The sequence below is a fragment of the Leucopleurus acutus genome, assembly GCF_964270905.1.
Source record: "Leucopleurus acutus genome assembly, chromosome: 12".
Taxonomy (NCBI): Eukaryota; Metazoa; Chordata; class Mammalia; order Artiodactyla; family Delphinidae; genus Leucopleurus; species Leucopleurus acutus.
The window spans coordinates 37,424,482-37,496,570 of NC_139154.1; the positions used below are offsets into that span (position 1 = coordinate 37,424,482).

The 72,089-nt window shown below is 37.7% G+C and overlaps 1 pseudogene across 1 annotated transcript; it reads left to right on the plus strand.

The window, feature by feature from the left end:
• Positions 1 to 15,535: 15,535 nt before the first annotated feature.
• Positions 15,536 to 48,197, plus strand: LOC309969580 (alpha-endosulfine-like; annotated as a pseudogene). The gene is made up of 3 exons: positions 15,536 to 15,886; positions 46,717 to 46,784; positions 48,019 to 48,197. The product of its transcript is annotated as an alpha-endosulfine-like (transcript).
• The last annotated feature ends 23,892 nt before the right edge of the window (positions 48,198 to 72,089 follow it).

Below are 72,089 nucleotides of genomic sequence, written 5' to 3' on the forward strand. Positions count from 1 at the left end.
GAAAAAAACCAAAAAATAAAAAAACACACCAAGCAAACTTGAAGGGTTTGTGATCGTCTGAAACACAGAAGCCCAGCAAATAGCATATTATAGTTGTGCTTCTATTTCTAGAAATCAAAATAGTTAAAGGAGTCTACAAGACTCTGCCAGTTACATAATCTCAGGCAAGTGATTAATTCTTTTGGCTTCAGTTTCCTCATCTGTAAAATGAGAATATCACAGTACTGCCGTAGAGGGATGCTGTGAGAAGAAGTAAGGGAGTTCACATGTGTAAGTGCTGAGAAAAATGCATGCTATTTTCCTGCTTCCTTTTGTTTACAAGTCTGGCATTTCCCATCAGGGTGTCAGACTCATCAGATCTATTCATTTTGGTTCACCTCTGACCCTGACAGGAGGCCTTCGTATAGACAACAACTTGTCCTTGAGGAAAATGTGCACAAATCATCAATTAGAGAATTTGCAATGAATCTCCCCTGATGTGGATCTGAGACTGTATTCTGTCTTTAGTTGGAGCATATGCTGTGCATCTCACAGACTTTCAAACTCCCAGATGCCCAAGGAATATTCAGACCATTAGTTCCCTTTCCTTCTTGGCTGACTGTGAAATAAATATGCTGTAGTGAAAAAGCACTGGACAGGGATCCAGCAGGTATGGCTCTGCCAATAAGTCTTTATTTTGACTCTTTCAGAGCTTCATTTCCTCTAATGTGAAACCAAGAGTCCATGTCATGCATTTGCAGAAAGGTTTTGAGCATCAAACGCAATCATTACATAGATGCAATTTGAAAATAGCAAAGTTTTGTATAAATTTGAAAGCTAATAATACTGATTAGTAACACTGTTAACTGTTATCATTACAATTAAAAGCAGAACACACATTACCCCGTCTATACTGAGGGTGCCTATGAGTTGCCTCTTCTCCAAGTTTGAAGATAATGTGATAGAAGGTTGTTAGTTTCCCAATCAAACTCTGCCACAACAACAGTAGAGCCATGACCACAAAGAAAGCATATGGATCAAGGTGTCCTGATCCTTCCAAGAGAGGTAGATGCTAAAAGAAGTACTCACTGTGCAGGCTCTGGAAGGGATTCTGATCAACCATCCCCCTACAGCAATTAAACTTGAAGTTGGGTCCTGACAGGTACAGCAAAATTTGTGGAAGCTGAAATTTTACTGTGATCCCAAAGACAGAAACAACCTGTTACCATGTGAGATCAAGACTGGATGACCTTTGAGGCCTTTCAAACTCTTACATTTTTGGATGCAGTAACTTTATAACCGTGAAACAACAGTGACAACAGCTAGTATTGTTCTTATATACCGCTTTACATGCCAAGCACTATTTTTAAGTGCTTTGCGCATTACTCCTTCAACCAACACAACAACCCTATGAGGCAGGTACTACTAGGATCTCATTTATAAATGAGGAAGTGGACGCACAGAGAAGTTAAGAAACTTGCCCAAGGAACAGAGTCACCATCAGCAGAGCCAGGATTTGAACCCAGGTAGATTGCCTCAGTGTCACAATCCTCACCACCACGTTCCAGTCTTGGAGTCAAAACTGAATCTTTCCATCAAAACTAACTTCATCTCTCTTTTTTCAAAACTAACTTCATCTCTCTTTTTTCTACTTCTTTGCTCAAAGGAGATATAGATTAGATCATCTTCAAAAAAGACCTTTTTCCCTAAGAACATGCTGCTTTTAAGTCTGCTGTTATCACATGTCTCAGAAAGTGCATCCTTCTAAATAAGCAGGTTCAACCATTAAGTCAACAGATAGTGAGCACTGGATTTCTTGGTTACTGTGCTGGGGAGAGAGGACTGAATAGGACGTACTGACGTTTCTCATGACTCACACAATCCATAAGGGTAGAAAGAAAAAGTACAATCATAGTGGAAAATTAGTGGTACTACAAAAAGTCATGTTTATAATGTCATAAAGACCCCAAATCCAGAGCACTCTGCCTCTCATGGGAATGCCTCATAAAGGATGTGGATTGACTCAAAAGCATTTCTCCCACTGGCAAGTCTCTCTAGTGTGACTCACTGTACTTCTGTAGTGACGAACTTGTCCTAGATAATGGATCCTTGAGATCCAAGGAATTCCTCAAGTGAAATTATCATACAAAAATTGGAGAAAGCATTCTCTAAAAGAGACTTATCCCCAGTGGGACTAGTCAAAGGTGACAATAAGCAAATGGCACTGTATGCTGTCTTTGTAATTGAAGATGAGTTTGAGATACCCCAGACCCCATGATCTACATGAGGAATAGTCAAAGGATCACAGAACTTGGGTCTCTGCTGGGTCTCCAAGTTGATCTCATTTAACATCTGAGGAAGCATGCTGGTGATTCATACATTCTCTGTTTGAGGTCATTTAGCGTCTAAGAGATGACTGCCCTGTAAAGTGTTCCTGGATATACTTAAGTTTTAGAAATAAGTACAATGAGCCAATATATTTCTCTCTGTAACATAACTGTTGGCCTTTGGGTCTTCTTGGAATGAGATAAGTATCTCTTTTACTTCCTTCTTATTTTTTATACTCCCCACCTTCCAAATCAACATTTAACTAATTAATAGACAAAGTTATACATTCATTTAACACACAGGTATAAGTGCCCACTCTAAAAGTCTATCTAGTTAGTATGGGTGGAAGAGGAAGCTGGGCAGAGTCTTGCTACCCCCAGGGAATTTAACAGCTTCATATCTGATTCTGATTTTTTTAAGGCAAAGGAAATATTAAAAGGGTGGAAAATGTCACAGGTGTCAGACGACATAGAAAAGTCTGAGTAACATGCCATAGGTGAGAGTGGATGGGGAAGGACACTGGAGCTTTAAAAGGACAGAGAAGGTGACCCCTCTGACATCTGTATCATTTTCATAGGTACAGAAGCTCTCCTTCCCTCTGGAAGCAGAAGGACAGTCTTTTTGTCCTCATCACAGAAATGTATAAATATTTTAGCTATTGTCTGACTATAACACTCATGAACTTGCCCAACTGCCCTGACCTCAATCACAGCAGCCTCCACCCAAATATTTGATTTCCCGACTGCTTGTTTTGGTGATAATTTACTTGGGTCTAGGGCACTTCGGGTGACATTTTCTTGTCACCCAAAGGAAGGAAGATTTTCCTTGAGGAAGGAAGTTTCCTTACTCAAAGTGAAATCATGCATTTAGTGTGGGCAGACTACAAATGGATCTTGAAATTCATTACTTCTCTTGAATCTTAGTTTTGCACTCCTCAGTTCCCTGTTTTTCACCAGCAATCTCTAGCCCTAAACTTCATTCTGGGTTTTGCTCAGCTGATGTACTGAATCTAGAATACACACACACACACACACACACACACACACACACACACACACACACAGTGTAAATTTACTTCAGATTCCCAATTTCCTTTAAAACAAAGAAATAGCAACATTACTTCAATATTGGCTCTCAGTATTTAAATGGTTTTCTTAATGACTATTTCTAGAGTTAGTACCCAGTATGATATGGTGAATTGATGACTATGTTTGGTATTTAATACATGACTTTTTATTTTAAAAAGTTACAGGTGGCTCTATTATTCCTTGATGGGATTAAATGGCTCCTGCAGTTGCTTCCATCTTTCTAACTGAGGGATTTCTGCTACTCACCCCCTTCATCCCTTTCTCAATTTGGCATTTTTACAACTGGAATGAAGACAGGAATTAGTGTTTTGAAATACTGCATCTACAGCTTATTCATAACACAGTTCAGCAGGAAGAAGGAAAGGTCAGATGATTTTAGGTTTGCAATTTGGGTACCTAAGAGCTCTAAGTTGAATTCCCTAAATTGTACTGGTCCTTCTTTATTACTTATTAAGGCTTGACATGAATGAAGCATCGAATGACATATTTTAAAGCTTAGGAGCTTCTGTAGTGAAAGGTCTGGGGATTCACAAAAGTGAGTAAAATGAAAATTCACCTTGATATTCTACATCAGCAGCAGCATAAGTCCAGTGACGACAGACAGCTATGTCTACTGGAAAGTTTTGCTGAATTTGCCTTTATTTCATCCTCACCGTCACCGTCTTCTTTCAAGACTTTTCATTTCTCTCCTAGATTGGTAAAAAATACTAGTTGCTACTTCTCTTCAGTATTATTCTCCATTTAATTTCCATATTACTATCAAATATTTTGAAATTACAATCCTAATGATTCTCTCACCTTCTTAAAGCCATTGAATGGTTGTTGCCTTCACAATAGAGTTCAAACTCCTTAGTAGAATGTACTACAGTGTTAATATTTCATGTCCTAATGAGCTCTTGGACTTCTAATCTCACATATCCCTTTAAGCATCTTGAATTCTAGCTACGCTGAAGTAGTGCTCAAACATTACAGTATCCTCCTGTCTCTGTGCTTTACATGTGTTGTATCCTAGCTACTTGAAAATACTTAATCCCCTTTCCTCTTACCTAAGAGCTATGGATCCTATAAAAGTGTCCTTTCCGTTGAGTGGTTTTGTTTTCATTTTTGTTGTTGTTGCTGCTCTTTTTTAGTTTGAGTTGGGTGTTTTCCCATTTTGTTCTCATCACTCCTTGGGCTAGTCTGCATCACTGCATCCATGACACCATATTATAATCCTCCACCTATATTTCTATCTTCTATGATAACCTGTAAGCTCTGTGAGGTCAGGGACTATGCTTTATTTACTTTATTCCCTAGTATATTGCACAGTACCTTGCACACTGAAAGCCAGGTGTGTTGAATGACTTAATAGATTTCTGAGTTAACCAATTAATGAGATGGTCATTTTTCAATATGTAAAAGCTGGTTCAGATAATAGCACTTTATTGCTACACTCCTCATTATGGAAGCCTTGAACGCCAGGATGGTGTCCATGCAGATTCTTGGTTTCACCTGGGTGTCCTGCCATTCACTCAGGACAGATGATGTTTGGCTGAAAAGTCTTTGATCCACATCCATTTTTTAAAATCTATTTTAGTTAAGTACAGAATTAGAATTTGATCATCTTTTTTCTCTTTCAGTGATTCAGAGATAGCATTTCACTTTCCTCTTTTGAATAATTTTTGTGGTCATTCTTATCTTTCTCTGTACAGAAACAAAGTTGCTTTTAAGATTTTTTTTATTGCTGATTTTCAACAATTTCATTATGATATGCTTTGGTGTGACCTTATGTTTCTTCTGTGGAGTTCATTAAAATTCTTGGACCTATGGTTTTATAGTTTTTATCAAATATTAATAAATTTCAACCATTGTTTCTTCATATATTTTTTTCTGCTTCATCCCCCTTTCTGGGACTCAGACATTTCAGACTACTTGAAACTTTCCTATGGTTTATTGAAGCTATATTTATTTTTTGTGGTCTCTTTTTTTCTCAGTGCTTCATTTTCAGTAAATATTATTGTCAAGTCTTCAAGTTTACTGATCTTTTCTTCTGAAATATTCAATCTCCTGTGAATCCTATCCTGTTATCTTTTATAATTTCAGATGTTGTGTTTTTATTTTTTAAAGTTTCATTTGGTTCTTTTTTATATCTTTTCATTATGTTAATGATTTCCCTTAGAGTGTTATTGGACTCAAGTCATATTAGACTTGATGATGGGTGATATGTACCTATTTATAACATTTTATCTTAATCATGTACCATCTTGTTTTTAGATATGCCTCTTGAAATATTGTAAACACTTGAAAAAAATGTGTAGCAATGCCTTACTGTACATGAGGCTGTCATGTTGTTCACAGGCTTCATTACTTTCTCTCTCAATCAGATATAGAATACCAGTAAACAGTTGTAGAGGAAATACATAATTTTTAAAGTATAGTTGATTTACAATATTATATTAGTTTCACATGTGTGACATAGTGATTCAATATTTTTAAAGATTATACTCCATTTAAAGTTATTACAAAATAATGGCTATAGTTCCCTGTGCTGTAAAATATATTCATATTGCTTATCAATTTTATACATAATAATTTGTATTTCTTAATCCCATACCCCTATCTTGCCCCTCTTACCTTCCCTCTCCCCACTGATAAGCACTAGTTTGTTCTATACTTGTGAGGCTGTTTCTGTTTTGTTATATACATTTATTTGTTTTATTTTTTTTTTAGATTTCACATATAAGTGATAACATAGAGTGTTTGTCTTTCTCTGTCTGATTTATTTCACTAAGCATAATACTCTCTAGGTTCATCCACATTGTTGCAAATGGCAGAATTTCATTCTTTTTAAAGACTGAGTGATATTCCATTGCGTGTGTATTTGTATGTGTGTGTATATCTATAAATATCATTTCTTCTTTATCTTCTTTATCTGTTCATCTGTTGATAGACACTTAGGTTGCTTTTATATCTTGACTATTTTAAATAGCGCTGCTGTGAACACTGGGGTGCATGTATCTTTTTGAATTAGTTTTTTCATATTCTTCAGATATATACACAGGAGTGGAATTTCTGGATCATATGGTAGCTCTATTTTTAGTTTTTGAGGAACTTCCATGTTGTTTTCCACAGTGGCTGCACCAGTTTACATTTCCACCAGCAATGTATGAGGGCTCCCTTTTCTCTGCATCCTTGCCAACATTTGTTATTTGTGGTCTTTGATGACAGCTGTTCTGACAGGTTTGAGGTGATAGCTCAGTATAGTTTTGATTTGCATTTCTCTGATGATTAGTGGTGTTGGGCATCTTTTCATGTTCCTGTTAGTCATCTGTATATCTTTGTTCATTCAGATCTTCTGCCCATTTTTTAATTGAGTTATTCATTTTTTTGATATTGAGTTGTATGAGCTGTTTATATATTTCAGATATTAATCCTTTTTTGGTCATATCATTTGCAAACATTTTCTCCCATTCAGTAGGATGTCTTTTTTTTTGTCAATGGTTTCCTTTGCTGTGCAAAAACCTTTAAATTTAATTATGTTCATTTATTTTTGCTTTTATTTATTTTGCCTTAAGAAATAGATAAAAGAATGTATATTGCCACAATTTATGTCAGAGTGTTCTGCCTATGTTCTCTTCTAAACGTTTTTAGTGTTTCTGGTCTTACATTTAAGTCTTTAATCCATTTTGAGCTTATTTTTGTGTATGGTGTTAGGGAGTGTTCTAATTTCATTCATTTACATGTAGTTGTCCAGTTTTCCCAGCACCACTTATTGAAAAGACAGTCTTTCTCCACTGTGTATTCTTACTTCCTTTGTCATAGGTTAATTGACCTTAAGTGTACAGGTTTATTTCCGGGCTGTCTATGCTGTACCATTAATCTATGTGTTGGTTTTTGTCAGTACTATGCTGGTTTGATGACGGTACCTTTTTAGTATAGTCTGAAGTCAGGGAGGATGATATCTCAAGCTTTGGTCTTTTTTCTCAATATTGCATTAGCAATTTGGGATCTTTTGTGGTTCCAAATAAATTTTGGAATTATTTGTTCTAGTTTTGTGAAAAATGTCATGGTTATTTTGATAGGGATTGCATTAAATAGGTAGATTGCTTTGGGTAGTATGGGCATTTTAACAATATTAATTCTTCCAATCCAAGAACAGGGAATATCTTTCCATTTCTTGGTATCATCTTCAATTTCCTTCATCAGTGTTTTATAGTTCTCAGAGTATAGTTCTTTCACTGCCTTGTTAAGTTTATTCCTAGACATTTTATCCTTTTTGATGCAGTTTAAAAGGGATTGTTTTCTTGTTTTCTCTTTCCGAAAGTTCATATTTAGTGTACAGAAAAGCAACAGATTTCTGTATATTAATCTCGTATCCTGCAAGTTTATTGAATTTGTTTATTAATTCTAATAGTTTTTTTCATGGAGACCTTAGGGTTTTCTATATATAGTGTCATATAACCTGCAAATAGTGACAGTTTTACTTCTTCTCTTTCAATTTAGATGCCTTTTATTACTTCTTCTTGTCTGATTGCTGTGGCTAGGACTTCCAATACTATGTTACATAGAATTGGCAAGAGTGGGCATTTTTGTTTTGTTCCTGATTTTAAAGGAAAGACTTTCAGCTTTTCATCACTTAGTATGATGTTAGCTGTGGCTTTGTCATAAATGGCTCTTATTATGTTGAGATATATTCACTCTATACCAACTTTGATGTGAGTTTTTATCATGAATTGGTGTTGAATTTTGTCAAATGCGTTTCTGTGTCTACTGTTATAATCGTGAGGAAATAACTCTTTTATTTATGATTGCTACTGGCAAATACATATATTGATCATAATGTAGTCATATTAATCAGAATTGGGCTAAATGTATTCTTTAATTTGTAGACCTATATATCATTTATTAAGTGTTTTCATCTAAATTTTCTCATTTGATAGCAGCAACAGTCCTATGGTATATAATATCCTTTTCTAGGTTCTAATTATGCTCTCCTTTTCATTTGGGGAACAAGAAATCAGAAACAATAAGGAATTGTACAATGTTTATTATTTTACCATGGTCTTTTGATACCTAATGCACACTTCTGTTTTAAAAAATGTTACAATATAGCAGTAACTGTATTAATAGGAGGTAAATAATAGTAAGAAAATATTACCCATTTTATTGTCACACCAAAAACAATTAATGACTAATGTTATACATGCCCCCTCTTTGCTTTTGTTCATATGTATGTGTATATGTCATGTTTATAGCAAGGATAAATCTTAGTGAGATATTTTTGGTTTGTTTTCCTTTGTTCATGTTATGTTAACCTTGTATCATTAGTTCAGTGATCTTTTCATACAATAACATTGTCTCTCCAGACATGAGTCATAATGTGAGTTGTTTGTACAATAGAGGTTCTATTTACTGAAAATTTGATTTGGAGCAATCTGAAAATTCTATGACAAAAGTGTGAATTTATAAATAAGAAAATAATACTCTGAAAGCCCATATAACTTTAATATATAAAAGAAACCCTCATTCAGAAATTATTGATTCTTTGTTGGCACAAATTCTAGTAAACTTGGTTTCTAGATTTCCTAAACCATATCACATTTACAACACAAAATGTGTCAGTGATAACTGTGTCATTTTCACTGAGTATTTATTGATTAGTTGATATAGGTGAAGCCCTGCAGTATACTCTGCAGCTACAAAAATGTAGAACACATGGTCCTATCTTCAAAGATCTCAGTATAAAGTTAGAGAAACTTCACATATATAAAAATACTAGTAACAGTAAAAAGTAGAATACTCAGACATCAAAAAACAGTTACAGAGGAATGTTTCCAGGTATTAGAAGAGGGAATAGAATGAAAGAATTAAAGTCTATAATTAAAGAGTGACATAAAAAACTAAAACAAAAACAAAAGCAAAACAGATATCACCAGGACTTCCCTGGTGATGCAGTGATTAAGAATCTGCCTGCCAATCCAGGGGACATGGGTTCAAGCCCTGGTCTGGGAAGATCCCACATGCCACAGAGCAACTAAGCCTGCAAGCCACAACTACTGAGCCTGTACTCTAGAGCCCGTGAGCCACAACTACTGAGCCCACGTGCCACAACTACTGAGGCCCGTGCGCCTGGAGCCTGTGCTCCACAACAGAAGCCACTGCAATGAGAAACCCGTGCACTGCAACGAAGAGTAGCCCCCACTCACTGCAACTAGAAAAAGCCCGTGTGCAGCAACAAAGACCCAACACAGCCAAAAATAAATAAATTAATTAATTAAAAAAAAATAAAAAAACAGATATAACCAACACAGCATTGAAATATGAGGCCATGTTCTTTCCATTCACTGAGAAACAACATGACCTCAAATGTTTCACCTCATCTGTTTTTAAGGATGTCATCATAAAATTTATATACAGAACTTGGTTAAGAAAGCTAGTTAGGCCTATATAGTACAAACAAAATCAGCTCCATAGCAACAGTAATCTAACATAGTGGTTACAAGGGTCAAGGATGGGCTCAAAAGTCATACTGCCTGGGATTGACATCCCAACTTCATCAACTGCAAACTTGGACCAAGTTTTAACCTGTGTCTTGATTTCTTCATCTGAAAGGGAAAATAAAATAAGAATACATTCATTGTGGAGTTATTGTGAAGACTGAAACAAAAATTGTAAAGCACGTAAAACAGTATCTGATACACAGGTAAATTTCAATACATGCTATTACTTAATAATAATACAAGCAACTGTGTCAATAACACTTACCTATGTACCAGGCACAGTTCTAAATTTTTACATCTTTTAACTCACTCAGTCCTTGCATCAACCCTAGGAGGGTGTTACTGCTATTATTCCCATTTTCCACTTGAGAAAACCAAATCTCAGAGATATAAATAATTTGCTCAAGGACTACCTACTTAAGTAGAAGAGTCATCATTTTAGCCAAGTGCTTTGTTCCTAGAGCCCTTTGTAATATTGCCACCAATATATGTTTTGTTCATAACAAAACATATAAATATTAGAGCCACCTGAAAATATATTAAGCCACTGATTTCCTGAGGCAGTGATCATCTCTTCACCAAAGGATTCAAAAAAAAGGTATCCAGTTAGGTGGCTGGACTATATAGTCTGTGTAACTGCTAAGTATTTATTAAGTTATTGTTGGGCCATGGTCAATCAACAGTAAAAGAATGTTTTATTTTTATTGTTTAAGGATGTAGGTATGTTTATACCCACTGAAGAATGTATACTCTCAGAAATTGCTTAAATGTGGGGTGTAAAGCTCCAATTATCTTTCAAAAATATATCTATAATTATATATATGATTTATATATAATTTTATATATACAATTATATGTAAATTTTCATTCTCCATATATACAGAAAAAATTTCTTCACCAATCCAGGAGGTGCTTTAGTTTATTGTTTTAACACAGAGGCTCTAACATTAGACAAATCTGGGTTTGCGATCTAGCTGGATCACCTATTTGTGTAAATTGGTCATTGTGAAATGGGGGAAATAGCAATATACACACGATAAAATTATTGTTAGGAATCACTGAGATAATTCATTAAAAAGTATCTAACATAGCGCATGGCAAGTGGTAAATACTCATTAAGCATTATTATTCCATTTTGTAAATGAAATGTTAATTTATTAGTAAGTGCAAAGGCAAACACATGGGAATATTTGTCAATAGCAATTAATTTAATAATGAACATTATTCTTTATTTTATGCTTTTTATTACCAAATATAAAACCCATACAGAAAAGCAGACAAATCGTGAATGTACACTGTGTGTGTTGGGGGGGGCTGGGGTTGGGGATGGGAAGAGATCCAGTGGTATGAGAAAAGCTTAGTCTGAGAATCAGGATATCTAAATCCAGATTTTAATCTGTCCCCAACTCACCCTATGACCTGGAAACAATTACTTTCTCTCTCTGAATATTTATCTTATCTCTAAAATGAAAGACTTGGGCAGGTTGATTCCTATGATTCCTTCCTGTTTCAAAGTTCTGGAACTAAGTGGTCAAGAGACAAGAGAAAGAATAATTTTAATGCATATAAAAAGGCTAGAACTGGTTTAGATAGCACAGTGGATTCCTGAATCCGTAAGTTAAATAAAGGGACATTTGGGCCATTGCCACTCTCATTTGAGAACTTTGTCCAGTAAACAGTTCCACTTGGACAGTAGTCTTGGCGTTTCAGGTCAGGTCTAAAATTATGAAATCATATTTTCGTGCCAAAGGGTAAAAGAGCTTTCCAAGCTAGAGCATTGCCAAAGATGTCCTAATAAAGATATACAGCCCAATCAGTGAGTTTTAACCCCTTCAAAGCCTTTTAAAAACTTGACTTTGCTTTCATGTATTGCAAAATTAAATGTTTATTTCTGTTGACAATGAACTCCTTCAAGTCCTGTTTTCTAGGTAATCTAATGGAAGTTAGAGCTCAGTCACAAAAATATGTTTGTAATATTAAAAAAGATGAGGTATCACTTTGCAGGCTAATATATCACTTTCCTTAAAATATTAAAAAATATATTCAGTTACCTAAAAAGAACCTTTATGGAGGGGTAATCAAGTATTGTCAAGGGAAGCTTTGTTGCCTTCCTTTATTTACCCCTGAAGTTCATCTTTCCCTTTCTTTAGATTTCTCTTTTTTAATTTCAAAAACAAACATAAATAGCTTTATTGAAGCATAATTGACACACAATAAATAACTCATACACAATTTGATCAGTTTTGACAAATGTATAAACCTAATGAAACCATCACTACAACCAACATAGTGAACATATATGTAAACCCCTTTTGAAATCCTCCCTCACCACTCATTCCCTGGTTCTTTCAACCAGGTACAACCGATCTGCTTTCTGGCACTATAGACCAGTTTGCATTTCTAGAGTTTTACAGAAATGGAATCGTATTGTATGTACTTTTTTTTTGTCTAACTTCTTTCACTCAGCATAATTATTTTCAGATTCATCCATGTTTTGAGTGCATAAATAGTTCATTCATATTTATTGCTGAGTAGTATTCCATTGTATGAATATACCCATAATTTGTTTAACCATTCATCTGTTGGTGGATATTTGAGCCTTTCTCAGTTTTTGTTTATTGCAAATAAAAACTGCTATAAACATTTATGTATAGGTCTTTGTGTAGTCATACACTTTCATTTTTTTTGGCTAAATGCCTAACAGTGGGATGACTGTATTCTATGATAGCTGTATGTTTTACTTAAAAAAAAAAAAAAGATTGTGAGTAAAGGCAATTTTATTTATTTACTTTCAGTCTGGATGTTTTAATTTATTATTATCTTTTTTTTCCTTGTTTCACTGATTTAGAACTTCCAGTGCAATGTTAAATGGAAATGGTGAGAGATAGACGTCTTTGCCTTGTTACTGCTCTTACAGGGAAAGCGTTCAGTCATTCTCCATTAAGTATGAGTTTAGCTGTAGATTTGCCATAGATGCCCTATGTCACTTTGAGAAAATTTGTTTCCATTCCTAATTTTCTGAGAGTCTTTATCAGAAAAATATTAGATTTTTAGTAAATGTTTTTCTTCATTTATTGAGAAGATCATATGTTTTTTCTCTGCTCTCTCTTTCTCTTTTGGAGAGGTTGTTAATATGGTGAATACATTGAGTTTTGTGTGTTATACCAACCTTGAATTCCTAGGGTAAACCTCCACTGATTATGGTATATTATGCTTTTAATATATTTGTGTTTCAGTTTGTTAAAACTTTGTTAAGAAGTTTTACATCTATAATCATGAGGGATATTGATCTGTAGTTTTCTTTTGTTATAATGTCTTTGTCTGCTTCTGTTATTAGGTTAATACTGGTCTCATATAATGAGTGTGATGTATTCCTTTCTCTTCAATTTCTGGCAAAGTTTGTGTAGAATTGGCATTATTTCTTCCTCTTAGGTAGAATTCACCAGGGAGACCTTCCAAGCCTAGAATTATTTTTACTGAAAGGTTTTAAACTACAAATTCAGTTTCTTTAATATATATAGAACTAGTCAGTTTATCTATTTTTTCTTGAATGAGCTTTCATAGTTTGTGTCTTCCAAGATATTTTTTCATTTCATCTAAGGTATCACATTTATTGGCATTAATTTGTTAATATTACATTATTATCTTTTTAATATATGCAGAATCTGTAATGGTGTCACCACTCTTGTTTCAGATCTTGGTAATTTGTGTGTTTCTTCCCTATCTTTTCTGACTAATCTGATTATAGGTTTATCAATTTTACTGGTCTCAAAAATTCATCTCTTTGCTTAATTTATCTTTCCCATATGTTGTCCTTTTTCCTATCTTAGTTTTTTCTGTTTTGATCTTTATTACTTCCTATCTTTTCATACTTTGTGTTTAGTTTGCTTTTTAAATTCAATTCCTTAAGGTAGTAATTGGGATCATTAATTGGAGGTATCTCTTCTTTTTAAATATAGGTGTTTATTACTATAAACCGCCCCTCATTTCCCTTGATATATGACAAGAAATAAAAGTGAGGTTATAAAAACAATGAACAGTAAAGAATTAAAATTTATCATTATTATGGGAGAATGATCATAGCAATTAGTTCATCTTAAGAAAGTTTTAAGGTTACTTGCAGTATATCTGATTTTACGATGAAGTTTAAAATGTGTTCAAACGTGTTACACTTCTTTAAGATGGAGGAAGCCCCAGGAATAAATGTAGCAAGGTTAAATACCAATGAAGAGAGCACATCTCAGTAAAATTAGGTCTTTTTTAAAAATATAATTTCCATTAAAAGTCATTTTCATTTGTTTATGTTTCAATAAATGTATATATTTTATGTGTTTTAAAGCATCAATAAATATTAAAAGCAAGCTGATGTTTACAGTTAACTCATCTATACAAGTGTTAACTGTCCTGAAAATTCCTGAAGGGAATCTGAGTTAACATACTTGTCTTAAATATGTCATCCTCTTAAAACAGTTGGTTAATAATTTAAGATATATGGTATTTTCACTCAAAGTTGCCCATGTAAAATTTGTTAGTTAAATGCAGTATTGTTAGGGAACACTTTTTTTTCCCCATAATTATGATAACCCATAAAGTAATTTAGGAGAGAGAGGCAGACTCATGGGGTGATGAATTAGGACATCATACATACGACACTCAAACTAATTGTCAACCTGCTACTAAAACATTAGATCAAATAATCACCAGTCTGACCATTGGGAAGAGTCTTCACTCTTCACTTGGACCATCATTTACATTCCTCCAGTGACAAGATGTTCACCTTTCCCACCTTCGGTTAACTCTGAAGGTCAAGTTTCCCCCTTTAGATTTTTTTTTTTTTTTTTTTTTTTTTTTTTTTTTTGCGGTACGCGGGCCTCTCAGTGCCGTGGCCTCTCCCGCTGCGAAGCACAGGCTCCGGACGCGCAGGCTCAGCGGCCATGGCCCACGGGCCCAGCCGCTCCGCGGCACGTGGGATCCTCCCAGACCGGGGCACGAACCCGTGTCCCCTGCATCGGCAGGCGGACTCTCAACCACTGCGCCACCAGGGAAGCCCCCCCTTTAGATTTTTAATCTCCATTTTTTCCTTTCATGAAGTGGGAATAATACTAATCTTGACTACTCCACTGACTTATTTTGAGGCTGAATTTAGGCAATAACTAAAAGTTCACTGGAATCTGTATGAAAGGACACAAATTTGAGGAAGGATTGACTGTTTGAAGTAAATTCAATACTACCATGCACTTGTCTTACTGCTCAAATCCCTCAGTTATTTTATTTTTAACCTGTGTGTGTTAGGTTACAGAAATGTAGCTTGGATTAGTCTTTCTGACTAACTCCTGATTTGAGATCAAACAAGGAAGGAAATGTCACTCAGGAAAGCAATATGATTGCATGGACAGGAAAAATCGGGTAAACTTGCTCTCCTGTTTGTGTCACTGGCCTCGTTTGTTTCAGAGCTGTGATATAAGACACTTAAAGCACTTGATCAATTTATTTCTTGATCAGTTTTAAACGTTCCGAAGTATAAACAAAGCACCTCTGAAGGGACTGAGCAGCCCTAGTGACAGGAGCCGAAGAAGCAGTGCAGGTTGTCCCGTTTCCCCTCCCCCTTCCCTTCTCCGGTTGACTTCTTGGGTCCCCTCACTCCACAGTCCCTATCCCACCATGTCCCAGAAACAAGAGGAGGAGAACCCTGGGGAGGAGACCGGTAAAGGAGAAGCAGGACACACAGGAGAAAGAAGGTACGCTCCCTGAGAGAGCCAAGGAGGCAAAGTTAAAGGCCAAATATCTAAGCCTAGGACAAAAGCTTGGAGGCTCCAACTTCCTCACGAAGAGACTCCAGAGAGGGCAAAACTACTTTGACTCAGGAGACTACGACATGCCCAAAGCCAAGATGAAGAATAAGCAGCTACCAAGTACAGGACCAGACAAGAACCTGGTGACGGGTGACCACATCCCCAGCCCACCTGATCTGTCCCAGTGAAAGTCCTCGCTCATCACCAGCAAGCTTGCGAGGTAACTGGGGCCCCCTTCTGCTTCCCTTCCTCACCCACCGGACTTTTATATATCATAGGCAGGGATGCAGTGGGCACCTAGTTATATCTTCTCAACTTGCTAGCCAGAAATGACTGTGATTCTCCTGGGGGCTGCTGAGAAGGTAATGTGGGCTGAAGAGAGGCTCTGAGTTCATTTCTTTGGATAAATGGAGATTTTCACACCCTCATGTGGCCCAGGTAGGGGCTCAGAAATGGGAGACTAGGATTGGATAATGCTGCAAACTCTCTTTTTCTTTTGTACAAGAAACTGGGGAGATGTGATTTCTCCTTTTGGAAGAGGATATCCCCAAATTGGTTAGCCTAGGCCTTGGGAATAATATGACAGGTTTAACGTCCCAAGGCTAACCTGACATGGTTGGGAAAGGTAGATTGAATGGGATCTGTTTTCTGTGCTTTAAGTGTTTTGTCCCTTGGGCTGCTACTGCTTCATGTTTCCATTATGACTGGTTTAGAGAAGCTCAAAAAGAAAAACTGATTTCCTTGCCTAAAACTATAGTGCCCACTTAACCTCCTTGACTCAGTCAGTGTCTTTTACAGGTTGCCCTGGCTCTTAAATAACGTAAAGATTGGAGGATATAATTCACATAAAATGGGCATCTTCTCTCTCTCTTCCAGCATGTTGCTTTTTGAAAGTATCATGGGATAGTGGAAAGAACACTGGGTTGGGAGTCAAGATATCTGGGTTCTAGCTCCACTCAGTCTAGGCAGAACGGACGTGTAACCTTGGTCAAGTCATTTAACCTCTCCGGATTTCTATTTCCTCATCTGCAAAACAGAGTTGAATATAGATGAGATTGATTCTGATTCTAAAATCCTGAAAAAAACTGTGCTGTTCATTGTAAAGCCAAAAGTGAGGAAGGCCCATAGGTGAGCCTACAGAGGGGAACTATTGGAAGACTACACGGGGAGAGAAGTTGAGGTTTGGGGGTTATAAATTCAGGCGAGAGGGGGCTCATCAGGATCATGGTCTTGAGGGTCAAGAAAAAAAATTCTAAGCTAGCAAAGCTCTTGCCTCTGCCCTCACCTGCTTTCCTACAATCTGGGCCCTTGCTGCTAAAAAGCTGCGCTGACAGCCAAGCTGTGGGCCTGGAGAAACATGCTCAGTCGTGCACATGGGGAGTCCCACATTTCAGATGTTGTCAGCTGCCAGGCGTATTGTTAGGGAGACAAGAAGAAAAGGGATGAACTGAGAGAGCCTCCAGGGCTTAGTGCTACAGCAGGGCTGGGGCAGCAGGTTCTCAGGAGATGACTCACCTTGGAGGAAGCTGGGGAAGGTGGTTAGGGAGAAAGGGAAGAAGCACTGAGAAATCTCTGCCTTCCTAGAGCTCAGTAACCCAGCTCCTGTGCTCTGAGAAGCAGAGTGCTGATCGTGAACCAGGTGGAGGAAAGGGGCTGCAGACGGCCAGCATCGTCAATCTAGTTATCAGTAGCTTGGCCTGAATGTTACTGAATGCAACCTGCTAGTGATCACAGAGACGGCAGGGTGGGAACTAGCTAGCCGTTCAAGAGAGGAAGATTCTATAATCCTCTCTCGCCCTCTCAGCTCACCAGTTCTGATACGCCACACATCTGGCGCAATGAGAACAACTGATGAACTTGCTGATGCACATGGAGGGGGTTGGGGGTGCCTCCACTTCTTTCCTGACCAGCCATTCACTTTTCAGGCCATCATTCCAACTGGATAGGAAAACGTTGGTGAGGAGGGAATGGAAAGAGCAGGATCCCGTGATTCCCTGGCCCCCAAACTCCTTGGCTGTCACCTGTAATTGTATATAATTTTTGTATTTCTTGCTCCATTTCCTTATGCTGTCTTCCTTAGTCTAAAATCCATGTGGAAAGGGGAAAGTGTTGCACATCCTTGTATAGTTTCCTCAACTGTCCCAGACATGTTGTACACAGATATGTTGTGTTTATTATATATGTAAATATATATATAATTTTGTATGTTTTCATCTCCAATCTTCTCGCATTTTGTACTCTTTTCTTTTCTGTCTGAGCTGTCTTCTCTATCGGTCAGTATGACTCCTCAAGACCGAGGCCACAGCGAGTCTGGTTTTTAGGAAGGAATAGAAGAAATAGGGAAATCAGAAAAATGTTTGGTCTCTTTCTCCGCCTGGTCATCTTCAAGGCTAAGAAATCAAAGAAGCAAAAGCTACCCTCTCTATATGCCACCTGTTTCCACAGCGTGAAGTGCATAGTTTCCATGGCAAAGAAGGGTCATTTCAAAATCCAAATCCAAATTGCTCTGATTAAACCTAGATTATTAAGTCCACTCAGAAGAACATGTGTGCTGTCTGGCCCTGACCTCCGGGAAGTTACCACCTGATCACTGTGTGCCCCCAGTCCGTCTCCGCTGCTGCAAGTGGCTCTGACCATGCCTCTGAGACCAAGCCTGCTCTGAGCCAGGCAGTTTACACCCCTGAAAACCTCCAGTTATTTTGATCTTGTCTAAATAATTTTTTTTCTGTTTTTGTTTTCATGGATATCTCCAAAAAGAGAACATTTTGTTTTGAAGATAGGAAAAGACTGAAATTTTCTCTCTCTCTTTTGTTTTAAACAACTCGCTGGATAAGATTGAGACATGTGCCAGGTAGCCCTGATTGTTAAGTGCGGAAGAGTGATGGGGTAGAGACTGGGGTGGAACTTAGGGCTCTTTCCCTTACTACTTGACAGTGTTTTCTTTTTCTTCTGTGTTGGTCCGCAGCAGCCAACTTGAATGATGCTGCCCGGGGCTCTGCCAGATACTGAGACGTTGCCCCCCGGGTCCTGTGCTGGCTCCTGGCCCTCCCTGCTTTTGCAGCCAGGGGTCCGGAGGTGGCTTGGGTGTGGGCTGGAGGGGCAGAAGCCCCTGCCCTTGTTGGGAGACGTCTCAGTGAAATCCTGGGGGTGGGGGTGGGGATGGGGGTGGGAGAGGGTGGAGTGGAGATTTGGGGGAATATGAATTAGGGCTTGGAGTTGATAAAAACATTCTTGACTATCCTCCTGCTTAACCACGTGGCTTCTGTGGGGTGGGTGTGAGGAAGAGGACATAAAGTGGACTAAAGATGAGAGGCTCTGATTCAGCTCTGTAGAAGAATGCCTTGTTTGCTTGGATGTGGCCGGGGACCTGGTGTCAGATAAAGGAAACTGTCCGTCTAAATATGAAAGATGCAGACAGCTCCTCTGCAGAGCAAGCTGAGAACTCAATGTTAATTGTTCATAAAAAAAAAAAAAAAAGAACCTCTAAGGGGACAGTCTATTAGGATGTTTGCCTAGTCACTTCCTGCTTCATGCCCACATCCTCCTATAACCGGTTGTTTCCTCGCAAGAGTAAGTCCCTGCTCAGGTATGGACAAAAATCCCCTTATTTTTCACCTGAAATTTGCCGTGGAGACACTTAGTTCACCTTGCGTAATCCCACTTTCCTTATTACTTCTTTCTAGCAGTCTTCTGTCTAGGACGGTAATCCCACAGCAGGGGCCATAGTCTCAAGATCTGGGTGTGGGTATGTTTTGGGGGTGGGGAGATGGGGCTTCAGGACAGGATTTAGAAGTTTAATGCCCAAGAATCTTGGCTGTAATTTTTACAAACTATTTATTTTTTACTGTTATGTAAAGAGGACATAATATAAAACTTACAGAATTGTTGAGCAATGTTATATAAGGCAATATAAGGCATGTCGCGCAGAATACATTGATCTGTCTTGGGAATAGGACTTCCGTTTTGTAATTGAACGGTTCTTAATTGTTGAGTGTAGTAGTACAGAGCTTAAAACAGCCTCTCTCTTTTCTCTCCATCTATTGATTCTGGCGTTTTCTGGGGTGAAAGAAGGTATATCTAACTCCTCTTGGTTTTATGAATCTTTTGAAGCTTTGTGGAGAGCCATTTGTCACTTTCCTCTGTTGCTGATTAGCCAAGGACAAAGGAAAAGGAGGTAAAGGAAGGGCAGAGAGATCATGTCACCCTCTATTGGAAATTGGCCCATGTTTGTCAGCTGACTTTCTTTTGATTGAGAGTCTTATAATTATATTTGGGGATGGACTCCAGGATACAGAGTGATGATTATTTGTCACTGATAATTAAGTAATTATCATTTTGCCTGAATGGAGAAGAACCCAAACATTTGCTGTGCACATCAGGAGGCGGCAGTGAGTAGGGCAGCCATCCTTCTGAAGGCAACTTCTCCACGGCCATGTTATAACAGTAGCTCCTGTGTGGGTTCTCACGGACACTTAAAAAAATCTCTAAAGCCTTTGAAATGTACTTTCCCCCATTTTAAACCGGTGTAAGTTACTTATTTTTTAGTGATATCACAAAGGACAAACTCCACAGTTTTTATTTCTGAGCCAGATGGGTACATTGTATTTTTTTTTTCAATATGAGGCAGCAAAATTATTCTCCAAGCAGCAAGATTATTATGCTACTTGTTCATATTCATCATGTTGGGATTCCCTTTCTTGCTTTCAGTGTAATTAATTTGGTCTGTATTTCTGGATGCTAAGGAAATGCACAATAAACATGGACCCTTGCAAGCATTTTAAAAATACCGATTTCTCTAAAATTCTTATATTCAAGGAAGCGTGTCTCATTCTCCCTTCTGGTTATTAAGAATAAGGACAGCATTTCCACTCACTGCAGTGTTAGCAGGAGATCTTCTAGCAGCAACTGCGTCTTACATTATTAATAGCCTCACAAAAAATGTGCTGTTGCCGTGGTGGGTACGTATCAATTTGTACCAGGGTAGGACGTTTTCTCAGACGTGAATAAAAAACCAGTTCAGGATGCAGGATGTGTATAATGATATCAGGACTCACAGTATAACAGACTCATCAGCATCCTGGTGATGTGGAAGGAACACTGAGATGGGAGTCTTAGGTTGGACAATCAAGTCTGCCATTCATATGTGGTGTGAGCTTGGACAACTGCTTGATATCTCTTAGCCTCAGTCTTGGCATTTGTAAACTAAGGAGATACTCTTCGTGCCCTGCTCAGATCCCCTCATATGCATTTTATCATTCTGGATACAAATCCCCTCACCTCCTGCATGCTTTGCTTCTACTGGCAGGGCCTGCAGTTTTCTATAGGGGACCACCTTTGACTCATGGTGCCTCTTGCTTCATCCTTACTCACAAAAGTGCCAGGAGTTTATCTGTTCTCCACTAGGCCTCCTCTAGCCTATCCAGTGACAGGCTGATCTAGTAGTATGAAAGCCCAGCTGCCTTGCCATCAGGGTGAATACATTCTGAAGGTGTAATATCTTCCAGGGCTTCCTATGCTATTGCTGGGACTATACCTGAAATCTCAACCTTGCTTGATGTCTCCCCTCCCTGCTCTTCTCTCACCTCCTTACTTGTTTCCCCAGGGAATAGTTTCTTAAAAACCACTTGTACCGGGCTTCCCTGGTGGCGCAGTGGTTGAGAGTCCGCCTACCGATGCAGGTTCGTGCCCCGGTCCGGGAGGATCCCACATGCCGCGGAGCGGCTGGGCCCGTGAGCCATGGCCACTGAGCCTGCACATCCGGAGCCTGTGCTACGCAACGGGAGAGGCCACAACAGTGAGAGGCCTGCGTACCGCAAAAAAATAAATAAATAAAAAAATAAACCACTTGTACCTAAACCCTCATCTCAGGACCTGCTTCTTTAGAACCCTGCCAACCTCATTGAACCAGCTGTTCAAAGTTAAATAAATGTTTAATTAGCACAGTCTTCTTGTTCTTTTAATATTTTGATAGTGCTTTAACAGTTGCCCAAGTTCTTATAATAAGACTATGGAGTTCATCAGTCTACATACCTGTGTTGGGGGGGTGAGTATAATTGGCCCCTTGAGGTCCAGATTCAAGTGAAAAAGTGTTACTCTTTCACTTCTTAATATTTACTTGTTTCATCATAGCAATAGCTTGTAGTGGAAAGGAATTACTATTGCATTTTACAGAAGAGGAAGTTGAAACTCAGAAAGCACACATTGTGTAAGTGAAATCATGCAGTATTTGTCCTTCTGTGATTGGCTTATTTCACTTAGCATAAGGTTCCCAAGGTTTATCTGTGTTGTTGCATATGGCAGGATTTCCTTCTTCTTTATGGCTGAATAATATTCCATTATGTCTATCTATCTTGATCTATCTATCTATAGATATAGATATAGATATGCCACATTTTCTTGAGGTATCTAAAGTAGTCAGAATTACAGAAGCAGAAAATAGAAGGGTGGTAGCCACGGTCAAGGCAGAGAGAGAAATGGGAAATTGCCATCGTTTGATGGGTCTAAAATTTCAGCGTGCAAGAAGAATAAATTCTAGAGACCTACTGTACAACGCTGTGTTTTCAGCTAACAATACTGTGCTGTACACTTTAAAAAATGTTAAGAGAGCAGGTCTCATATTATCTCCTGTTACCACAATTTAAAAAAAGAAAACAAGGGACACATCCCTTGTCCTTATGTCTACAGAACTTGGTTGCTCCATTGGAGCTCACGTGTCCCAGCTCTGAGCTCAAAGTCCTCTCCACTGCAAACTAGTCTGTAGGTAAATGATGTCCTTGAAACCTCCTGATTTCCTGGTCCACCCCCCATCTGCTTGGCATTGTTTCCACTAAAACCTCAATTTCATGTTTAATTCTGAGAAACTTTTCAAATGATGACTAAGATATTAGCTGTTAGGGACTCAGGGAGCATCGATAATTTAAGAGGGTGCTTTAGGTATCCAAAGATTTAATATTCAAAGGAATCAAAACTGGAATGATACTGGACAAGATTATTTTTTTCTCAAGTTCTAAAATCATACAGTATATGTAATGGAAAGAACATGGGAACCATATTTTTGCCTATCTTCATGTTAGAACTGAGATTCATTCATCTTTAGAAGGAAACCATTTGGCATTTTCTTTTACGACAAAACCGTTATGATTTTGTTTGTTCTTGTAATTTGGTTACTGAACATCAAATTTTCTGAAGAAAAACTGACACTTTGAAGAAGGCAGTTTGCAAAGTAAAGAAATTTTCATATGAGAAGAGTGGGAGAGAATCAGTTAAGGTTCAAAGAAACCTTTATTTTAACTCTCACAGCAGGAGTAAAGCACTCAAGGGGTTTAGGTTCCAGGAAGGAAACATGCAGTCTTCTCAGACTGAAAAGAAGAAAAGTCAAACTCAGAGTCACTCAGAGGTTTCAAAGAGGTAATTAGCACCTTTCTTCTTTGTAACTGACAACTAAGGGACTTCCTAATCAGCCCAGATGTTAGGAAAAAGATAAAGGTTTTAAAGCTCTGGCTCGACTCTTAGAGTGTGAAGATTACCCTGGGGAAGCTGCTTTCTAAGGCAGATTTTGAGCCTAGTGTCTGTAAGCTCTGTTTTCTCTTGTTGGCCGGTAGAGCCCAGGAATCTCCATGTGTAACATGCAGGGAGACTGTTTCCATGTTCCTCACATCTAGAAACAGAGCAGGTGACGTATTATTTTAATACAGGCCAGTATTCCAGTAAGGACTCTTTACAGCAGAATCCTATTGTTACCAACGCTGTTACCCCAGAATCGTACCTGCCCCTCCCTGGAATAGAAAAGAATTACTCTTACCTAAGTTTCAGGAAGGAGCTGCAAAGAGAAAAAATGAATGAGAACCAACTAGGCCCAAGATGGCAGAAGATTTGACTTCCAGCGGACCTTGAGCCTCATTATACATTCATTGTAATACATTAGCTAAATGACACACCCACCAGCCCCTTGACAGTTGCTATGACAACAACCAGAAAAGCCCATGCAAGGACTGAAAAGGAGAGATGCAACAATTCCAGGTCCAAACCACACCCGTGTTCTCAGTTACCTCATGAATATTCCTCCTACTCTTTCCAACTCCCTCCCTTTTACCTCGACCCTCCCTCATATAGATTTGGTGGCTCTGCTAGAATTGGGTTGAGAAGCTGATTTGTGAATTAGGTTCCTGCTTCTCCTTTGGCCATTGAATAAAACTTGTGCAGTTCCAGTTTCAGTATCGGTTTTGTTATTGGCTGCACAAATGTATAACTGAATCACTTTACTGTACCGCAGAATTTAACACAACCTTGTAAATCAACTATATATCAATTTAAAAAAGAAAAAAAAAAGAACGTCCCTGGCTGAGACAGGGGGTCTCGCCTGGCTAGGACATTGCCACGGGTCCTGTCAACCAATTCAGTAACAATATGATGTTTGTATTGTTATTTTTCCCTCTTAATATCTTGTAATAACTTATATGTTTGCCAAGGAAAACAGATGTGACAGGAAACCAAAGTGCCTGTGGTGAGAGGACTTTACTGTTTTCTGAGAAGCAGTTGAAATAAATGAAGATACATAGAGAAGAAAATAATTCTGAACAAATGCTAACAGCCATCAAATATGATATTTAAATGAACTCCTATTCAGTTTTTTTTTTCTTCTGTGTAGCTTCAAGAAAACAATTGAAGATCAATGAGTAGAGTAATGACTCTTCCGAGACATGGATTTCTAATAGAGTTGTCTCAGCTGAACTGCCTCAAATAAAGTGAGTTCCAGATTCCTGGGAGATTTGCAAACATTAAATAACCAACCAACCGGCAAGATGAAATGGTACAAGGCCCACTGGTAATTCGTGTTCCCTCACTGCCCATGTGTCCTTCCGACAGCAAGACAGTGGACATCTCAACAGAAGAAGAGTGCCCGCTCACATCCACACATATACCTACTGCATAGAACTGCTTCTCTTTTTCTCTCTATAATTGCGTCTTTTGCTAAATTTATTGAGGGATCATAATTTCCAGAAATGCAACAAGGTCAGATGTAAAAAGTAGTTATATGGTGGTACAATAAAAATTAACTAATAATGAAGTACTGCCACTTACACCCATCAAAATGGAAACATTTACAGCAACTATAATATTTATTTTTGTTGGGAGTGTAGTGAAAATACTACTCTAACAGCTGCTGGTGTAAATACATATTGTCACATCTTTTTTTATTAAGCTATCTTAAAGATGTTATTGAAACCTAACATGCATATACTCTTTGATCCAGCAATACTGTATTCCTTGAAAGGTATCTTATAGAAACCAAAAGACCAATAAACAAAGATCTATGTACCAAGGACTTTCTTGCATTTTTATGCATGTAGAAATGTATATGGAAAAATGCCCATCAATGAAGAATTGGTTATACAAATTGTGGTGTGTTAACACCAGGAAATAAAGCCATTAGAAAGAATGGGTTAGAATTATTTCTGTTGGGACTTCTCTGGTGACGCAGCGGTTAAGAATCCACCTGCCAATGCAGGGGACACGGGTTCGATCCCTGACCTGGGAAGATCCCACATGTTGCAGAGCAACTAAGCCCGTGCTCCACAACTACTGAGCCTGCGCTCTAGAGCCGGCGAGCCACAACCACTGAGCCCGTGCACCACAACTACTGAAGAGCCCGTGCTCTGCAACAAGAGAAGCCACTGCAATGAGAAGCCCGCATACTGCAATGAAGAGTAACCCCCTCTCGCCGCAACTAGAGAAAGCCCGCATGCAGCAACGAAGACCCAATGCAGCCAAAAAATAAATAAAATTTTTAAAAAAAAGAAAGGGAGCATTAATTTAAAAAAAAAAGAATTATGTCTCTTTACTGGAAAGAATGTTTACTAGATATTGAGAAAAGCAAGGTGAAGAAAAATGTGTATAACAGAAATTTAGGTTTATATATTTGTGTGTATATACATATAAGTATATAGTGTAATATACATATTATATATATGTAATGTGTGTGTATATTGTGTGTCTTGGTATATCTAGGTGTGGAGACAAGAATGGAAGATATAGATATTAACATGTTTTACCTAAAAGGGCACTGGTGTAGAGGGAGAGGAAAGAGGAAGGAAGGAAGGCAAAAAAATGAAAGTGAAAGAGTGAAAAAATGCAAGACTGCATTAAGTAAATAGTATACATGATATGGTTCCACATTTGTATAGTATGTAAAATATACATGTGTTAAAAAATGTACAGCATCTTTTTCTGAGAGATGGGGGAAATACTACATGCATATTTTATTAGCCATGTTTTAAAATCTAAATGATGAATAACACTTTGAGGAAAAAGTCAGCAAATAACAGAGCAGATTCAGCTCAATGGTATGTTTGCTTGTTTAGTTTTCTACAATCTTTCTCATTCCAGCTCTGATTTAATGCAATTTGCAATGAAAAGTACAGCATAATCAGAAAAATAATTGAGGAAATTACAGGATGTGGAATTTAAATGCATTTTTTACAATTATTTTTTATAAGCAATAACAAAACCCTCAATTTGGGTATCTGACAAGGCGCTCGTGACTGAAGGGTTTATGTGTCCAAGCAGAACATTATCAGTATTTTATTGAGTTGGGTCTCTTGATGAATTGACCTCATTTATCTCTACGACAGAGCAAAGAGATTTTTTTCACTTGGACGAACATTCAGGCATTGTTGGGTATTGTCAAACTCAATAAGTCAATGGTAATTCCAGGGGGAAAGTTATTTATTTTAATTGCACTCTAGCATAGGACTTAACAGAAAAAGGTCTACAGGATAAGAGATTATTGCTTCAACCTTTCCATCTTGTTTTGTTTAATTTAACACTTCAGCGAACTTCCCGATAGTAACATACTGCCTTAGACATTTCTAACTCCTTTTAGGTCTTTTACAGTTTTCACTGAATACCACAAATTAAGGAGTTCAGTGTGGGTCAGGATATATTATTTCTGAAACCATGGGTATGGATCTGATATTTCACTTATCACCAAATCTATCAAGTAATAATTGTTTCCCCAGAGCTGTTAAACACAAGGACAGTTTGTCAGTGGCTCTACCTATACTGGTATGTCTTCTAGCGTAAAAACTTCAGACAGAAATGAATGCTCTCCTATGGCAGTGAGAGTGTATACCTTCACCTGTCAGTTCCACCCACTTTCCAATTATTGCCCCAGGCCTGCAAGCTCGCCCTCAGAAAAGGACCTGGCTGGCTTTCTGGCCTAACCCCTTCTTGCAGAAGTTCTTAACTCAGCTGTAGAACTCCCCTCCATGTGAAACATGTCATGGACTCTTCCAGTCCCAGATGTAGATTTCAAAAACACAATTCCTCAGATTTAGATAGAGAACATTTAACTAAAGGGAAAAAAAAACTTAAGTCTTTTCAGTCCGAGGCTAGTAATGTGTCCCAGGTTGAGGAAAATAGGTCAAATATTGATTAAAACCCCAAATACTGTTTTTCCTTGTAACTTTAATGCATCCTTCCTTCCTTCTTTCCTTCCTTCCTCCCTCCCTCATTCCCTCCCTCCCTTCCTTTCTTGCCTTCTGACATTTAACAAGCATACGTGCCAGGTGCTAAGCTGGTTACTGAATATACTGGTTTCCTATTTCTGCTGTAACAAATCACCGCAAACTTAGTGGCTTAAAACAGCAATTTTTTTTTTCTTTTACAGTTATAGAATTCAGGAATCCAGACTGAGTCATAAACAGCTAAGTCAAGGTGTCAGTAGGGCTGTGCTCCCTTGGGTGGCTCCAGGGGAGAATCCGTTTCCCGTTGCTTCTTCCAATGTCTGATGACTGCTGACATTCCTGGGCTTGTGGCCATGTCACTCCAATCTCTGCTCCTCTTGTCACATTGCTTTTGGCTCTTCTGTGTCAGTTTTCCCTCTGCCTCTCTCTTATAAGGACATTTGAGATTGCATTTAGGGCCCACCCTAATATTTCAGAATAATATTCCAATCTCAAGAGCCTTAATTTAATTTCACCAACAAAGTCCCTTTTGCCACAGAAGGTAATTTTTGTAGGTTTTAGGAATTAGGATCTGATTATGTTTGAGGACCAATATTCAGCCTACCATACTGGAGACACATGAAATACAAACCATGTACCTGCCCTCAAAAAAGCTCACATGAAAACCATGTAAACAGATTACCTAAATCTTAGAAAGTTTAATGTTAGACACAGACTCTGAGAGCATACTATTTTCCTGCTAGGAAATGATTAGGAATTAATGGCTTCCCAATTATTACATTCAGTTTCAATCTGAATAGGGATCAATGCCAACTTGACTATATGAATCAAAAATTAAAACTCATTGCAGATGGAGATGTCCTTTCGTGTCTGTGGTGGGCTGAATAATGAACCCCGAAGATATCCAGGCCCCAGTTCATGCAGCCCATGTTTGATACTTTATATGGTAATGGGGTCTTTGCAGCTGCAATTAAACAAAGGATTTTGAAATGGGAAGATTATCCTGGATTATCTGAGTGGGCCCTGTATGTAATGTAACTGTCCTTATAAGAGGGAGGCAGAGGGAGTTGTGAAAGCAGATGAGAAGGCAAAGGGATGATGGAGAAAGAGAAAGATTTGTGATGCTGAGCTGTTGTCTCTGAAAACAGAGGAGGGGGGTTCATAAGACAAGGAGTGCAAGGAAGACAGCTCTAGAAGCCGGACAAGGCCAGGAAAGGGGTTCTTTCCTGGAGCCTGTGGAGGGCGTAGAGCCCTGCGCACACCTTTCCTTTATCCCACTGAAACTGATTCTGGTCTCCCGACATCCAGAACTGGAAGCGAATACATGTCTGGTGTTTTAAGCCACCAGATGTTTGTTAATTTATAAAAGCAGCCACAGGAAACCAATACAGTGTTTACAGGCTCTGAATGTTTTCTGCAACTCAGTGTAGCAGAAAGAGCCTGTTCTGAGAGATTGGAGACAGAATCCCAGAACAGCTAGTTACTCACGAACTAGGGACCATAGGCAACTGCATGCTTCCGAAGCCCAGGTCCTCTGTCTACACTGTAACCCATGACTCTCCTTTATGTTTTAATGTTATCTACCTAAAAATAATCTATATTTAACCTCCAACACATAATAAATTTCCAAATATCAAATTAGGACAATAGCATTGATACAATGCACATATTCCTGGGTCAGGTTCTGGACTAGAAAGAGGACATGAGACAATCTGTTCAGAGTAGAGGAGATCATCTCATTATTATCCTTTTTCTGGATCATAATCCAATTCAGGAACACACTTTGCATTTACTTGTCATGTCTCATTAGTCTCTTTTAATCCAGCACAGTTCCTCTGTATTTCTTTGTTTTTTTTTTTTTTATTGTTTGGCACTTTTAAACAGTACCACACGTTGTTTTGTGCTGTATCCCTCAGATCAGGTTGGTCTGATGTTTCCTCAGGATTGCATTTAGGTTATGCAATTTTTGGCAGGAAACCCACAGAAACAATGCTGTGTCCTTCTCAGTGCACCCTATCAGAACGCACATGTTGTCAGTTGATCTTGTTTAGGGATTTGGGGTGAACGGTGTATGGGAATTCCTCCCAATTTCATACATCTAAATGAAAAAATTCAAAGTTAAAAAAGTCCCTACTTTTCAGCATAGGATATAAATTAGTGAACTGGTATAGTTTTAAATGTCTAGTGTATCATGTAAAAAGTTGAAAGAGTTAATGCCCTTCGAAAATGGCCTACCTATCAGCATCGTAAAATCTTGGATACAGAAAGAGTGGAGGTGTTTCAGGAGCAGAACTTCATGGGTAAGAGTCAGGGATCCAGCAGATCAGACCTGCTGATTTGATCTCTGCCATTTAGTGGCCCACTGATCCTTGGCAATAATAATAATGACAATTAGTCAATTTATTGAGAATTACTGTGTTCTAGGTGTTGTTTTGAGAGATGCACAATTATTCCATTTAACTGTTGCAACAACATATGAATTTTATATTATTATTATTCCCACTTTTAGATGAGAGAACTGTAGCCTAGAGAAGTTAAGTCACTTCCTCAATAACCAACAGCTAGGAAGTATTAAAGCCAAATTCAAACTTATTCTGCATCCAGGTCCTACGCTTATTACCACTTTATTACACTTCACTAAGATTGCTAACCACAGTTTTCTTATCTGCAAAATGGAGATGATAATCACACCTGTGTTATAGTTATCTGTGATTTAATAAAAGGAGGCATTTGAATTTATGCCTCATGGTAGGCATATATAAAAGTTAGTTTTATTATCCCATACTGATTATTGTACCTTGGCTTTACTGGTGGGAGAAAATGAGGCTCAGAGAATTTAAGTAATTGCCCAGACTAACACCATGAGGATATACACTTAAACCACTGTCTCATCCATGCTTCTTTCCATCATGCATGACCTCTCCTGGCAAGTGATTATTATACTAAAACCCAGGGGGCAGATTTTATCATAATGATGTAGTATATCCTTTGGTATAAATTAAAGACATAATTTCCTTGTAATCTCATTAGTGATCACTCAGCAGCCGTTTACTAAAGAGGCAGTAGTAGCTCTTTGGTTCCAGGAGCGGATTCAGAGCACTTATTGGTAGTCTTGCTGCTGGAAGAGAAACGTGCCTTGTCAATCACTCACCAACCGCCACACTCTCCCGGGAGCTCTGACTCAGCGCCCCCCCTTAAGAAAGTGGCAAGCATCACTCCGCATATTCTGGTGAGAGACTAGTCATAATCCCAGATCTAGACGTAGTTTGTGTCCTTACACAAGCCACTTCCATTCTCTGGGCCTCAGTTGCCTTAATAACCAAAAGAGGAAGTTGGAAGAACATTTTAGACTTTCTCCTAATAATTCTCTATCTTAATAATTTTAGACATTCTGAAATGCTTGATTATTAATGTTCCCATTAGTTTGACTTTTTGAAAAGGCATTATAGATATCAATCAACTAATAATTAATCTTGTGCTTGCTACAGTGTTAATACATGAAGTACATATTCATGTATTTCATAAATTAGCGTTTTGGATAGAAAGTCTGGGGTTTTTTGTTTTTTGTTTTTTTTCTTTTTTGGCGGTACGCGGGCCTCTCACTGCTGTGGCCTCTCCCGTTGCGGAGCACAGGCTCCGGACGCGCAGGCTCAGCGGCCACGGCTCACGGGCCCAGCCGCTCCGCGGCATGTGGGATCTTCCCGGACCGGGGCACGAACCCGTGTCCCCGGAATCGGCAGGCGGACTCTCAACCACTGCGCCACCAGGGAAGCCCAGTCTGGGGTTTTTAAACATGCTTTTCTTGTGCTCTCTTGTCATTTGGCTGATTTTTTTATTGCATTGTGTACACTCGGGCTTTATCTGTCTACTTGCTAAAAAATCCAAGTTATCTGCAGTGTCTCAAATGACCTTGCATTAACCTTGTTTACCATAAAGTGAAAGTATGTCCGTAGAAACTCTCTGTGCTTTTAACACACTTGTTAACTTTCCCCAGTATTATCAGAGGGCACAAGAAATTCACATCAGTGTTCAGTAAAGCACCGTTTTTAATTTTGATTGTTCTTATATGGGTAAGTAAAGACCTCAGGAAGAATACATTAGCTGTGAATTTCCACCATATGCCACGCATTCTAACAAGATGAAAATCAATCCAGCGTGGAACTGAGTAATGAGAATATGTGACTTGCTCTTATCCCAATGAGTATGTTTCCAGTAGTATTAGCTTGAAATCAAGGCCAAAGTAATACTTCCAAGATCCCAAATACACTGAACTATTAATGACATTTTAATACAATTGTTCTATTCTTCAACAGATTAGCTTGGTCTCCTCTTTAGTATGTATTTAAACTTGAGTTTTATTCTAAGAAATTTTCTTGTTGAAAAGCTAAACTGAGATAAATTTTCTTTCATACATTAAACTTCTTGTTTTAGTTTTTAATTTAATTATTTTTCCTGTACAATATTATATTATTGGTTTGGCCCAAAGGTTTGTTCGTTTTTTCCCTAAGGTGGCTCCAGTAGCACTTAGTTGTCTTTAAGTTCATTCAAAACAATTTTGTTAGATTGTATGTGATAGCTGTTATATCAGTGTGCATTTAAAAGAAGACTTATCAAAACTGGTGAAGTTTTGTGTAGCCATTTTAATATTGAAGATGGAAGAAAAAAGCAACATTTTCTGCATATTATGCTTTATTACTTTAAGAAAAATGCAACTGAAACACACAAAAACTTTGTGCAGTATACAGAGAAGGTGCTGTGACTGATCGAACATGTCAAAAGTGGTTTGCAAAATTTGGTGCTGGAAATTTATTGCTGGACAATGCTCCACAGTCGGGTAGATCAGTTGAAGTCGATAACAATAAAATCAAAACAATAATTGAGAACAATCAACGTTATATCACACAGGGGATAGCCGACATAATCAAAATATCCAAATCAAGCATTGAAAATCATTTGCACCAGCTTGGTTATGTGAATTGCTTTGATGTTTGGGTTCCACAAAAGTTAAGCGAAAAAAACTTTCTTGACCATATTTCTGCATGCGATTCCCCACTGAAACTTAATGAAAACGTTCCATTTTTAAAACAAATTGTGACAGGTGATTAAAAAGTGGACACTGTACAACAATGTGACAGAAGAGATCACGGGACAAGTGAAATGAACCACCACCAACCACACCAAAGGCTGGTCTTCATCCAAAGAAGGTGATGTTGTGTATATGGTGGGATTGGAAGGGAGTCCTCTATTATGAGCTCCTTCCAGAAAACCAAATGGTTAATTCCAACAAGTACTGCTCCCAATTAGACCAACTGAAAGTGGCACTAATTCTGGAAAAGTGTCCAGAATTAGTCAACAGAAAACACGTAATCTTCCATCAGGATAACGCAAGACCGCATGTTTCTTTGATGACAAGGCAAAAACTCTTACAGCTTGGCTGGGAAGTTCTGATTCATCTGCTGTATTCACCAGACATTGCACCTTGGGATTTCCATTGATTTCAGTCTTTACAAAATTCTCTTAATGGAAAAAATTTCAATACCCTGGAAGACTGTAAAAGGTTCCTTGAACAGTTCTTTGCTGAAAAAGATAAAAAGTTTTGGGACAATGCAATTGTGAAGTTGCCTGATAAATGGCAGAAGGTAGTGGAACAAAAGGGTGAATACGTTGTTCAATAAAGTTCTTGGTGAAAATAAAAATGTCTTTTATTTTTACTTAAAAAACTGAAGGCACTTTTTCACCCACCCAATAGTTGCAGGTGTACAACATAGTGATTCAATATTTATGTACAGTATGAATTGATTACCATGATAAGTCTAACAACAATCTGTCACCATACAAAGCTATTGCAATATTATTGATTATATTCCCTAATCCAGACTGTACATCCCTGTGACTTATGTCTTTTGTAACTCGTATCTCTTAATACCCTTTACCTATTTTGCTTATCCCCACACCCCACTCTCTTCTGGCAGTCACCAGCTTTTTGTCCACATCTATGAGTCTGTTCATGTTTTGTTTGTTCATTTGTTTTGTTTTTCAGATTCCACATGCAAGAGAAATCATATGGTATTTGCCTTTCTCTGTATGACTTCTTTCATTTAGCATAATACCCTATAGGTACATCCATGTTGCTGCAAATGGCAAGATTTTGTTAATTTTTGTGGCTGAGTATTATCCTATTGTATATGTATAAAAGTGTGTGTGTGTGTGTGTATGTAAATAATGCTGGAATGAACATAAGGTTGCATATATCTTTTCAGATGAGTGTTTTTGTTTCTTTCATATAATTACCCAGAAGTGGAATTGTTGGATTGTATGGGAGTCCCATTTTTAATTTTTTGAGGAAACTTCATACTGTTTCCCATAGTGGCTGTACCAATTTACATTCTCAGCAACAGTGTACCAGGGTTCCCTTTTCTCCATATTCTGGCCAAAATTTGTTATTTCTTGACATTTTGATAATAAGCCATTCTTAAAGGTATGTTGTGATATCTCATGGTAGTTTGATCTACATTTCCCTGATGATTAGTGATGTTGAGAATGTTTTTACATGCCTACTGCAATCTGTATGTCTTCTTTGGAAAAATGTTTATCCAAATCTTCTGCCCATTTTTTAATCCTTTTTTTTTTGATGTTGAGATTTATGAGTTCTTTGCCTATTTTTTATATTAACCACTTATCACATATATCATTTGCAACTATCTTCTATTCAATAGGTGGGCTTTTTTGTTTTGTTAGTAGTTTCCTTCATTGTGCAAAAGCTTTCTATTTTGATGTAGTCCCATTTGTTTATTATGCTTTTGTTTCCCTTGCCTGTGAAGGCGTATCCAAAATCACATTGCGAGGATGATGTCAAAGAGAATACTGCCTATGTTTTCTTCTAGAAGTTTTAGGGTTTCACATATTACATTTAAGTCTGTAATAACTTTTGAGTTTATTTTTGTATATGATATAAGAAAATAGTCCAGCCTGATTGTTTTGCATAAAGCTGTCCAGTTTTCCCAAAACCAGTTATTGAAAATGCTGTATTTCCCTATTGTATATTCTTGCCCCTTTGTCCTAGATTAATTGACTATATAAGGGTGAATTCATTTCTGGGCTGTCTATTCTGAACTATTGACCTATGTGTCTGTTGTTGTGCCAGTTCCATACTGTTTTGATGTCTGTAGCTTTTTGTATAGTTTGAAGTCAGCAAGAATAATGCCTTCAGCATTCTTTTTCTTTCTCAAGATTGTTTTGGCTATATGCAGTCTTTTGTGTTTTCATATATATTTTAGGAGTCTTTGTTCTAGTTCTGTGAAAAATGTCATAGGTATTTTTATAGGGATTATATTGAATCTGTAGATTGCCTTGGGCTGTATAGCCGTTTTTTTGGTTGTTGTTTTGCCACCTTTAACTTTTAGTTACTTTTTTCTTATTTCACATCTTTATTGGAGTATAATTGCTTTACATTGTTGTGTTAGGTTCTGCTTTATAATAAAGTGAATCAGATATATGTATACATATATCCCCATATCCCCTCCCTCTTGCATCTCCCTCCCACTCTCCATATCCCACCCCTCTAGGTGGTCACAAAGCACCGAGCAGATCTCCCTGTGCTATGTGGCTGCTTCCCACTAGCTATCTATTTTACATTTAGTAGTGTATATATGTCAATGCTACTCCCTCACTTCATCCCCTTCCCCCTCCCCATGTCCTCAAGTCCAAGTCCATTCTCTACATCTCCATCTTTATTCCTGTCCTGCCCCTAGGTTCATCAGAACCTTTTTTTTTTTTTAGATTCCATATATATATGTGTTAGCATACAGTATTTGTTTTTCTCTTTCTGACTTACTTCACTCTCTATGACAGACTCTAGGTCCATCCACCTCACTACAAACAACTCAATTTCATTTCTTTTATGGCTGAGTAATATTCCATTATATATATATGTGCCACACCTCCTTTATCCATTCATCTGTCGATGGACATTATGTTGCTTCCATGTCCTGGCTATTGTAAATAGTGCTGCAATGAATATTTTGGTACATGACACTTTTTGAATTATAGTTTTCTCAGGGTATATGCGAGATAGTGGGATTGCTGGGTTATATGGTAGTTCTATTTTTAGTTTTTTAAGGAAGCTCCATACTGTTCTCAGTAGTGGCTGTAGCAATTTACATTCCCACCAACAGTGCAAGAGGGTTCCCTTTTCTCCAAACCCTCTCCAGCATTTACTGTTTGTAGCTTTTTTGATGATGGCCATTCGGACATGTATGAGGTGATACCTCATTGTAGGTTTGATTTGCATTTCTCTAATGATTAGTGATGTTGAGCCTCCATTCATGTGTTTGATGCAATCTGTATATCTTCTTTGGAGAAATGTCTATTTAGATCTTCTGCCCATTTTGGGATTGGGATATTGGGATATTGAGCTGCATGAGCTGCTTGTATATTTTGGAGATTAATCCTTTGTCAGTTGCTTCATTTGCAAATATTTTCTCCCATTCTGAGGGTTGTCTTTTCATCTTCTTTATGTTTCCTTTGCTGTGCAAAAGCTTATAAGTTTCATTAGGTCCCATTTGTTTATTTTTGTTTTCATTTCCATTTCTCTAGGAGGTGGGTTGAAAAGGATCTTTCTGTGATTTATGTCATAGAGTGTTCTGCATATGTTTTTCTCTAAGAGTTTTAGAATGTCTGGCCTTCCATTTAGGTCTTTAATCTATTTTTATTTTATTTTTGTGTATAGTGTTAAGAAGTGTTGTAATTTCATTCTTTTACATTCAGCTGTCCAGTTTTCCCAGCACCACTTATTGAAGAGGCTGTCTTTCATCCATTGTATATTCTTGCCACCTTTATCAAAGATAAGGTGACCATATATGCATGGGTTTATCTCTGGCCTTTCTATCCTGTTCCATTAATGTATATTTCTGTTTTTGTACCAGTACCATACTTTCTTGATTACTGTAGCTTTGTAGCATAGTCTGAAGTCATGGAGCCTGATTCCTCCAGCTCCATTTTTCTTTCACAAAAAATTGCTTTGGCTATTCGGCATCTTTTGTGTTTCCATACAAATTTTGAAATTTCCTTCTAGTTCTGTAAAATTGCCATTGGTAGTTTGATAGGGATTGCAATGAATCTGTAGATTGCGTTGGGTAGTATAGTCATTATCACAATGTTGATTCTTCCAATGCAAGAACATGGTATATCTCTCCATCTGTTTGTATCATCTTTAATTTCTTTCATGAGTGTCTTATAGTTATCTACATACAGGTCTTTTGTCTCCTTAGGTAGGTTTATTCCTAGGTATTTTATTCTTTTTGTTGCAATGGTAAATGGGAGGGTTTCCTTAATTTCTCTTTCAGAAGTGATTTCTGTGCATTAATTTTGTATCCTGCTACTTTACCAAATTTATTGATTAGCTCTAGTAGATTTTTGGTAGCATCTTTAGGATTCTCTATGTATAGCATCATGTCATCTGCAAATAGTGACAGCTTTAGTTCTTCTTTTCTGATTTGGATTCCTTTTATTTCTTCTTCTTCTCTGATTGCTGTGGCTAAAACTTCCAGAACTATGTTGAATAATAGTGGTGAGAGTGGACAGCCTTGTCTTGTGCCTGATCTTAGAGGAAATGGTTTCAGTTTTTCACCATTGAGAATGATGTTGGCTGTGGGTTTGTCATATATTGCCTTTGTTATGTTGAGGTAAGTTCCCTCTCTGCCTACTTTCTGGAGGGTTTGTATCATAAATAGGTGTTGAATTTTGTTGAAGTCTTTTTCTGCATCTATTGAGATTATCATATGGTTCTTATTCTTAAATTTGTTAATATGGTGTATCACATTGATTGATTTGCATGTATTGAAGAATCCTTGCATTCTTGGGATAAACCCCACTTGATCATGGTGTATGATCCTTTTAATGTGCTGTTGGATTCTGTTTGCTAGTATTTAGTTGAGGGTTTTTGCATCTATGTTCATCAGTGATAGTGGCCTCTACTTTTCTTTTTTTTGTGACATCTTTGTATGGTTTTGGTATCAGGGTGATCATGGCCTCATAGAATGAGTTTGGGAGTGTTCCTCCCTCTGCTGTATTATGGAAGAGTTTGAGAAGGATAGCTGTTAGCTCTTCTCTAACTGTTTGATAGAATTTGCCTGTGAAGCCATCTGGTCCTGGGCTTTTGTTTGTTGGAAGATATTTAATCACAGTTTCAATTTCACTGCTTGTGATTTTTCTGTTTATATTTTCTATTTCTTCCTGATCCAGTCTCAGAAGGTTGTGCTTTTCTAAGAATGTGTCCATTTCTTCCAGGTTGTCCATTTTATTGGCATATAGTTGCTTGTAGTAATCTCTTATGGTCCTTTGCATTTCTGCAGTGTCAGTTGTTAGTTCTCCTTTTTCATTTCTAATTCTGTTGATTTGAGTCTTCTCCCGTTTTTCTTGATGAGTCTACTTAATGGTTTATCAATTTTGTTTATCTTCTCAAACAACCAGCTTTTAGTTTCATTGATGTTGGCTATTGTTTCCTTCATTTGTCTTTCATTTATTTCTGATCTGATCTTTATGATTCCTTTCCTTCTGCTAACTTTGGGGTTTTTTTTTTCTTCGTTCTCTAATTGCTTTAGGTGTAAGGTTAGGTTGTTTATTTGAGATGTTTCTTGTTTTTGGAGGTAAGATTGTATTGCTATAAACTTCCCTCTTAGAACTGCTTTTGCTGCATCCCATAGGTTTTGGGTCATTGTGTTTTCATTGTCATTTGTTTCTAGGTATTTTTTAATTTTCTCTTTGATTTCTTCAGTGATCTCTTGGTTATTTAGTAGTGTATTGTTTAGTCTCCATGTCTTTGGACTTTTTGCAGTTTCTTTCCTGTAATTGATATCTAGTCTCATAGTGTTGTGGTTGGTAAAGATACTTGAAACGATTTCAGTTTTCTTCAGTTTACCAAGGCTTGATTTGCAACCCAAGATATGATCTATCCCAGAGAATGTTCCATGAGCACTTGAGGAGAAAGTGTATTCTGTTGTTTTTGGATGGAATGTCCTAGAAATATCAATTAAGTCCATGTTATTTAATATGTCATTTAAAGCTTGTTTTTTTTTTTTTTTTTTTTTTGCGGTACATGGGCCTCTCACTGCTGCGGCCTCTCCCATTGCAGAGTACAGGCTCCGGATATGCCGGCTCAGCGGCCATGGCTCATGGGCCCAGCCACTCCGTGGTATGTGGAATCCTCCCAGACAGGGGCACAAACCCGCGTCACCTGCATCGGCAGGCGGACTCCCAACAACTGCTCCACCAGGGAAGCCCCTGTGTTTCTTATTTAGCTTCATTTTGGATGATCTGTCCATTGGTGAAAGTGGGGTGTTAAAGTCCCCTACTATTATTGTGTTATTGTTTTATGGCTGTTCGCACTTACGTTATGTATTGAGGTGCTTCTACGTTGGGTACATAAATATTTACAATTGTTTTATCTTCTTCTCGGGCTGATCCCTTGATGGTTACATAGTGTCCTTCTTTGTCTCTTGTAATAGTCTTTGTTTTAAAGTCTATTTTGTCTGGTATGAGAATTGCTTCTCCAGCTTTCCTTTGATTTCCATTTGCATGGAATATCTTTTTCAGTCCGTATGTGTCCCTAGGTCTGAAGTGGGTCTCTTGTAGACAGCATATATACAGGTCTTGTGTTTGTATCCATTCAGCCAGTCTATGTGTTTTGCTTAAAGAATTTAATCCATTTACATTTAAGGTAATTATCAATATGTATGTTCTTATTACCGTTTTCTTAATTGTTTCTGGTTTGTCATTGTAGGTCTTTTCCTTCTCTTGTGTTTCGTGCCTAGAGAAATTCCTTTAGCATTTGTTGTAAAGCTGGTTTGGTGGTTCTGAATTTTCTTAGCTTCACTTGTCTGTAAAGGTTTTAATTTCTCCGTCGAATTTGAATGAGATCCTTGCTGGGTAGAGTAATCTTGGTTGTAGGTTTTTCCCTTTCATCACTTTAAGTATGTCCTGCCACTCCTTTCTGGCCTGCAGAGTTTCTGCTGAAAGTTCAGCTGTTAACCTTATGAGGATTCCCTTGTATGTTATTTGTTGCTTTTCTCTTGCTGCTTTTAATATTTTTTTCTTTGTATTTAATTTTTTGGTAGTTTGATTAATATGTGTCTGGCATGTTTTTCCTTGGATTTATCCTGTATGGTACTCTCTGTGCTTCCTGGACTTGACTATTTCCTTTCCCATATTATACAAGTTTTATACAACTATAATCTCTTCAAATATTTTCTCAGTCCCTTTCTTTTTCTTTTCTACTTCTGGGACCCTATAATTTGAATGTGGTGCATTTAATGTTGTCCCAGATATCTCTGAAACTGTTCTCAATTCTTTTCATTCTTTTTTCTTTGTTCTGCTTTGAGGTAGTTATTTCCACTATTTTATCTTCCAGGTCACTTATCTGTTCTTCTGCGTCAGTTATTCTGTTATTGATTCCTTGTAGAGACTTTTTAATTTCATTTATTCTGTTGTTCACCATTGTTTGTTTGCTCTTTAGTTCTTCTTGGTTCTTGTTAAACCTTTCTTGTATTTTCTCCGTTCTTTTCCCAAGATTTTGGATCATCTTTACTATCATTACTCTGAATTCTTTTTCAGGTAGACTGACTATTTCCTCTTCATTTTTGGTCTGATGTGTTTTTACCTTGCTCCTTCATCTGCTGCATATTTCTCTGTCTTCTCATTTTGTTGAACTTACTGTGTTTGGGATCTCCTTTCCTCAGGCTGCAGGTTTGTAGCTGCTGTTGTTTCTGGTGTCTGCCCCCAGTGGGTAAGGTTGTTTCAGTGGCTTGTGTAGGCTTCCTGGTAGAGGGGACTGGTGCCTGTGTTCTGGTGGGTGGGGCTGGATCTTGTCTTTCTAGTGGGCAAGGCTGCATCCAGTGATGTGTTTTGGGGTGTCTGTGAACTTAGTATGATTTTAGGCAGCCTCTCTGCTAATGGGTGGGGTTGTGTTCCTGTCTCACTAGTTGTTTGTCATGGGGTGCCCAGCACTGGGGCTTGCTGGCAGTTGATTGGAGCTGGGTCTTAGCATTGAGAAGGAGATCTCTGGGAAATCTCTTGCCAATTGTTATTACTTGGGGCCAGGAGGTCTCTGGTAGTCCAATATCCTGAACTTGGCTCTCTCACCTCTGAGGCTCAGGCCTGACACCAGGTCAGAGCACTAAGACCCTCTCAGCCACATGGCTCAGAAGAAAAGGGAGAAAAAAAGAAAGATAAAAATATTTTTTTAAATTATTCAAGTAAAAATAAAATAATAAGAAGAATAGAGCAAGCAAACCAATAAACAAATCTATCAGTGATAACAAGCACTAAAAACTATACTAAGATATACATAAAAATCAGGAACAAATCAGTTATAGGCAGCAAACCCCCAACTCTACAGTTGCTCCCAAAGTCCACTGCCCCAATTTTGGGATGATTTGTTGTCTTTTCAGGTATTCCACAGATGCAGGGTACATCAAGTTGATTGTGGGGATTTAATCCACTGCTCCTGAGGCTGCTGGGAGAAATTTCCCTTTCTCTTCTTTGTTCACACAGCTCCTGGTGTTTAGGTTTGGTTTTAGCCCCACCTCTACATGTAGGTCACCCTCAGGCGTCTCTTCCCCAACCAGACAGGAGGCGATTAAAGCAGCGGCTGATTAGGGGACTCTGGCTCATTCAGGCCAGGTGTAGGGAGGGGTATAGTAGCTATAATTGGAATATGGGGTGAGCCTGCAGTGACAGAGACCTACATAACATTTCAACAGCCTGAGGCACACCATGTGTTCTCCCTTGATTGGGACCCTTGTAGTGGCATACTGCACAGGCTCCCAGGGTGGGTGTGGATAGTGACCTGTGCTTGCACATGGGATTCTTGGGTGGCTGCAGCAGCAGCATTAGCATTTCATGCCCGTCTCTTGGGTCTGAGCTGGTAGCCCCAGCTTGCTCCTGTCTCTGAAGCTCGTTTAGATGGTGCTCTGAATCCCCTCTCCTCGCGCACCCTGAAACAATGGTCTCTTGACTCTTAGGCAGGCCCAGACTCTTTCCCCGGACTTCCTCCCAGCTATCTGTGGCACACTATCCCCCTTCAGGCTGTGTTCACACAGCCAATCCCAGTCCTCTCCCTGGGATCTGACCTCCAAAGCCTGAGCCTCAGCTCCCAGCCTCCACCCACCCCAGCAGGTGAGCAGACAAGCCTCTCAGGCTGGTGGTAGGCACTGATCCTCTGTGGGAATTTCTCCATTTCACCCTCTGCTCCTCTGTTGCTGCACTGTCCTCTGTGGCTCCAAAGCTTCCCCCCCACCCAACACCCCTCTCTGCCAATGAAGGGGCTTCCTAGTGTGTGGAAACTTTTCCTCCTTCACAGCTCCCTTCCAGAGGTGTAGGTCCCATCCCTATTCTCTTGTCTCTGTTTTTTCTTTTTTCTTTTGCCCTACTCAGGTACATGGGGATTTTCTTGCCTTTTGGGAAGTCTGAGGTCTTCTGCCAGCATTCAGTAGGTGTTCTGTAGGAGTTGTTCCACACGTAGATGTATTTTTGTTGTATTTGTGGTTAGGAAGGTGAGCTCCATGTCTTACTCCTCTGACATCTTGAAGGTCCCCCCCACCAGCCATTTTAATAATATTAGTTCTTCCAGTCCAGGAGGGTGGTATATCTTTCCAATTGTTAGTGTCATCTTCAGTATCATTCATTAATGTCTCATATTATTTTGAGTAAAGGTCTTTTACCTCCTGGGTTAGGTTTATTCCTAGGTGTTTTATTTTTTATTTTTTGATGCAATTGTAAATGGCATTATTTACTTAATTTCTCTTTCTGATAGTTTATTGTTAGTGTATAGGAATGCAACAGATTTTTGTATATTAATCTTGTATCCTGCAACTTCACTGAATTCATTTATTGGTTGTAATAGTTTCTTTGGTGGTATCTTAGGATTTTCTATATATAATATCACATCATCTACAAACAGTGACAGCTTTACTTCTTCCTTTTCAATTTGAATTCCTATATTTTTATCTGACAGCTGTGACTAGGACTTCCAATGTTAGGTTGAATAAAAGCGCTAAGAGTGGATATCCTTGTCCTGATCTTAGAAAAAAATGTTTTCTCTTTTTCACCATTGAGTACAATGTTAACTGTGAGCTTGTCATATATGGCCTTTATTTGTTGAGGTATGTTCCCTCTATACACAATTTGTTGAGTTTTTATCATAAATCGATGTTGAAATTTGTCAAAAGCTTTTTCTACATCTGTTGAAATGATCATATGATTTTTTTATTCTACAACAAAAGTGAATAATTTTTATTAACATTTTGTTAATATGGTGTACCATGTTGATTGATTTGTGGATATTGGATCATCTTTGCATCCCTGGGATAAACTCCACTTGATCATGGTGTATGATCCTTTGATAATAGTTTATTGAGCATTTTTTGCATCTATGTATGTCAGTGATATTGGCCTGTAATTTTATTTCGGCGGTACTTTTATCTGGTTTTGGTATCAGGGTGAAGCTGCCCTCAAAGTTAGTTCAAAAATGTTACTTCCTCTGCAATTTTTTGGAATAGTTTGAGAAGGATAGGTGTTAACTCTTCTCTAAATGTTTTATATAAGTTACCTATGAAGTCATCCAGTCCTGAACTTTTGTTTGTTGGGAATTTTTTATTACTGATTCAATTTTATTATTGGTAATTAGTCTGTTCATATTTCTATTTCTTCTTGATTCAGGCTTGGGAGATTGTACATTTCTAGGAATTTGTTCATTTCTTCCATGTTGTCCATTTTATTGGCATATAATTGTCCATAGTAATCTCTTATGATCCCTTGTGTTTCTGTGGTGTCAGCTGACAATGAGTCAGCTCTGAGTTTTGTTGATCTTTACTCTTTTTTTTCTCTGCTCTGATGTTTATTATTTATTTTCTTTTACTAATTTTGGTTTTTCTTGTTCTTTTCCCACTTCCTTTGGATGTAAGGTTTTATTCTTTATTTGAGACATTTCTTATTTCCTGAGGTAGACTTTTTCCCCTATAAACTTCACTCTTTTAAGAGCCTTTGCTATGTCCCATAGATTATGGATCATTGTGTTTCTATTTCCTTTGTGTCCAGGTGTTTTATTTAAATTCTCTTCTTTTTTTGTTCATATTTTTCTTCTTCCTCTACTCTATCTTCCAGATTGCTGATCTATCCTTCTGCATCCTCTAATATGCTGTGATTCCCTCTAGTGTGTTTTCCTTTCAGTTATTGTAGTCTTCAGTTCTGATTGGTTCTTTTTTATATTTTTGATCTCTTTTTTGAAGTTCTCAGTGAGTTTCATCCATTTTCTCCTGATTGCAGTCATCTTTATGACTATTTCTTTGAACTCTTTATATGGTAAATTGCTTATTTCCATTCTGTTTAGTTCTTTTTCTGAACTTTTGTCCTGTTCTTTTGTTTGGAAGGTATTCCATTGTCTCTTCATTTTGCCTAACTCTCTTTTTGTTTCTACCTATTATGCATATCAGCCACATCTTCCAGTCTTAAAAGAGTTACCTATGTACAGAGTACCCTGTGGGGCCCAGTGGTACAACCCTCTCTGGTCACCAGAACCAGGTGCTCCAGGGTCGTTCACTGGGTGGGCTGTGTGCACCCTCCTGTTGTGATTGAGCTGCAATTTCTGCAGGTTTACTGGGGGGTGGTGTTGGCCACCAATGTGATCCTTTTGCTTTCTTTAATGAAAATATTCATTGGTATTTTAATTTAATTTATGAATTAGAGTCCAGTCAATATTGAATTTTCTAAGTCTTACATTTTATTTGGTGAAGAATATAAATGCTCATTTTTAAGCAAAGAATTGCTGATATCATATTCCATGTATGGAGTGTTCAGTTAGGTCTAGGCCTTGGGGAGAACAAGGGATGGATTTAGAACACACGGCAGCAATTTTGTGACCAACTTGCTATCATCCAGTAAGAGAGAGAAGAGTTGCAGCAAATTAATTGAATACAAAGTAGACTGTATTATATAACTTGAGTGGTTCATGGATTATTTTGAGAGCTTAAAGGAAGATCAAACTGTTTGTAGTTGGCAGTCAGGAAAAGCTTTGCAAGTGAGCTAATAATTGAGTTGGACTTTGGAAAATATAGCAAATGTGAACTTAGAAAAAGTCTGAGTAAGGACACTTGAAGGATGATAGATAGATTAAGAAGAAGCACAAAGGGAGGCAAACACAGGTGATGGTTTGAAAATTGGGGTTACAGTAGCCCTCCCTGATCCACAGTTTCACTTTCCACAGTTTGTTACCCACAGTAAACTCTGGTCCAGAAATGTTAAACAGAAGTTTTCAGTAATTAACAACTCTTAAGTTTGAAATTGTAGGTCTTCTGAGTAGCATGATAAAACCTGGTGCTGTCCTACTCTGTCCTGCCTGGAATGTGAATTAGCCCATTGTCCATTGTATCCTGCCCATTAGTTACTTGGTAGCCTTCTCAGTTACCAGATTGACTGTCATGATATCACAGTACTTGTGCTCAAGTAACCCTTGTTTTACTTAATAATGACCTCAATGTGCAAGTGTAGTAATGCTGGCAATTCAAACATGCCAAAGAGAATCCATAACACGTTTTCTTTAAGTGAAGATGTGAAAGCTTTTGACTTAATAAGGAAAGAAAAAAATTATATGCTAAAGTTGATAAGATCTAAGAACAAATCTTCTCTCCATGAACTTGTGAAGAAGAAAAGAGAAGTTCTTGCTAGTTTTGCTGTTGCATCTCAAAATGCAAAAGTTATGGCTATGGTGCATGCTAAGTGCTTTGTTAAGATGGAAAAGGCATTACATTTGTCCAATAGGGCATTTTGAGAGAGAGAAATAGACCAAATTTGCCTAACTTTTATTACAGTATATTGTTATAATTGTTACATTTTATTATTAGTTATTGTTGTTAATCTCTTAGTGTGCCTAATTTATAAATTAAACTTCATCACAGATATGTATGTGTAGGAAAAAAACAGCAAATACAGGGTGTGGTACTCTCCATGGTTTCAGGCATCAACTGGAGGTCTTGGAACATATTCCCTGCAGATGCAGGGGACTACTGTACTTCAGTTTTATTAAAACATAGACGGGTGGTACAACCACTAGGGAGACAGTATAGAGGTTCCTTGAAGAACTAAAAACAGAGCTACCATATGATCAAGCAATCCCACTCCTGGGGATATATCTGGAGAAAACCATAATTCTAAAATATACGTGCACCCTAGTGTTCACTGCAGCACTATTTATAACAGCCAAGACATGGAAGCAACCTAAATGTCCATCAACAGAGGAATGGATGAAGAAGATGTGGTACATATATACAATGGAATATTACTCAGCCATAAAAAAGAACAAAATAATGCCATTTGTAGCAACATAGATGGACCCAGAGATTATCATACTAAGTAAAGTAAGTCAGACAGAGGAAGATAGAAAGACAAATATCATATGATATCATTTATATGTGGAATCTAAAAAGATGATACAAATAAACTTATTTACGAAACAGAATCACAGATTTGAAAACAAACTTATGGTTACCAAAGGGGAAAGGTGTGGAGGAGGGATAAATTATGAATTGGGGATAAACATATACAGACTTCTATATATAAAACAGATAATCAACAAGGACCTACCATACAGCACAGGGAACTATACTCAGTATTCTGTAACAACCTATATGAGAAAAGAATCTGAAAAAGAATGGATATATGTATACGTTTAACTGAATCACTTTGCTGTACACCTGAAACTAACACAACATTGTAAATCAACTATACCCCAATATAAAATAAAAATTAAATTAAAAAAAGGAAGGTCTAAAGAGAAATTATAAGGGAAAAAAGGTTAAATATATACATGAGAGGCAGTACTCAGGAACGAAGTAGTTAGAAAGAATAAACTCTAACCCCAAATTTTCTACTCACCCCTGACACTGTGCTTGGTATTACCAATTGGAAATATGTATTTGACAGGAAAGGGAGAACAGCACATGTAGAAGCAGGGAGGATGGGCATGATAGAGTTTGGGCTACCCAAATTTTTCCCCTAGATCAAACTTCTTAATAAAACACAGTAAAGCAGGAATGCCCTTTTAATACTCTTACAGGTGGAAAGAGTATAAAGCAAATTCTGGAATGGTGATTACTTGCAAACCAATGTCAATGGAATTGCTTGGAGTGTTGAGTGTTTATTTTTGAAAGATGCCCAATGAAAGGAAAAATCAGAATGCAATTTCAAGAGGAGAATAGGTTTTGTGAACTCTGTCATCTCTTCATTTTGCCTCTATGCAAAGAAAATTTTATCTTATGTTCCAAGTCACAGTACATTTGTCCTCAGATAGTTTTATGCCATTGTCACCACCACGAATTTTCTGTCAAAATGTTTATGTTATCTGTGGGTCTGTTTCAGAAACTGACAAAAATTGTTAGGCTGAAGGAAAGAAATTTCAGTGAGTTTAGTACATGCTTTGGCTTCCTTACCAAATTCAAATGTTGCTTGCAAATTATATGACATTGCAATATTATTCCAGTTACATCATTTGGAAGATCTATTTGAGAATATCAAATTTAACTGTTTTGTTCTTCAGATGTTTGCAGACATTGACTTTGGAGAAGGCTCTGATTGGAGATTTCATTAAACTGGGGAAGTTCACAGGTAAGACAAAATGTTTCCATTTCTCTCTCTTTTTTTCTGACTTTTGTTGCAGAGCCATCCATGTTTATGTTGATTTTCCTATGGGGAGTGATTTATTTCAGGCTAACTTGTGATGAATATCTTTTTCATGATTAAAAGGAGTGCTTTTTAACCTTAGGCTATGGCAGGTATATAAAACAGAAATGAAGCCTAAGATTGACTTGTTTGCTTTTTAATCCTTTTTCCCCTCTACAATTTTTTTTAATAAAAATTCAGTAGTTCTCAAGAACTATAGTTTGGATAAATCAAATTTCTTCGTTCCGAAGCCCAATGTTTAACACTGGCGATGACATGAACTGTTGAATAGACTCAAGGGAGTTGCTTCTCTGAGTATCTATTTAATCCTGACTGTGCTTGTTCACTGTTCACATACTATAACCTTGGGCATATATCTCTTCTTATCAATACAAGGAGGGACTCTTCCATTTGGGAACTTATGGAACAACTAGAAATAATTAATAGCACCCTTTATGTTTGTATATGAGATTGGTCCATGTTCTATTTTGTATAGAATATCTTTAATGGTTTTGTAATCATGATTGTATGTTTCTTATAGAAGAAACCATGTGATGTTATTTGGATAACCTAAAAGCAAATTCTGTTAAATGGGAGATCTTTGTTCATTAAAAAAAAAAATGTATTAAGTGAAAGGAGCTAGACTCATATCACAGAACAATAACATACGTGTTTCAAAGCGCTAATTTAAGCAGAAATGCATATGACAAATTAGTACATATGTGAGAATCAATGGAAATGTAGTTCCAGTTTAAAATTTTTATTCCACTTTTCTACATTAATTAACAGTGAATAGAGCAGTGTTTCTTATACTTTTGCCACATTCTTTGGATTATCTTTGATTCTGGTCCACATTATCTATTGTATTGTCTTATTCTGGTGCATTCTAGAGGACTACTACTATGGGTATTACTTACTAATTGCTGAGATTCCTCTGACTCTGATTGTTCAGGGTTCAGTAATTAGCATATGGAGGTATTCTACCTCTGGTGTGTTTCTACTGTCCTGGATCTCTTTGATTCACTTCTGAATTTCTGGTGCAGTTAAGTCTTGATATAAATCTTTTCAAATACACTCTAATGACTGTAAAAGTTCTTTGCTATTGGATGTTAGAATTTAATATTCCCAGAAAAAACTACCTTCCGAGGGCTCCATTTATGACCCTTCTTCGTCTTTCAAGAACCCTTTTGTCTCTGCTTACTTCCTTACCTGTCATCACCTGAGCTGTGGAAGGCTGCAAGGGAGAAGAGGGCTAGAGTTGCCAGGTTTAGCAAACGAAAACACCTGGGAGGGGCAGAGACTGTTTCTGGTGGCACCTCTGAGCTATCCGTTAGATACCCAACTGGAGATGTTGAATAAAAATTAGATATCTGGACTTTTCTTTTTTAAGATTTCCAAAACAACAAAACATTTATCTTGAGATTTGAGAATAATGGGAAAATTAAGTAATAGGAATTGGACCCTCATGGGGGTCTTCTGGGAAATCGGAAGCACCACCCTCTTCTGCAGGTCTATGCTTCTCCAGTTTAGCAATCAATTCTTTCACTGGATTGAAGACGCCATTGGTCTGCTGGTCACAGACATAGCAGCCCCGGGTGGGGCGGAAATGCTGCAGCGCACAGCTCTCGCAGAAATAATGCCTGCCCTTGGTGACAACTGGGTTTTGGAAGGTCTGTCGACAGATGAAACACTTGAAAGGTATTTCCTCCTCATCACTTCCCACTTCATAGTTTTCGTCCTCATAGACACCATTAGCGATCCTCATCAAACTCACGTTCGATCTGCCACCCATGCTTGTAATCTGAATTGTCCTGGAGGAATTTGCAGCTGTCTCTGAAGCTGCAAAAACCAGTCTCCATGTAACCCATTGAATTCAGATATTAGATATCTGAATCTGGACATTGGGGAAAATTTCTGGTCAAATTGGGAGCCACTGGAAGATTAAAGGCGTGAAACTAGATTAGAGGACCAAGCGACTGAGTTGAGATAAGGGAACCAAACATTAGCTCTGGACAACAACATAGAAGGTTTAAAATATGTGTAACTAAGTTAGTTCATTATGTGTTATAAACCTGTAAAAGTCTGTATATTCATATTGGCCTAAAACCTTATTTTCATTTTATTCCGCTTTGGGAAAATAGAGGATCAACTTAATTTGGATTTGCCTTCAGTACTGAGACGTGTTCTAACACCTTATCAAGATGGGTTCTATAGGGGGTGGGACACTGCAGTGAGCCCTTAGCAACCTGAACCTGTGTGATAATGGGCTGGAATATAGCAGGTTTCAACTGTGTACCGGGTTCTTATTCATATTCTATAGGAAAGGGAAGGCTGGCTTTACTAACGGGATCTTTAAGTAATTTTTCTGTTTTTGAAGCACCGAAACCATCTTTCTTATATTATTCATTCAGGAGCTTTTTCTCCTTCTGAAGGGAAATGTCTTGGCAAATGTGAATGTGCTTCCATTTTCTTTCTTGTTAATTCTTTTCACATGATAAATTGCAGGGAACTGTTCTGAAATCCCTTGAAATTGAAAAGTCAGCCTACATGAATGCTTAGGAGCAAAGGTTTTAAACATAATAAGTCCATTGATACTCAGCTGAGAGAATTTTCAGAAACAGTTGCAGTAGACTGCTACCTCTTATGGGTACACGTAGATTCATTTGCATACCTTTCAATACTTCTTGCTTAGGTGATCAATCTGAGTTATCTAAAATAATTGCAAAGCCTCCAAGGATTATTTAAAATATTTGATATTTTTGGAAGTTAAGGTCATTCACTAGGTAACCTGTTCTTTAATATTCAGTAAGTGAAAACAAAGACATATTTTTGGATTTCTCCTCATTTCCAGTGATACAGAAATGAACTATATCTGTTTCCAACCTGGCCTCCATGCCCCTGTGTGCACCAGGTCATAATGGAGGTCCTCAAGTCATTATTTTTTTCATTTAAAAAGGAGTATATATTCATAAAACATTTAAAAGCACTTTCAGGGACTTCCCTGGTGGTGCAGTGGTTAAGACTCCATGCTCCCAATGCAGGGGGTCCAGGTTCAATCCCTGGTCAGAGAACTAGATCCTGCATGCCTCAACTAAAGATCCCTCATGTCGCAATGAAGATCCCATGTTGCCACAACTAAGACCCGGCACGGCCAAATGAATAAATAAATATTAAAAAAAAAAGACCTGTATGCAGAAAATTATAAGACACTGATGAAAGAAATTAAATATGATACAAATAGATGGAGAGATATACCATGTTCTTGCATTGGAAGAATCAACATTGTGAAAATAACTCTACTACCCAAAGCAATCTATAGATTCAATGCAATCCCTATCAAACTACCACTGGCATTTTTCACAGAACTAGAACAAAAAATTTCACAATTTGTATGGAAACACAAAAGACCCCGAATAGCCAAAGCAATCTTGAGAACGAAAAACGGAGCTGGAGGAATCAGACTCCCTGACTTCAGACTATACTACAAAGCTACAGTAATCAAGACAGTATGGTACTGGCACAAAAACAGAAATATAGATCAATGGAACAGAATAGAAAGCCCAGAGATAAACCCATGCACATATGGTCACCTTATGTTTGATAAAGGAGGCAAGAATATACAGTGGAGAAAAGAAAGCCTCTTCAATAAGTGGTGCTGGGAAAACTGGACAGCTACATGTAAAAGAATGAGATTAGATTACTCCCTAACACCATACACAAAAATAAGCTCAAAATAGATTAAAGATCTAAATGTAAGGCCAGAAACTATCAAACTCTTAGAGGAAAACATAGGCAGAACACTCTATGACATAAATCACAGCAAGATCCTTTGTGACCCACCTCCTAGAGAAACGGAAATAAAAACAAAAATAAACAAATGGGACCTAATGAAACTTCAAAGCTTTTGCACAGCAAAGGAAACCATAAAGAAGACGAAAAGACAACCTTCAGAATGGGAGAAAATATTTGCAAATGAAGCAACTGACAAAGGATTAATCTCCAAAATTTACAAGCAGCTCACGCAGCTCAGTATCAAAGAAACAAACAACCCAATCCAAAAATGGGCAGAAGACCTAAATAGACATTTCTCCAAAGAAGATATACAGATGGCCAACAAACACATGAAAGAATGCTCAACATCATTAATGATTAGAGAAATGCAAATCAAAACTACAATGAGATATCATCTCACACCAGTCACAATGGCCATCATGAAAAAATCTACAAACAATAAATGCTGGAGAGGGTGTGGAGAAAAGGGAACACTCTTGCACTGCTGGTGGGAATGTAAATTGATACAGCCACTATGGAGAACAGTATGGAGGGTCCTTAAAAAACTAAAGATAGAACTACCATACGACCCAGCAATCCCACTGCTGGGCATATGCCCTGAGAAAGCCATAATTCAAAAAGAGTCATGTACCAAAATGTTCATTGCAGCTCTAATTACAATAGCCAGGACATGGAAGCAACCTAAGTGTCCATCATCGGATGAATGGATAAAGAAGATGCGGCACATATATACAATGGAATATTACTCACCCATAAAAAGAAATGAAATTGAGTTATTTGTAGTGAGGTGGATGGACCTAGAGTCTTTCATAGAGAGTGAAGTAAGTCAGAAAGAGAAAAACAAATACCTATGCTAACACATATATATGGAATCTAAGGGGAAAAAAAAAAGGTCATGAAGAACCTAGGGGTAAGATGGGAATAAAGACACAGACCTACTAGAGCATGGACTTGAGGATATGGTGAGGGGGAAGGGTAAGCTGGGACAAAATGAGAGAGTGGCATGGACATATATACACTACCAAACGTAAAATAGATAGCTAGTGGGAAGCAGCCGCATGGCACAGGAAGATCAGCTCGGTGCTTTGTGACCACCTAGAGGGGTGGGATAGGGAGAGTGGGAGGGAGACGCAAGAGGGAAGAGATATGGGGACATATGTATATGTATAACTGATTCACTTTGTTATAAAGCAGAAACTAACACACCATTGTAAAACAATTATACTCCAATAAAGACGTTAAAAAAAAAAAGCACTTTAAAATTATTTAAGCATTTTGGACCTTTCATTAATTCACAATAAATTTTCATGGGATAATTTAAAATATCAAAATAATTTTGAGTTATCAGAAATCCAAGTATTGAATTTACATGTTTGCATGTGCATACTACAAATAAAAACCAAAATCAAACTTACACTACTGAATGTATGTTGGGGAAAAGAATAGTCACACAATCTCAAATAATTGCCCCCTGCCAAATTATTAATTATGACGAGAGAAAGCTTCTTTTACAATGAAGAGATCTGGTAGATACTAAATTAACTGAGGTATAAAACTACATATTACTAATAATGGGCAAAATGCCATTGATGAAATACTTTGGGAAGCATCCTTGCTGAAAATGCTTAAAATCTAGACAGTGAAACATCAGACAAGTCTACATGTGGACACAACACACATGGCTTGTCTCTTTAAAAAATGTCAGTGATGTGAAAGAAAAAAAAAAGAGAGGGGTATTCTAGATTAAAAGAAACTAAAGAAATACCAAAGGGTCATTTATAATCATTTATAATATTAGACTCTAGATAGAAACATTTGAATATAAATTGCCTATTGAATATCATTGTATCAATGTTAGACATCTAGTTGTGATTATAGTATTTTGGTTATGTAAGAAAATACCTTTGTTCCTTGGAGATATATTTAGGGGAGAAATGGAATAATATCTACAACTTACTTTCACAAATTTATAAATGAATACAAACCCCCATGGAGGTAGAGAGGGATAGATGAAGAATATGTGGGAAAATGTTAACAATTCGTGAATCTAACAATATTGGTGAAGGGTACATGAGTATTCACTGTCCTATTCTTTCAAATTTATTGTAAGTTTTAGATCATTCAAAAAAAGTTGAGAAAATAAATTATATACATGTGAAAGGAAAATAAATAGAATTGAAAAATATACCTCTCAATATAAATGAATCCAATTTAAGGAAATCACTTTTTAATAGATACAGTAATTATTGTTGTGATGTTTCTAATAAAAGCTTATTTTAATATAGTGCTTACACTTTACCAAACACCCTTTTCGGGATCATTTAATGCTCAGAAACTCCAGTGGTGTCATGCTGAATGATCATTGCTATTATCACTTTTTAGAGATGGAGAAACTTGATTCTGTAAATTTAAATTCCTTGCCCAAGATTTTACAGATTAAAAAAACGGGAAACTGTAACTCACACCCAGGTCACTCAATTCTAAGTATTTTCTATGTTTTACTCACTAGATTCTTGTGTGTATACATTTATGAGTTTGTGTTTTTTCAATAATTAAAAACCTTTGAAAATTACATGATTCATTGTTAATTTTAGTGGGTACGCTGTAGGACTAATGAAACACATAATGTAACTCAGTTTCTGTATGAGGGAGAAATATCCAGGGTTTCCCATTACTCTGCTGCAAATGAATGGAACTGGGATCACAGAGCCAGATCACAAAGGACTTTTGCTTCAAGAAAATGTCGTCTTTGCAATTTGTGTATGCTCTTTTAATAGTGGCTTACATCTGCTCTTTTTATTTACACATTATGCCCTGGTGACAGTTATAACTTTAATTCAAATACCTAAATTGTTATAGTTCTTGAGAATTTCACATTTTTTAAAATTGAAAAATGTTACTCCAAATTCAATAAGAAAACCTTATTTAAGTGTTGAAACTTGCAAAGAAATGTCTATTTCCTCCATACATTCTGCAAGTCAAATGGTTCCCAGGAACAAGTTCCTGTAATTGTTTTTTATGACAATGTGTTTTGTAGTTTCTTTAATGATTAGATGATAGACATATTTATCTTGTGAAAAAGTTGCCATTAGCTGCAATTTGTTTGCTTAGCAATTTTATCTGACATTTTCCATTACTTCAGCAGATTCATATTAAGGCCAAAAGCTCAGCCTCTCTGCACGGATGCCAAATCAAATCTCAGAGGCAGAGTTCTGGGTGAGGTAGAAAAGAATAGCTTTATTGCTTTGCCAGGCAAAGAGGGATGCAGCAGGCTCCTGCCCTCAAAAACTATGTGTCCCAACCTGGGAGGATTCGATGAGAGGTTTTATAGCAAGAGTTCAAGTGTGGGGTTGCTGATAAGAATCAGGTGTGAGCAGGGTTTGCAATCCTTTAATCTCATCTAATGGTCAGTCTCCTAATCTTGATGAGTTTCTCTGGTCCCTTTAATCTTGTCTCAGGTAGTTTCTTGACTGCTCCTCCCTGGATTAGCAACTGTTCGAATCTGCCCTTTGGAACCCAAGGAAGGTCAAGGGAGGCTAGAGTCTTGCCTACAAGAAATGGGGGACAAAAAGGCTTTCATGCCCAGGAACCCCACAGGGTCCTTCTCGGTTTCAGTATTAACAAAGGCATGCAAGTTACTGTACAAGTCAGTGTCTTGTGGAACTAAGCAAAGTGGGCCTTGAGATATGGTTTTTCCCTTTGTAATTGTATCATTGTATATCTTGACTCTGGCTTATATGGTTTATGAGCAAGTCTTTAATTATATACGGCAGTCTCAGGCTTCATCTGCAAGAGTTGCAGTCATAAAGTGATTGACATAGATGCTCTGTTGCCTTTGGGTTACTGTCCAATGGTTTCAGGGAAGGTTGGCCCTCTCCTCCACTACTGCTACCTTGTAGGTGAAAGTACCATTACATGGCTTGATTTTTTTACTGCTGTGCTTTATCCATTCCTCTTTTCATCCCTTCATAAAGAGTTTACTGAATAGTTAAAAATAGAAAATAAAATTTGGAAAAAGAAACCTAAGGAGGGAGGACAGTTCTAATAAATATTAAAATATGTTAATAGCTCTGATAATTAAAATAATAGGATACTGATATAAAAAAAATCAATACAACCAGAGGCATGGCTAACTCTGAAACAGTCTGTAGTTTAATAATAATTCAGCATAAAGTAAACAAATTTGATCAATAAGTAAATAAAAATATTCAATAAATGCTAATAATAGAGTGACTGGTCTTTGGGAACATAAATAAATGTAGACTCACATAACAACATGTGCTAAAACAAACTTATATGGTTTAAAGGGTTAAACATAAAAAGAAAAAACAAACAAATAATAAACAACTGAGAAAAAAAAGCAAGCACATGGAAGTTTATATGCAGAGAATTTCTTTGGTTTAAAAGCTGGGGGAAGAAGATAAAAAGAGACAATAAGTAAAGTTTACTAGGTAAACATTAAAGACTTTTAGATGCTAAGAAAAAAGGTGCAGAGCAAATAATCGTTGGCTAAATGTTCCCAGAAAATAGGAGTAACAAAGAGTTAATGTTATAAAGACCATAAATCTATTGAGAACAATAGATGTCAGAGGGCAAAGCTCTGATAAAGTCACTTTGATTTTAAACAAGCCTTAAAAGAAATTGGAATAAAGAATGGAAAACTTTCGGAATTTTCTTTAGCTGATTATCTGATGTAGCCTCTGCAGAGCTGGTAATTCTGAAGAGCTAGACATTTGCAAGCCAGCTTTCGATATTTTTTGTGTTCCAAATAACTAATTTTGAACACCTTGGCTATTTACTAAATCCCATTAATAGTAAAATGTAGATTACCTATGCGTGTTGTAATGTAAGGGAAAGCCAGAAAAAAAGAGTCTGGTGAGCATTGTGTGAAGCCTCTTAAACCAAATTATATCAGGAATCAGGAATAAATGCTCTTTCTTTCTTTTTTTTTTAACATCTTTATTGGAGTATAATGGCTTTACATGGGTGCGTTAGTTTCTGCTGTATAACAAAGTGAATCAGCTATACATGTACATATATCTCCATATCCCCTCCCTCTTGCGTCTCCCTCCCACCCTCCCTATCCCTCCCCTCTAGGTGGTCACAAAGCACTGAGCTGATCTCCCTGTGCTATTTGGCTGCTTCCCACTAGCTATCCATTTTACATTTGGTAGTGTATATGTGTCCATGCCACTCTCTCACTTCGTCCCAGCTTACCCTTCCCCCCACCCCATGTCCTCAAATCCATTCTCTACATCTGTGTCTTTATTCCTGTCATGCCCTGAGGTTCTTCATAACCTTTTTTTTTTTTTTTTTAGATTCCATATATATGTGTTAGCATACGGTATTTGTTTTTCTCTTTCTGACTTACTTCACTCTCTGTGAAAGACTCTAGGTCCATCCACCTCACTACAAATAACTCAATTTCGTTTCTTTTTATGGCAGAGTAATATTCCATTGTATATATGTGCCACATCTTCTTTATCCATTCATCTGTCGATGGACACTTAGGTTGCTTCCATGTCCTGGCTATTGCAAATAGAGCTGCAATGAACATTTTGGTACATGACTCTTTTTGAATTATGGTTTTCTCAGGGTAGATGCCCAGCAGTGGGATTGCTGGGTCTTCTGGTAGTTCTAGTTTTAGTTTTATAAGGAACCACCATACTATTCTTCATAGTGGCTATATCAATTTACATTCCCACCAACAGTGCAAGAGTGTTCCCTTTTCTCCACACCCTCTCCAGCATTTACTGTTTGTAGATTTTTTGATGATAGCCATTCTGACTGGTGTGAGGTGACACCTCATTGCAGTTTTGATTTGCATTTCTCTAATGAATAGTGATGTTGAGCATTCTTTCATGTGTTTGTTGGCTATCTGTATATCTTCTTTGGAGAAATGTCTGTTTAGGTCTTCTGCCCATTTTTGTATTGGGTTGTTTGTTTCTTTGATACTGAGCTGCGTGAGCTGCTTGTAAATTTTGGAGATTAATCCTTTGTCAGTTGCTTCATTTGCAAATATTTTCTCCCATTCTGAGGGTTGTCTTTTCATCTTCTTTATGGTTTCCTTTGCTGTGCAAAAGCTTTGTAGTTTCACTAGGCCCCTTTTGTTTATTTTTGTTTTTATTTCCATTTCTGTAGGAGGTGGGTCACAAAGGATCTTGCTGTGATTTATGTCATAGAGCGTTCTGCCTATGTTTTCCTCTAAGAGTTTTATAGTGTCTGGACTTACATTTAGTTCTTTAAAACAAAAAAGATACAGGACCACTAAATAGCGGGAATCTTTGTAACAGTGAAAGAATTCAGTGGAAAATGAGTAAAGAATCCTAAAGTGTAATTTACACGAGGAAAAAAGAGGTAAACAAACAAATAGAAAAATATTCAACCACAGTATAATTAGTTAAATATGCTTTTTCTAAATATGAGATACATTTTCCCTTGCTTAATTAGGAAAAGTTTTGAAAAAGTAATACTATTTTTTCTGGTCTTCCATGAAATGGACAGTATTATGTGTTGCTTCTTTGCTGGAAGATTAATTGGAAAATATCAAGAACTTTAAAAATGTATACCTTTTTTAACTCAAAAATTAGAGTAAATATGTATTCTAAGTATATAATCTATAATAGTTTAAAAGTTTTTTGCACAGAGATGCTTGTTCCATAATTTTTGTCAATACTAGAAAATGATAGAATTCAACAGTATATACACTATTTGGGATGTTATATTATGATTTAAAATGGTGAATATAAAACAATAGAAGAATGGTCAAAAGATTTGAACAATTTAGCAAAAAAAAAAAAAAAAATTCAGAAGAAGAATACATGTATGAAAAGATGCCCAAACTGTGTATTGTTCAGTGAAAGAAAATAAAATCATAGAGTATTATTTTTTAAACTATCATATTTTCAAGGACCAACGAACAGCATAGTTTATATTGTTCTTAAGGCTACAGGGAATATGGTACTCTCATATATTATACAACAGATTGCAGTGTAAATTGGTACAACATTTTCAGAGAGCAACTTGTCAGTACCAATCAAATAAAAAATATATAAAACTGCTGACCAGCAAATTCTACTTTTAAGTTAACTCTCATACAGAAAAACTCAGAGTTGACAAGGATGTTTATTGCAGTTTTGGAACATCAAAATGCTGTAGAGAACTTAAATGTCCATCAGTACATCAATTATGATACAACCATATTGAGGATTATTGTACAGTCATTGAATAGAATAAGCTCAGTTTTACCTACAGACATGTAAGAATATCCATGATGGGCTGTTGTGTTAAAAAGCAAATTGTAGGTCAATACATAGAGCAAGATCCAAGATTTATGCTTTTTCTCTGTCTCTTTGTCTCTGTCTCTCAATCTTTCTCATCTATCTCTCCCATCTATCAATCTCTATATATTATCTATCTGTCTGTCTATCTATCTATCTATCTTCTGCCTCTGTCCATCCATTGCTATCTGGGAACTTATGCTAAGAAGCAGGAAGGTTAAGAGGTGAGCGATTTCTCATTGCAATTCTGTACTTATTTTTACCTATATAATTTTATAATCAAAAATAATAAAAGAGAAAAAAATCCTGATATTCTAGGGAGAAATACATAGTGTAATGATGAAAGATTTTATTATTAAATATAGAGGAGGATGTCAAATTGTTAAGTACATATAGGAAGATATACTATTTTACATTGTATTAAAGCTGTAGCTATGCAAAAATAACAAAACTGTAAGCATAAAAAATTACACATGGTTGTATACCTGAGTACTAAACCTGCTTATTTCTGGGTCATGGGTATTGGGAATCGTGGGTGTTTTTTCTTTCTGTATTTTTCAAATATTGTATAATGAGCTAGAATACATAACATTTTATGGTGGTAAAAAACTTAAAACAATGTTCATAAAGGATTTATTTAATGTGTAGGATGTCTTGGTTTGTTCAGGCTGCCATAACCCAAACTGCAGATTAGGTGCCTTATAAACAGCAGAAATGTATTGGTCATGGTTCTGGAGGATAGAAGTCTGAGATCAGGGTGTCAGCATTGTCAGATGAGAGCTCTCTTCTGGGTCCTAGACTTCTTGTATCTTCACATGTCAGAGGAGGCAAGGGAGCTCTCTGGAGCCTCTTTTTTTTTTTCTTTAGTGTGTAAAGGTACAATATTTTATTTAACCAGTCCTCTGTTGACAGATGTTCAAATTGTTTCCAGCTTTTCACTATCACATCCAATATTCCGATGATGGAGGCTCTTTTATAAAGAGCTCAAGAGGGCTCTACCCTCATGATTTAAGCACCTCCCATGGCCCCACCTCCTAATACCATCATTTTGAGGGCTTAGGATTGCAGCATATGATATTTAGGCAGACACAACCATTCAGAGCATAGTACCTGAAGTGCTATCTTAAGTACTGCAAGAGTAGGAGATAAAATAGATGATTAACACTTTCATAGACAGAACTCACAATTTATCAAACATTTCGTACTGTGTATAGTAGTTACAAGCATTGATTCTGGAGCCAGATTATCTGGGGTTTACATTCCACCTCCTGTACTAGCTGGTTGTATAAGCTTGAACAATTTTATTAATTTCCCAATGCCTCAGTTTTCTCATCTGAAAAATGGAAATAATGATAATACTTACCTCACAGAGTTGTGATGAGGATTAAATTAATGTGTACATAAGAATGCTTTATGGCTGCTGTAACAAATTTCCACCACCTGAGAGACTAAAACAGTACACATTTACTCTCTCATGGTTATGGAGATTAGAAGTTAGAAGTCAATACCACTGGGCTGAAATCAAGGTATTGGCAGGGCGGTGCTTCCTCTGGAGGCCCTAGAGGAGAATCAGTTTCCTAGTACCTCCAGCTTGTAGAACTACATTCCTTGCCACTTTCTCCACCTTCAAAGCCAGTAGCTTAGCACACTGCTTCAGACTTCACATTGCCTTCTGTCCCTCTGTGTTAAATCCCCATTCCTCCCTCTTATAAGGACACTTGTAACTACATGAAGTGCTCGCTCAATAAGCCAGGATAATCTCCCAATCTCAAGGTCCTTAATTTAATCATATCTGTCAGGTCCCTTCACCTCATAAGGTAACATTCACAGGTCTGGGTATTAGAATGTGGCTATGTTTAGGAGCCATTATTTAGCCTACCACAGTATGTAGCTCTTAGGACTATGTGCTAAGTGATAGATAAATGTGAACTACTACTATTTGAAAGTAGTTTGTGATAATGATGATATAAAAGGTCCACTAAGGCTCTAGGGAAGTGCATGGGAATTTAGAGTAAGCAGATATCATGGCTATCTGAGGTTATCACAGGTGGCATAATACAGCAGAGGGCACTAAGGATAGGTAGGATATGGGTTTGCAAAGATGAGGGTCACTACAGGTATAAAATGCTACATTATTTAGCTATCTCCCTGCCCCTCCATCTGTAACCTAACACTTGTTTAGTACTCAAAAGACCAAGAGTTATGATCAGTGGACATGAATTTAACTTCTCTCTATTCTTAGCTATATGACTAAGTTCTTATCTTTTATTCTTCTTTATTTCTGAGTCTCTACTTCCTCCCCTTTAAGACAGAGATTGAAGTACCTCTCACAGGCCTCAAGATTAAATCAGATAACAGTTGGGAAGAGTATTTTGTAAAAGGTAACTTAGTCCATAAATATTAACTATACTGTTTGTTCCCATATTATTATTATGTGGAGATTCCATTATTCCCAGGAATAATGAGATAAATAAAAAGTACCCGTCGTCCATAAGAACATGGTAAGATTGAAGATTCACCCATTGTGAAGATCCAGGCTGGGCAAGATAAGAAGAAACTATGACTGTTTGAAAACCAACTGTAGTCTCTTCACTAAAACAGTAGATGCAGACAGATGGCAGGTTGGGGTGAATAGGTAAAATTCTATCCTAAATAAACCTACAGGCTAATTCAACAGAATTTTACATAATAAAATCATTACTTTGATTCTTTCCTTGTTTGCTCTCTTTCCATATTTTCTTCCATGTCTTAACACTTAAGTGTTTGTTTTGTTAACATTTTTATTGGAGTATAATTGCTTGACAATGGTGTGTTAGTTTCTGCCTTATAACAAAGTGAATCAGTTATACATATACATATATCCCCATATCTCTTGCCTCTCCCCCCCTTCCCCCTTCCTTTTCCCACCCTTCTAGCTGGTTACAAAGCATGAAGCTGATCTCCCTGTGCTATGCGACTGTTTCCCACTAGCTATCTATTTTACATTTGGTAGTGTATATATGTCCATGCCACACTTTCACTTTGTCCCAGCTTACCCTTCCCCCTCCGCGCGTCCTCAAGTCCATTCTCTAGTAGGTCTGCGTCTTTATTCCCGTCTTGCCACTAGGTTCTTCATAACCATTTTTTTTTTAAGATCCCATATATGTGTGTTAGCATACGATATTTGTTTTTCACTTTCTGACTTCACTCTGTATGACACACTCTAGGTCCATCCACCTCACTACAAATAACTCAATTTCGTTTCTTTTTATGGTTGAGTAATATCCCATTGTATATATGTGCCACATCTTCTTTATCCATTCATCTGTCGATGGACACTTAGGTTGCTTCCATGTCCTGGCTATTGTAAATAGAGCTGCAGTGAACATTCTGGTACCTGACTTTTTTGAATTACAGTTTTCTCAGGGTACATGCCCAGTAGTGAGATTGCTGGTAGTTCTATTTTATGGTAGTTCTATTGTAGTTTTTTAAGGAACCTCCATACTGTTCTCCATAGAGGCTGTATCAGTTCACATTCCCACCAACAGTGTAGGAGGGTTCCCTTTTCTCCACACCCTCTCCAGCATTTATTGCTTCTAGATTTTTTGATGATGGCCATTCTGACACGGATGAGATGATATCGCATTGTACTTTTGATTTGCATTTCTCTAATGATTAATGATGTTGAGCATTCTTTCATGTCTTTGTTGGCAATCTGTATATCTTCTTTGGAGAAATATCTGTTTAGGTCTTCGGCCCATTTTTGGATTGGGTTGTTTGTTTTTTTTGATATTGAGCTGCATGAGCTGCTTGTAAATTTTGGAGGTTAATCCTTTGTCAGTTGCTTCATTTGCAAATACTTTCTCCCATTCTGAGGGTTGTCTTTTCGTCTTCTTTATGGTTTCCTTTGCTGTGCAAAAGCTTTGAAGTTTCATTAGGTCCCAATTGTTTATTTTTGTTTTTACTTCCATTTCTCTAGGAGATGGGTCAAAAAGGGTCTTGCTGTGGTTTATGTCTCAGAGTGTTCTGCCTATGTTTTCCTCTAAGAGTTTGATAGTGCCTGGCCTTACATTTAGGTCTTTAATCCATTTTGAGTTTATTTTTGTCTGTGGTGTTAGGGAGTGTTCTAATTTTATTCTTTTACATGTAGCTGTCCAGTTTTCCCAGCACCACTTATTGAAGAGGCTGTCTTTTCTCCATTGTATATTCTTGCCTCCTTTATCAAACATAAGGTGACCATATGTGCGTGGGTTTACCTCAGGGCTTTCTATCCTGTTCCATTGATCTATATGTCTGTTTTTGTGCCAGTACCATACTGTCTTGATTAATACAGCTTTGTAGTATACTCTGAAGTCAGGGAGCCTGATTCCTCCAGCTCCGTTTTTCTTTCTCAAGATTACTTTGGCTATTCAGGGTCTTTTGTGTTTCCATACAAATTGTGAAAGTTTTTGTTCTAGTTCTGTGAAAAATGCCAGTGGTAGCTTGATAGGGATTGCATTGAATCTGTAGATTGCCTTGGGCAGTATAGTCATTTTCACAATGTTGATTCTTCCAATGCAAGAACATGGTATATCTCTCCATCTATTTGTATCATCTTTAATTTCTCTCATCAGTGTCTTAAAATTTTCTGCATACAGTTCTTTTGTCTCCTTAGGTAGGTTTATTCCTAGGTATTTTATTCTCTTATTTGCAGTGGTAAATGGGAGTGTTTTCTTAATTTCACTTTCAGATTTTTCATCATTAGTGTATAGGAGTGCAAGAGATTTCTGTGGCTTAATTTTGTATCCTGCTACTTTACCAAATTCATTGATTAGGTCTAGTAGTTTTCTGGTAGCATCTTTAGGATTCTCTATGTATAGTATCATGTCATCTGCAAACAGTGACAGCTTTACTTCTTCTCTTCCAATTTGTATTCCTTTTATTTCTTTTTCTTCTCTGATTTAGCCACTTTGGAAGTGGCTAAAAGTTCCAAAACTATGTTGAATAATAGTGGTGAGAGTGGACAACCTTGTCTTGTTCCTGATCTTAGAGGAAATGGTTTCAGTTTTTCACCATTGAGGATGATGTTGGCTGTGGGTTTGTCATATATGGCCTTCATTATGTTGAGGTAAGTTCCCTCTATGCCTGCTTTCTGGAGGGTTTTTTTCATAAGTGGGTGTTGAATTTTTCACAAGCTTTCTCTGCATTTATTGAGATGATCATATGGTTTTTCTCCTTCAGTTTGTTAATATGGTGTCACATTGATTGATTTGCATATATTGAACAATCCTTGCATTCCTGGGATAAACCCCACTTGATCATGTTGTATGATCCTTTTAATGCGCTGTTGGATTCTGCTTGTTAGTGCTTTGTTGAGGATTTTTGCATCTATGTTCATCAGTGATATTGGCCTGTAGTTTTCTTTTTTTGTGACATCTTTGTCTGGTTTTGGTATCAGGGTGATGGTGGCCTAGTAGAACGAGTTTGGAAGTGTTCCTGCCTCTGTTATTTTATGGAAGATTATGAGGATAGCTGTTAGCTCTTCTCTAAATGCTTGATAGAATTCGCCTGTGAAGCCATCTGGTCCTGGGCTTTTGTTTGTTGGAAGATTTTTAATCACAGTCTCAGTTTCAGTGCTTGTGATTGGTCTGTTCATATTTTCTATTTCTTTCTGGTTCAGTCGCAGAAGGTTGTGCATTTCTGAGAATTTGTCCATTTCTTACAGGTTGTCCATTGTATTGACATATAGTTGCTTTTAGTAATCTCTCATGATCCTTTGTATTTCTGCAGTGTCAGTTGTTACTTCTCCTTTTTCATTTCTAATTCTATTGATTTGAGCCTTCTCCCTTTTTTTCTTGATGAGTCTGGCTAATGGTTTATCAATTTTGTTTATCTTCTCAGAGAACCAGCTTTTAGCTTTATTGATCTGTACTATCATTTCCTCCATTTCTTTTTCATTTATTTTTGATCTGATCTTTATGATTTCTTTCCTTCTGCTAACTTTGGGGTTTTCTTGTTCTTCTTTCTCTAATTGCTTTAGGTGTAAGGTTAGGTTGCTTATTTGAGTTGTTTCTTGTTTCTTAAGGTAGGGTTGTATTGCTATAAACTTCCCTCTTAGAACTGCTTTTGCTGCATCCCATAGGTTTGGGGTAGTCGTGTTTTCATTGTCATTTGTTTCTAGGTATTTTTTGAGTTTTTGTTGATTTCTTCAGTGATCTCTTGGTTATTAAGTAGTGTATTGTTTAGCCTCCATGTGTTTGTATTTTTTACATATTTTTTCCTGTAATTAATATCTAGTCTCATAGCGTTGTGGTCAGAAAAGATACTTGATACGATTTAAGTTTTCTTAAATTTACAAGGCTTGATTTGTGACCCAAGATATGATCTATCCTGGAGAATGTTCCATGAGCACTTTAGAAGAAAGTGTATTCTGTTGCTTTTGGATGGAATGTCCTATAAATATCAATTAAGTCCATCTTGTTTAATGTATCATTTAAAGCTTGTGTTTCCTTAGTTATTTTCATTTTGATGATCTGTCCATTGGTGAAAGTGGGGTGTTAAAGTCCCCTACTATGATTGTGTTACTGTCAATTTCCCCTTTTATGGCTGTTAGTATTTGCCTTATGTATTGAGGTACTCCTATGTTGGGTGCATAAGTATTTACAATTGTTTTATCTTCTTGTTGGATTGATCCCTTGGTCATTATGCACTGTCCTTCTTTGTCTCTTGTAATAGTCTTTGTTTTAAAGTCTATTTTGTCTGATATGAGAATTGCTACTCCAGCTTTCTTTCGATTTCCACTTGCATGGAATATCTTTTTCCATCCCCTCACTTTCAGTCTGTATGTGTCCCTAGGTCTGAAGTGGGTCTCTTGTTTACAGCATATATACTGGTCTTGTCTTTGGATCCATTCAGCCAGTCTATGTTTTTGGTTGGAGCATTTAATCCATTTACATTTAAGGTAATTATCAATATGTATGTTCCTATTACCATTTTCTTAATTGTTTTGGGTTCGTTTTTGTAGGTCTTTTCCTTCTCTTGTGTTTCCTGCCTAGAGAAGTTCATTTAGCATTTGTTGTAAAGCTGTTTTTTTTTTTTGTGTGTGTGCTGAATTCTCTTAGTTTTTGCTTCTCTGTAAAGGTTTTAATTTCTCTGTTAAATCTGAATGAGATCCTTGCTGGGTAGAATAATCTTGGTTGTAGGTTTTTCCCTTTTATCATTTTAAATATGTCCTGTCACTCCCTTCTGGCTTGCAGAGTTTCTGCTGAAGGATCATCTGTTAACCTTATGGGGATTCCCTTGTATGTTATTTGTTGTTTTTCCCTTGCTGCTCTTAATATCTTTTCTTTGTATTTAATTTTTGATAGTTTGATTAATGTGTGTCTTCGTGTGTTTCTCCTTGGATTTATCCTGTATGGGACTCTCTGTGCTTCCTGGACTTGAATAACTATTTCCTTTCCCATATTAGGGGAGTTTTCAACTATAATCTCTTCAAATATTTTCTCAGTCCCTTTCTTTTTCTCTTCTGCTTCTGGGACCCCTATAATTCAACTGTTGGTGCGTTTAATAGTGTCCCATAGGTCTCTGAGACTGTTTTCAATTCTTTTCATTCTTTTCTCTTTATTCTGCTCTGCAGTAGTTACTTCCACTATTTTATCTTCCAGGTCACTTATCTGTTCTTCTGCCTCAGTTATTCTGCTATTGATTCCTTTTAGAGAATTTTTAATTTCATTTATTGTGTTGTTCATGATTGTTTGTTTGCTCTTTAGTTCTTCTAGGTCCTTGTTAAACGTTTCTTGTATTTTCTCCATTCTATTTCCAAGATTTTGGATCATCTTTACTATCATTGTGAATTGTGAAACTTCACTTTACTATTATTGTGAATTCTTTTTCAGGTCAACTGCCTATTTCCTCTTCATTTGTTAGGTCTGGTGGGTTTTTACCTTGCTCCTTCATCTGCTGTGTGTTTCTTTGTCTTCTCATTTTGCTTATCTTACTGTGTTTGGGGTCTCCTTTTTACAGGGTGCAGGTTCGTAGTTCCCGTTGTTTTTTGTGTCTGCCCCCAGTGGCTAAGTTTGGTTCAGTGGGTTGTGTAGGCTTCCTGATGGAGGGGACTAATGCCTGTGTTCTGGTGGATGAGGCTGGATCTTTTCTTTCTGCTGGGCAGGTCCATGTCTCGTGGTGTGTTTGGGGGTGTCAGTGACCTTATTATGATTTTAGGCAGGCTTTCTGCTAATAGGTGGGGTTGTGTTCCTGACTTGCTAGTTTGGCATAGGGTGTCCAGCAGTGTAGCTTGGTGGTCATTGAGTGGAGCTGGGTCTTGGCATTGAGATGGTGATTTCTGGGAGATTTTCGCTGTTTGATATTATGTGGAGCTGGGAAGTCTCTGGTAGACCAATGTCCTGAACTTGGCTCTCCCACCTCAGAGGCACAGCCCTGACGCCTCCTTGGAGCATCAAGAGCCTGTCATCTACACGGCACAGAATAAAAGGGAGAAAGAAAGAAAAAGATAAAATAAAATTTAAAAGTTATTAAAATAAAAAACAAAAAATAATTATTAAAAATTTTTTTCAAGTCATTAAAAAATAGAAGAGAACAATCAAACCAAAAAATAAATCCACCAATGATAAGTGCTGAGAACTGTACTAAAAAAAAAAAAAAAAAAAGACAGACAGAACCCCAGGACAAATGGTAAAAGCAAAGCTATGCAGACAAAATCACACAGAGAAGCATACACATACACAGTCACAAAAAGAGAAGAAGGGAAAAAAATATACATATCGCTGCTCCCAAAGTCCACCTCCTCAATTTGGGATGATTCGTTGTCTATTCAGGTATTCCACAGATGCAGGGTACATCAAGTTGATTGTGGAGATTGAATCCGCTGCTCCTGAGGCTGCTGGGAGAGATTTCCCTTTCTCTTCTTTGTTCGCACAGCTCCCGGGGCTCAGCTTTGGATTTGGCCCCGCCTCTGCGTGTAGGTCGCCCGAGGGCGTCTGTTCTTCGCTCAGACAGGACGGGGCAAAGGAGCCGCTGATTCGGGGGCTCTGGCTCACTCAGGCTGGGGGGAGGGAGGGGCACGGAGTGAGGGGCGGGGTGGGCCTGCGGTGGCAGAGGCTGGCGTGACGTTGCACCAGCCTGAGGTGCGCCGTGCGTTCTTCCGGGGAAGTTGTCCCTGGATCCCAGGACCCTGGCAGTGGCGGGCTGCACAGGCTCCCGGGAGGGGAGGCATGGATAGTGACTTGTGCTCGCACACAGGCTTCTTGGTGGCGGCAGCAGCAGCCTTAGCGTCTCATGCCCGTCTCTGGGGTCCACGATGATAGCCGTGGCTTGCGCCCGTCTCTGGAGCTCCTTTAAGCAGTGCTTTTAATCCCATCTCATCACGCACCAGGAAACAAAGGGGCAAGGAAAAGTCTCGTCTCTTCGGCAGCTCCAGACTTTTTCCCGGACTCCCTCTCGGCCAGCCGTGGCGCACTAACCCCCTGCAGGCTGTGTTCACGCCGCCAACGCCAGTCCTCTCCCTGTGCTCCGACCGAAGCCCGAGCCTCAGCTCCCAGCCCCACCCGCCCCGGCGGGTGAGCAGACAAGCCTCTCAGGCTGGTGAGTGCCAGTCGGCACCGATCCTCTGCGCGGGAATCTCTCCGCTTTGCCCCCTGCACCCCTGTTGCTACGCTCTCCTCAGCGGCTCTGAAGCTCCCCTGCTCCGCCACCCGCAGTCTCCACCCGCGAAGGGGCTTCTAGTGTGTGGAAACCTTTCCTCCTTCACAGCTCCCTCCCACTGGTGCAGGTCCTGTCCGTATTCTTTTGTCTCTGTTTTTTCTTTTTTCTTCTGCCCTACCCAGGTACGAGGGGAGTTTCTTGCCTTTTGGGAGGTCTGAGGTCTTCCTCCAGCGTTCAGTAGGTGTTCTGTAGGAGTTGTTCCACGTGTAGATGTATTTCTGGTGTATCTGTGGGGAGGAAGGTGATCTCCGTGTCTCATTCTTCTGCCGTCTTGAAGCTCTACCCAAAGGGTTTTGATCTAAACTCATTTCCCTCTCTCAACAAATTCTTCAGATTTCCTTTCAGTTCCTTTCTTTGGCAACTCTCTCATCCAAGACCTAAATTATTCACTCGGACAACTTCGGAATCAAATGGCCTTCTTGTCTCAGTGGGTAGTTCTACCAACGTAAGGGTCTCAGAAAATCTCCCTAAAATTATTAGAAACAAAATTCTGGGTTACATACTCCATTGGCTTCACTGAGTAAAGCATTTATTTTACCTTTGTGGATCTGAGAAGAGTAATTTCTTTCATTAGAATCTATGGCTTGAACTTATTAAGAAGATATGGTCTGATTCTCTTTCTGTAGAAATTAACTTTTCAGCTTACCTAGAAGTGGTTAATGAAACTCAAGCTATAATGAATGGTGAAGGGTAGTCATTAACTTACTCTGAAGCATCCCAAGACCCCAAATCAATTTTTATTTCTACTTTGGAGATAGAAATTCCATATTTTCCTTTCCATCTTTTTGTCAGTGAATAATGGGAAAAGGAATCTTGTGACATCTTGGGCTTGGATGATGGCATTTACTGGTAGGAAAGAAATTGATGCTTGCGGTGCATTGGTCAGAGGTGGAAATCCCTTTGAGTTTACTTCATGAAACCATTTTCCCAAAGACTGGGCAAAAGAATATCTATAGTTCACAGAAAATAAGCAGAGTTTTGAGTGACTAGAATTTAGTGTCTCTCTGATGATATATCTTGGTGTCTTGGTGTCTTGATGATATATCATGGTGTTTCCATGTCTTGGCTATTGTAAATAGTGCTGCCTGTCTTTAACCCAGGCAAGTCAGCAGCCCCATCAAGGCTATAAAGGGGAGAGACTGAGATTTAATTCTTTACTGGTTTCAACGTGCTATGATCAGGAGGACAAAGGAATTAAGTCTATCTATTAGACCCAAGCATTGGTGATAGGCTGTTATTAGTTCTTGCAAGTTTTAAGTTATCTGCACAAAAATTATAAAAGCTATATTATCATTCATCTACTAACATTATAAAGTGATCGATGGTGGTAAGGAAAAAAGTCTATAAACAAAGATAGTAACTAATATAATTTGATACAGTAAACATCATATTTTTGTGATTATATATATAATGTTTAGATAATACATTAACTTAACATAATGATACTTATATTAGTCAAGCACATTGCAGTCTGTAAACATTTTCAGATATATCCTGTCATTTGGTCCTCAGAAAAATACATGACAAATGCAGTAGTGCAGTGAGTATCACCACCATTCTACAGATGAGAAAGCTGAGAAAAAGGGATCAGTCGATCCTTCAACATTCCTTGAACAACTAGGGTACCTGTGTTTTCCTGGTTTTAAGACCAACCCAACAACCTCCTCTTATAGAAACAGCTGCCACAGGAGCAAAAACAAGTCATGACTGATTCTCAGCCTCCGCAGTGCTGGCCTGGCTTGTTCCTCTCATCACTAACCACTTCTCTAAGCTGCAGGCAGTGTCATGGATGGAAAAAAGTCACGATGCCAAATAAGATTTCTGATGTGTGTAAGTTTCATAAAGCAAAGGGAAACCTGGGCATGTAGTGCATAGCTGATGATGAAATGGGACACTTACTGAGATGGATGTCTTTTTAAATACAACCGTTGCACTCTGTGTGTGTGTGTATCTGTTCTTATATGTGGGTGTATATAGCAGTGTAAAAAATATGATCCTGAGGATGGCAAACTCCCAAGTCTCATTAAATGCAAGTTTCTGAAATATACTGATGTTCCATGGAACACAAAATATTCATGTATCTCTGATGGAAAGTATCATTCTTTAGAGTGTGTTGGTTAATATGCTGCTATAAATCCAGGGCTCCCCATGTAAGAGTTTTCCAGTGGGTTAGTAAATAGGAGGAAAATCTGGCTCATTGTGATTTTATTTGCTTTTGGAAATGCAAAAAAAATAAAAAATCTCCACTGCTCAAAGCTCTTGGGTATACCAAAAAAAAAAAAAAAAAAAAAGAATTACAGCATTAGCAATCCATGCAGCAAACTCACAGTTAGGTTAATAAAATATAAATACTTGCAGTGGCCAAAGAATAGCACATTTGATTAGGAAGGTGGGAGATGGGTTGCTAAGGGCTTGGAAGGGGATAAAGGTGCCAATGTGGGCTCATGTTGTATGGATTAGGAGACTGTAGCTATATTTTCCCCCAGTGGCACTGCCAGCTGCAATTCTTAATGAGTTATTACATCCTGGGCTGAGCAGGCAACATGGCACATTAGGAAACATTTAAAGAAAAATTCATGGCTTGCATCGTTTACATTCTGAAGAGGGTAGAAATGAACCCAAGAGACATTTCTTGAGAGGAGGTTAAAATAGAGAGACCTCCTGGGAAAAGCCAAAGTGATTTTTATCAATGATCTAAAAGCTAAGAGTTGGCTTGCCAATATGGAGGGAGCAGTTACGAGTCCTTCTCTCCCTCAGAAAGGTTCTTGTGGCAACGGATGCAATGGATAAGTGAGTATTGCTAAGAGGAAGAACTCTGTGTACAAAAACAAATTGTATGTCAGGTGACTACTCATTAATTTTTTTATCAATATTTTTTAGTGAAGTATAGTTGATTTACAATGTGTTAATTTCTGCTGTACAGCAAAATGATTATACATATATATATACATTCTTTTTTTATATTCTTTTCTATTATGGTTTATCATAGATATTGAATATAGTTCTCTGTACTATAGAGTAGGACCTTGTTGTTTATCCATTCTATACATAAAAGCTTACATCTGCTAACCCCAACCTCTTACTCCATCCCTCCCCCAATCCCTCCCTCTTGGAAACCACCAGTCTGTTCTCTATGTCTCTGCTTCTGTTTCATAGATAGGTTCATTTGTGTCATATTTTAGATTCCACATATAAGTGATATCATATGGTATTTGTCTTTCTCTTTCTGACTTCACTTAGTATGATAATCTCTAGTTGCATCTATGTTGCTACAAATGGCATTATTTCATTATTTTTTATGGCTGAGTAGTATTCCATTGTATATATATACCACATCTTCTTTATCCATTCATCTGTCAAGGGACATTTAGGTTGTTTCCATGTCTTGGCTATTGTAAATAGTGCTGCTATGAACATAGGGGTGCATGTATCTTTTTAATTATTGTTTTGTCTGGATACATGCCCAGGAGTGGGATTGCTGGATCATATGATAATTCTATTTTTAGTTTTCTGAGGCACCTCCGTACTGTTTTCCACAGCGGCTGCACCAATTTACATTCCCACCAGACTGTTCATTAATTTTAGTATTTTTAGCATTGACGGCAGAAGGTGCTCCTGGCACGTGTGCGTTAATAAAAATACCGTGAAAAGTTAAGAAACAGAGTCTGGCCTTTGAAGAAACAGTGTCTCAACCTCCTGGACAAATGTTGAACCTCTGACTTAGCAGGAAGATAGAGAAAGAAAGTAGCATTTTTGGAACACCTACTAAGTGGGAAGTAGTGTGATTGTTCCTTTTTTAGATCTTATCCATTTCACGCTCTCAAGACTCATGAAAGATGAATATTTTAAAGTCTATTTCAAAGCAAGAATTTGAAGCAGAGATCATTGAAGCGATCCAGATCTCTGTGACTAAAAACCGCTGTTCTCATTCTACCTTACCATCATTCTAGCGCTTATATACCTCCTACAAAATGCTTTTCTTGTTGTTGTTTTTTTCCTCTGCTAGATACCTCTTCGACTTCTACAGTCACATGTTTGGCTTATAGTGAAGTCAAATCTTTTGAGTCTTAGGACACACTCCAGGAAGAGATCCAGGAATCAGCTCATGGTTACACATGTCCTGAGCATCACTACAGCTTCCTGGAGCTCCATTTACACTCTCCAATTGCTGCTGTCTCCCTCCTTCCCATCTTTGTCCTTCTTTTATCTCTCAATGGTACCAGCTCCATTTATTTGTGCAAGTAGGCAATGATGCGTAATTTAAAGCTATGAAACAGGAAAATGTGACTTTCTCTTCCTGTGCAGAAGCAACTCTAATGACTTTTTGGTGTGAGAGGCACCAGGATTTCAAAGTTCTTCTCAGGGTACATTATATCATACATTGATAGGATACCTATAGGTGCCACAGATGGTGTTAGAGGCTGGAGAGCTTCATGCTTGTGGTATGAGAGGAACAGCAACAAATTCTCAGACGAAGATGATAGACTTTCTACTTTTCAGG